Genomic DNA, 72,089 nt, shown 5'->3' with positions numbered 1-72,089 from the left:
CAGTGGATAGGAGGGCCTAAAGGAATAAAATCCTGGTCTAAGCGGCTAAACCAAGCTGTCCCTAACCATGTGCTTGTGGCGCGTAGGTGTCAAGTGAAAACTTGAGACTGAGCGGTTAAAGTCAAGGTCCAAAGCAAAAACAAAGAGTGTGCTTAAGAACTCTGGACACCTCTAATTGGGGACTCTAGCAAAGCTGAGTCACAATCTGAAAAGGTTCACCCAATTATGTGTCTGTGGCATTTATGTATCTGGTGGTAATACTGGAAAACAAAGTTCTTAGGGCCACGGCCAAGACTCATAAAGAAGCTGTGTTCAAGAATCATCATACTGAACTAGGAGAGTCAATAACACTATTCGAAATCTGAAGTTCCTATAGATGCCAATCATTCTGAACCGCAATGGATAAAGTGAGATGCCAAAACTATTCAAGAGGCAAAAAGCTATAAGTCCCGCTCATATGATTGAAGCTCTGTTTCATTGATAGTTTGGAATTTATAGTATATTCTCTTCTTTTTATCCTATTTGATTTTCAGTTGCTTGGGGACAAGCAACAATTTAAGTTTGGTGTTGTGATGAGCGGATAATTTATGCGCTTTTTGGCATTGTTTTTAGTATGTTTTTAGTAGGATCTAGTTACTTTTAGGGATGTTTCCATTAGTTTTTATGTTAAATTCACATTTCTGGACTTTACTATGAGTTTGTGTATTTTTCTGTGATTTCAGGTATTTTCTGGCTGAAATTGAGGGACTTGAGCAGAAATCAGATTCAGAGGTTGAAAAAGGACTGCTGATGCTGTTGGATTCTGACCTCCCTGCACTCAAAGTGGATTTTCTGGAGCTACAGAACTCGAAATGGCACGCTTCCAATTGCGTTGGAAAGTAGACATCCAGGGCTTTCCAGCAATATATAATAGTCCATACTTTGGCCAAGAATTGACGACGTAAAATGGCGTTCAACGCCAGCCTTCTGCCCAAATCTGGCGTCCAGCGCCAGAAAAAGATCCGAAACCAGAGTTGAACGCCCAAACTGGCACAAAAACTGGCGTTCAACTCCACAAATGGCCTTTGCATGTGCAACACTTAAGCTCAGCCCAAACACACACCAAGTGGGCCCCGGAAGTGGATTTATACATCAAATACTTACTCATGTAAACCCTAGTAGCTAGTTTATTATAAATAGGACCTCTTACTATTGTATTTGACATCTTTGGATTACCTTATGATCCTTTGATCACGTTTTAGGGGGCTGGCCATCTCGGCCATGCCTGGACCTTCACTTATGTATTTTCAAACGGTAGAGTTTCTACACTCCATAGATTAAGGTGTGGAGCTCTGCTGTTCCTCAAAGATTAATGCAAAGTACTTCTGTTTTCTATTCAATTCTTCTTATTTCTCTTCTAAGATATCCATTCGCACCCAAGAACGTGATGAAGGTGATGATTATGTGTGACGCTCATCATCCTTCTCCCTTATGAACGCGTGCCTGACAAACACTTCTGTTCTACATGAAATAAGCTAGAATGAGTATCTCTTAGATCTCCTAACCAGAATCTTCGTGGCGTAAGCTAGAATGATGGCGGCATTCAAGAGAATCCGGAAAGTCTAAACCTTGTCTGTGGTATTCCGAGTAGGATTCAATGATTGAATGACTGTGACGAGCTCCGAACTCGCGATTGCAGGGCGTTAGTGACAGACGCAAAAGGATAGTAAATCCTATTCCAGCATGATCGAGAACCGACAGATGAATAGCCGTGTCGTGACAGGGTGCGTGAGCATATTATTCACTGAGAGGATAAGATGAAGCCATTGGCAAGGGTGATGCCTCCAGACGATTAGCCGTGCCGTGACAAGGCATTGGATCATTTTCCCGAGAGATGACCGAAAGTAGCCATTGACAGTGGTGATGTATCACATAAAGCCAGCCATGGAAAGGAGTAAGACTGATTGGATGAAGATAGCAGGAAAGCAGAGGTTCAGAGGAACGAAAAGCATCTCCATTCGCTTATCTGAAATTCCTACCAATGATTTACATAAGTATCTCTATCCCTATTCTATTATTTATTATTCGAAAACTCCATAATTATTTTATATCCGCCTGACTGAGATTTACAAGGTGACCATAGCTTGCTTCATACCAACAATCTCCGTGGGATTCGACCCTTACTCACGTAAGGTATTACTTGGACGACCCAGTGCACTTGCTGGTTAGTTGAACGGAGTTGTGTCCACACATAGAGCCACAATGAGGATTCAATACAATTATATATTGTTAATCTCACACAAGTACAAAGAACATGGAACACAATTTCGTGCACCAAACACCCTACGAAAGCACCAAATGCGACTCAACCCGGCAAAATGTGCCTTCGGAATGGAGGCAGGGAAGTTCCTTGGCTTCATGATTACGCAACGTGGAGTTGAAGCAAACCCAGAGAAATGTCGCGCCATCCTCGAGATGACGAGCCCCAAAAACCTTAAAGACATCCAAAGGCTTACCGGCCAACTAACGGCATTGTCACGCTTTCTCGGGGCTTCGGCCCAAAAAGTGACCCCTTTCTTCAAACTAATGAAAAAAGAAGCCCCCTTCAAGTGGGAGACGGAATGTGAAGAAGCATTCCAACACTTCAAGAGGGTCCTGGCGGAACCACCAATCCTCGCCAAACCCCAAACAGGGGAAACACTTTACTTATACCTCTCCATAACGGAAGAGGCACTCGCAGCAGCACTCGTCCGTGAAAACGAGAAAAAGGAACAAAAACCCGTATACTTCATAAGCAAAGTCCTACAAGACGCGGAAGCTCGCTACTCACGCTTAGAAAAGCTAGCTTTCACACTCCTTACAGCCTCCCGACGCCTACGACAATACTTCCAAGCTCATCCCGTGACGGTTCGAACCGACCAAGCGGTCAAACAGGTGTTGCAGAAACCCGACCTAGCTGGAAGAATGCTAGCGTGGTCCATCGAACTATCTCAATTCCAGATCAAATTCGAACCCCGGAATGCGATCAAAGCACAAGCTATGGCCGACTTCATCGCCGAGATGACCCCGGGAAAGCTCACCCCCGAATCATGGAAACTACATGTCGACGGCTCATCAAACTCCACCTACGGAGGCGCCGGAGTCATACTCGAAAATCAAGACGGAATCACGATTGAACAGTCGGTACGATACGAATTTCCAGTATCGAATAACCAAGCAGAATACGAGGCCCTCTTGGCAGGCCTATCCTTAGCCCAGGAAGTCGGAACAAAGGTCCTATAAGTAAATACCGATTCACAAGTAGTCAGTTCCCAAATTAATGGAGACTACCAGACACGAGACCCCCTACTCCAACAATACCTCGCCAAGGTAAACAAACTAGGAGAAGGATTCGAACACGTCACCATACGGCACGTCCCTAGGGAACGAAATGCCAGAGCAGGTCTACTCTCCAAGCTAGTGACAAACCCCATTTGTAGGGTTTATCTTGTATTGATTTTTAGAGATTTTATCAACTTTTACCCACATTTATTCAATGAAATAGCATGGTTTTGTATATTCTCCTTTAATTGTGCTTGAATGTGAAAACATGCTTTTTAGGACTCAAAATAGCTAAATTTAGTTCACCTTGATTCTATTAGATGCCTTGATATGTTTGTTAAGTGATTTAAGGTTTAGGAGGCAAATATTGGATCAAGGGAATGAAGAAAGAAAGCATGAAAAGTTGGAGAACTCATGAAGAAATGAAAGAACCGGAAAGCTGTCAAGCCGACCTCTTTGCACTTAAACGACCATAACTTGAGCTACAGAGGTCCAATTGATGCGGTTCCAGTTGGGTTAGGAAGCTAACATCCGGGGCTTCGAAACGATATAAGATTTGCCATAGTTGCTACACGTATGGTGGCGCGCACGCGCAAAGTACGCGCACGCGCCGTTGCTGCCACCTAGTTCACTTAAAGCAAAACGTGACCAACGAATTCTAAAGCCTTGTGGGCCCAATCCAACTCATTTCTGATGCTATTTAACCCAAGGAGTGAAGAGGGAAACATGTGTTAGTTACCAATTAGTTTAGTTTAGCTTTGTAGTTAGTTTCTAGAGAGAGAAGCTCTCTCTTCTCTCTAGGATTAGGATTAGATTAGTTCTTAGATCTAGATATATTTCTTCTTATTCTCTCTTCTAATTTTCATTCCTCTCCTCTATTGCACTTGTAGGATTCTTCTTCTAATGTAATTCCTTTGTTTGTAGTTTGTGAATTCTCTTTTGTAGATCTACATTTCTCCTTCAATGCAATTGGTAAGTTCTTTGTTGTTTCATGATTGATTTAGTTTTCTATTGTTGATCTCTTGTTTTTGTAGTTGTAGATTCCTTTAATTCTTGCATTTAATAATGTTTACTCCTCTTGCACTTTATGTGTTTGTTGAAATGTCTCTTTTAGTTTTAGTGTAGATTTTGTTCCTCTTGGCCTAGGTAGAGTAATTAGTGACACTTGAGTTATCTAATTCCTTTGTTGATTGATAATTGGAGAGATTGCTAATTGGTTTGGAGTGCACTAAAGCTAGTCTTTCCTTGGGAGTTGGCTAGGACTTGTGGCTCAAGTCAATTCATCCACTTGACTTTCCTTTAATTAGTAAGGGTTAACTAAGTGGTAGCAATGAACAATTCTCATCACAATTGAGAAGGATAACTAGGATAGGACTTCTAGTTCTCACACCTTACCAAGGGCCTTTTATAGTTGTTAGTTTATTTTCATTGTCATTTACTTTTCATGCTTCTTATCCAAAACCCCAAAATAACTCATAACCAATAACAAGACACTTTATTGTAATTCCTAGGGAGAACGACCCGAGGTCTAATACTTCGGTTTATAAATTTTAGGGGTTTGTACTAGTGACAAACAACTTTTTGTATGAAAGGATTAGTGATTGGTTTAGAAACTATACTTGCAACGAGAATTCATTTGTGAAATTCTATACCATCAAAAATCCATTCATCAAAATGGCGCCGTTGCCGGGGATTTGCAATGGTGTTATGTTATTGGTTATTGTATATATGTGAATAGTGTGAATATGTGTGCTTTTGTTAGCTCTTGCTAGTTTTAGGATTTAACTTTCTTGCTTCTTATTTGATTTTGTTTTCATTTTCCTCTTGCTATCATGAATTCTCACTTTGGCTATGAGTGTAGTTACAATTATGTTGTAGGTGATGAGGACTATAATGAGAATGTGTATCAAGGATGGGATAACCAAAGGTGGGAGGAGCCATATGCTTATGATCAATCCTCATGGCAACAACCCCCACCAATGCACTATGAAGAAGAGCCATTCTATGATGCATATCAATCCAATGGTTATGGTGAATCACCTTGTGACTTTCAAGAACCACCACCATATGCCTATGATCCATACCCTCAACATAACTCCCAACCATACTCACAAGCCCCTTCTTACCAACCATCTTCATATGACCCTAATCCATATCCATCCTACCAACAACCATATGAGCAATATGAACCACACATAGAGCCACCACCACGCCAACATCAACATTTTCAAGAGCCACCTCCTCCACATTATTACCAAGATGAACCACCTCAATTGTATGACAATTTTCAACCACAAATGTATGAAAATTTTCAACCACAAGATGAATACCACTTTCCACCACAACCTCCCATGGAAGAATATTCATGTCCATCAATCCAAGAGCCATATGATCCTAATCATATTATCCAAGAGGAACAAGAGTCAAGGGATCGTCTCAAGGAAGCATTGGATCAATTTCAAGCAACCATGGAGTGTGTTGTGCAACAAGTGGAAAGAGTGGAAATTATTGAACCACCACAACTCTACCAAGAAGAACCACCTTCCTACTATGAACCCTTCCCCCAAATTGATGAACCCTTCCATCCACCCCAACCTCCAATGGATGACATCCTTGATGTTCTTGTTCAAGGACAAGAGGAAATGAAAAGGGATGTGCAACAATTCACGGCCGCCTTGGATGAGGTGGTAAACCGGTTAGCATCCCAATGCTTGAACTCTCAAGGAACTCCCATGGCTACATGTGGGGAATCAAATGAAGAGCATAACATAAAAGAGAGATTGGTGGAGAATGAGGGAAGTTGCTTTGTATTGGAACAATTGGAGGAAGCTATGATTATTGAAGAAAGGGAAGAATTGGTTGAAGACTTAGGAGATGCGGAGCCTCCATGGGAATCTAGAATTGAAGAAAACCCCTCCAAGATGATTGAAATTGATGCTAGGAAGGAAAGTGCACACCTTCCAAGACATATTCCATATGAAGATTTGGATGGGATAGAGCAAGAAGTGAGTTCCCTTGGTGATGAAGATCAAGCATCAAACCTTAGTGGTGAAGAATCCTTTGAGCATGAAGAACCTTCTCCCAACAAGATGGAAAGCAATGTGGAGGTAAATTTTTCTTACCCTCCCATTTATGACTTGAGTAGGAGAAAAGGTTTATATAAAATTGTTGAACAAAGGATTATAATTGAGAAGTCTTGTGAAGAGGTGGAAATCCTTAGAAAAAGGAGGATGGGAATTGAATACGCTTTATCAAAACTCTTGGAGTTGTCTTTGCCTAGGTTGCCATCTACTCCTTCATTTGAGTGGGTGAAATTTATTTCTATTAGCTTTATTATCCCACTTGAATATGGTTTGCTTGAAACGGATGGCCAACTTAGGGAGCTTTGTGGGATGAAGCGTAAACGAAAAAGGTTTTGTGGTTGGCGTTGCAAATCAAGGCTCATTATGGTTGATGCATCAAACATGAGATATAAAGGTTGGAGTAGTGCTCAAATAGATGGGTCTAGGAGGATTGTTGGCCACTATATAGAGAATTCACCTTACTCACCACCCGGTTGGACTAATAATTATGATCAACCTCAAGACGGGTGTGAAAACAAAGTGTGGGATTCCGGATTACAAGAAGAGGATCAACTTTGGGAGCCCCAAGCTTGTGAAGAACTCCATCAAGACTTGGCTCAATCCATGAAGAATCTTGGGGCACAATGGAGAACCAAGCATTGGTGGGAGTTCCAAGATGAATACAAGCACAAGCCACCTTGATGAGGAGCTCCCCATAAGTCCAACTTAAGGACAATAAACAAAAGTGCTAGGTGGGAGACAACCCACCATGGTAAAATCCTTTCATTTTCTCTTTTGTATATATTGATAGAATTAGTTTAATTTCATGTTTTGTTTAGATAGTTGAGTTTAATTGGTAGTTTAGTATGTTAAATAAGGTTTTAGGGTATTTTGGTAGATGCCTGGAGGTTTAGAATGCTGAGATTGGTGCAAAAACATTAAAAAAAAAAAACCCCATTTCCAAAAAAAAAAAAAAAAAAAAAAGGCCATCGGCGCGCTAGCACGCTGTGCGCGCGCGCGCACATTGCACTTCCGCAACTTTTGGTACAAAAACCAGAGAGTTGTGCGCGCGTTATGCCAGCATTGTGCTGGGAGCACAAGCTCATCGACGCGTAAGCGCGCTGTGCGCGCGCGCGCGGATTGTCCCTGCTGCATCCACGCGTAAGCGCGCTGTGCGCGCGCGCGCGGATTTGCACCCTGCTTTTCTCCTCCCTCCTTTCTCCTTTTTTCCTCTTCTCTTCTTCTTTCTTTCTCATTTTTTTTTCTTCTTCCTCTCTTGAAAGATTTTTTTTCTTTTCTCTTTTAATGTAAATAAAAAAAATTGATAATAAAAAAAATATATATAATAAATAAATAAATAAATAAATAAAATACATAAAAAAAAATTAAAAATATATAAAAAAAATTTTTTTTTTCTCTTCTTCCATTTTCTTTTGTCTATTACATTTGCATACTTTTATTCTTTGCATTTTAATTCTATTTGTTCTCATTTTATTTTCTAAATTTCTCATTTTAATAATGGTGTTGAATTCTCTCACTAAATTGTTGAGAATTTCTTGCATTTGTTTTGGTGCTTCATGACTTGTTACATTAATTGTAATATTTGTCGACACACAAGATTAGTGCTTTAGCCCTTCCTAATTCATTACCCTTTGTTTTTTTTTTCTTGTACCGCTTCATCATTGAGTTAGGATAGAATCAAATGCTTTCATGCATATCACTAATCTTGTTTGTGTCAATTCTTATTTGATCTTGATGCTCAATATACTCTCCATGCCTTAACTTTACTCTTGCATCAAGTATCAGTTGATATGCCTTTTGCTTATATTGATTTCTCACTCACATGTTGTAGCTACCATGTAGTAGAGAATCATACTCTTATCTGGCATTAGCCCCCGCCTATGTTCTATTTACTTTTATATCTTTGTTGTAGGCTTAATTTTCTTTCTTTTTCTCTCCTTTTAGGCTGGCCACCAAGAAAGGAGAAAACGAAAAAGCTTTTAAATGGGGCAACGAACAAGTCATCCGCACAACCTTTCGAAGAAGCTCATCAATTGTAGCAACCCATCCACCTTGCTCTCCTTTGCATGCACCGAGGGCGGTGCAATCTTCAAGTGTGGGGAGGTCATTCGACCGATCTCCATGGGTAACAATTTCCTTTTCAACACCAAATTTTTTTTTATTTTTCTTTGTTAGAGTAGCTATTGCATTGCATGATAGGTTGCATGTTAGTTAGAATTTGTACATATTCTTACCACTTCTTTCATATTAGGACTACTTGGTTATGGTGATGATTTCTTTTCCAAAAAAAAAAAAAAAAACTATGTTTTTAGGGCACCCTACCAATTTGAAAATTTTTGTTGAACTTGCTTGAAAGAATTTATTTTGGAACATGGTTTTGAGCTAAGAACACAAGCTTGTGAGATTTGAGCCTAATGGTGTGGTTACATCTTATAACCACTTATTTTCCTTCGTGCGTGTAATTGTTCTCTTTCTATGATTGTAATCTTTGATTTGTTTGAATCTATATGTCCCATTATTCCTTGTATTCATGCATTTATATGATTGAGGCCATCATTTCATTAGCTCACTTATCCAAATAGCCTTACCTTTTACTCTCCTTTGTTAGCCGATTTTGAGCCTACGCTTAACCCACTTGTTCTTATTTTAGCACATTACAAGCCTTAAAGCGGAAAACAATGAATGTCCTTTATTTGGATCTTTGATTGGCTTAGGCTAGTGAGTGTGAGTGTCATCCAAGAGTGGGAAAACTTTGGGACATTGGTTGGGATAAAAGGGTGTTTGTGTTTTGTATTTTTATATTGGGGAATTGGTACATACTCATGTATTGATTAAATGTATAGACCTTATGCATTAATGTTCTTGTATATAGTTTGAAAGAAAAAGAAATAAAAGTGAAAAAGAAAAAAAAAGAAAAGAAAAGAAAAAAAATGTATATAGAAAAAGAAAGAAAAAAAAAAAGAAAAGCAATAAAGGGGACAAAATGCCCCAAAGTGAAGCTCAATAAGAATCAATGCATAAGTGTTGTGAAATGAAAAGAAAATGCATGAGTATGTGAAAAAGTGAGGAATGGGTAGTTAGATTAGTACTTAATTGTATAGGTCATTATATAGGTTAGGTGGGAAAGTTTAAGTTAATCAAAGATTCAAATCCTAAGTCCACTAGCCATATATGATCCTACCTTGACCCTAGCCCCATTACAACCTAAAGAAAAGACCTCATGATACATGTATGCATGCATTGAATAATTGTTGATTGTTAGAAGAAAAACAAATCTTGGAAAGCATGATTAGAGGAGAATTGAGAGAATCAACCCCAAACACCGAGCGACTAGAGTGCAAACACTTCCGGTGAGGGTTCGATGCTCAATTCCTTGATTCCCGGCTTTCATGAGCGTTCTTCTTGCAAGTCTACTTAAACTTCATTTTGATATTCGAATTAGAAGGATTCATGAATCGTTATATGATCTTGGCCCTACTTATGCATGTATGACTTGGAGGATTGATTTATTTTTAACCAAGTAGGTACAACCATTTTGCATTTAGTTGCATATAGTTTAGGTTGCATATAGTTCATTTACATGGAATAAATGTTGATACCCTTTGTTTCTCTTTTGGCTTAAGCATGAGGACATGCTTGGATTAAGTGTGGGGAGGTTGACAAACCCCATTTGTAGGGTTTATCTTGTATTGATTTTTGGGGGTTTTATCAACTTTTACCCACATTTATTCAATGAAATAGCATGGTTTTGTATATTCTCCTTTAATTGTGCTTGAATGTGAAAACATGCTTTTTAGGACTCAAAATAGCTAAATTTAGTTCACCTTGATTCTATTAGATGCCTTGATATGTTTGTTAAGTGATTTAAGGTTTAGGAGGCAAATATTGGATCAAGGGAATGAAGAAAGAAAGCATGAAAAGTTGGAGAACTCATGAAGAAATGAAAGAACCGGAAAGCTGTCAAGCCGACCTCTTTGCACTTAAACGACCATAACTTGAGCTACAGAGGTCCAATTGATGCGGTTCCAGTTGGGTTAGGAAGCTAACATCCGGGGCTTCGAAACGATATAAGATTTGCCATAGTTGCTACACGTATGGTGGCGCGCACGCGCAAAGTACGCGCACGCGCCGTTGCTGCCACCTAGTTCACTTAAAGCAAAACGTGGCCAACGAATTCTAAAGCCTTGTGGGCCCAATCCAACTCATTTCTGATGCTATTTAACCCAAGGAGTGAAGAGGGAAACATGTGTTAGTTACCAATTAGTTTAGTTTAGCTTTGTAGTTAGTTTCTAGAGAGAGAAGCTCTCTCTTCTCTCTAGGATTAGGATTAGATTAGTTCTTAGATCTAGATATATTTCTTCTTATTCTCTCTTCTAATTTTCATTCCTCTCCTCTATTGCACTTGTAGGATTCTTCTTCTAATGTAATTCCTTTGTTTGTAGTTTGTGAATTCTCTTTTGTAGATCTACATTTCTCCTTCAATGCAATTGGTAAGTTCTTTGTTGTTTCATGATTGATTTAGTTTTCTATTGTTGATCTCTTGTTTTTGTAGTTGTAGATTCCTTTAATTCTTGCATTTAATAATGTTTACTCCTCTTGCACTTTATGTGTTTGTTGAAATGTCTCTTTTAGTTTTAGTGTAGATTTTGTTCCTCTTGGCCTAGGTAGAGTAATTAGTGACACTTGAGTTATCTAATTCCTTTGTTGATTGATAATTGGAGAGATTGCTAATTGGTTTGGAGTGCACTAAAGCTAGTCTTTCCTTGGGAGTTGGCTAGGACTTGTGGCTCAAGTCAATTCATCCACTTGACTTTCCTTTAATTAGTAAGGGTTAACTAAGTGGTAGCAATGAACAATTCTCATCACAATTGAGAAGGATAACTAGGATAGGACTTCTAGTTCTCACACCTTACCAAGGGCCTTTTATAGTTGTTAGTTTATTTTCATTGTCATTTACTTTTCATGCTTCTTATCCAAAACCCCAAAATAACTCATAACCAATAACAAGACACTTTATTGTAATTCCTAGGGAGAACGACCCGAGGTCCAATACTTCGGTTTATAAATTTTAGGGGTTTGTACTAGTGACAAACAACTTTTTGTATGAAAGGATTAATGATTGGTTTAGAAACTATACTTGCAACGAGAATTCATTTGTGAAATTCTATACCATCAAAAATCCATTCATCAGCTAGCCAGTACCAAACCCGGACACGGTAACAAATCCTTAATCCAGGAAGTCGTTAAGACACCTTCCGTGTCAACAACAACCAACGCTCACCTGACAATCTCAAACCAGGGATCTTGGACCTACCCGATCCTGCAATACCTCCTCGATGGAACACTGCCACCAGATCCCAAAGAGGAAAAGCGAATAAAAAGGGAAGCCGCCAACTATACCATTGTCGCAGGACAGCTGTACAAACGCGGATTCTCGCAACCCCTGCTCAAATGCATAGAACCCGAGAACACGGAGTACATACTCCGCGAAATCCACGAAGGCTGCTGCGGTCACCACATCGGAGGCAAGACTTTAGCCCAAAAAGTCATCAGAGCAGGCTACTTCTGGCCTACGGTTATCCGAGATTCTATACAAATAGTTAAAAACTGCGACAAATGCCAAAGGCACGCCAATATCCACCAAGCCGCACCGCACCAGCTCAGCACCATATCGGCAGAACGGCCATTCAGCACTTGGGGCATCGACCTCGTCGGACCCTTCCCAACGGCACCCGGACAGCTTAGATACCTCATCGTCGCCATAGACTACTACACTAAATGGATCGAAGCCGAACCCCTGTCCTCCATAACGGCAACCCAATGCCGAAAATTCCTCTGGCGTCAGATCATCACCCGATTCGGGATCCCCGAGATCGTTATCTCGGACAACGGAACCCAATTTACCGACAAAAAATTCAAAGAATTTTTAGAGGGGCTACATGTATCCCACCGTTTCAGCTCGGTAGAACACCCTCAGACAAACGGACAGGTGGAATCCGCGAACAAAATAATCGTCAAAGGACTTAAAAAGCGGCTCGACGAAGCCAAAGGACTATGGGCCGACGAGCTCGGATCGGTCCTATGGTCATACCGAACCACACATCAAACAACAACGGGAGAAACACCTTTCCGACTAACATACGGTGTTGAGGCGGTCATCCCGGTAGAAGTCGGAGACCCAAGCCCCAGAAAAACGGTCGGAGGTAACGACGAGGAAGCAGAACGAGACCTCATTGACGAAACCAGAAGCATAACCCATCTCAGAGAGCTAGCCCTAAAGCAAAGAATCAGCCTGAGATACAATCACGGAGTCATCCGGCGAGAATTCGCGGCCAACGACCTCGTCTTACGACGAAACGACATCGGTCCCCCGACCCCAGGAGAAGGGAAGCTCACCCCCAACTGGGAAGGACCATACAGAATCAAGGCCGTAATCGGAAAAGGAGCGTACAAACTCGAACGGCTCAGCGGCGACGAAGTCCCGAGAACATGGAACGCCGCCAACTTGCGACGATACTACGCCTAGACCAACCCACAAGGTCGCACCCTTGCCCTCATTTCTGTTTTTGTACTTCTCCTACCAGTTTACAAATTCTAAGTTTTTATTTCACCTAAGTTTTAAACTCGGGTACTCTTTCCCGCCACCAACGGAGGGTTTTAACGAGGCCCAACCATCAATAAAAATTCCATTAAAACAACTATTTATATTTTCCTAAATGTCCCAAAAAACGGAACGAAAACACGGCCACAATTGGGGGACTGATCACCCCCCAGGCCCAAAATACGCGGATATCCATGAAAAAACCCGACCAAACGACGGTCCGAGGGAACAAAATAGCCTAAAAACGGAATATAAAGAAGGCCCGGACGGCCCAAAAGCAATATAACAACGGAACATACAAAAAGGCCCGAACGGCCGATAAACACTAATAAAACGAAAGTTCGGTGTTCCAAAATCCCAAAATACACGGCCCTTGGCCATCCAAAAGTATCCAAAAACACAGTCTGAAGAAAAATCCAAAAAAGATAAAGATAGAAAGCTACTCGAGGTCAACGATCTGGCCATCACGAATAGTCTTGAAGGCCCCCATCACGGACACATCCGCACCAGGAGCCAGCACTAAAGCCTGAGCCCTCATCGTCTCCTCGGTAGCCGCAATCGCACCCTTCGCATCAGCCAATAACTCCGCCTTCTCCCTCCTCAAGGCAGCGACCTCGGCCTTCAAATTCTCTGATTCACTGAGAAGCACAGCCGCCTGAGAACCCGCATCAGAAGCCCGTTGCCACTCCTCTGCCAGTTGAGAAAGAAGCGAAGTCTCAACCTCGGAAAGCCGGAGAATCTCCGCCCCGGCTTCCTCGGATGACTTCACCGCCTTCTCCCTAGCAACCCCGGCAGCCTCAAGCTCCTCCTTCAGCTTAGCCACCTCAGCCTGAGAATGACGGAGCTTCTTATCCAACAAGCCAACTTGCGCCATCACGGGCTCGGCTTTTCGAACAACAACGGCAGATCGGAGAAGAGCACGATACACCGACTTAGCCTGGAATGAAACATCGCAGCCATCAAAAAACGGCTCCGTCCCAGGCATCAAGTGTTGATCAATAAACCCCGGATCATCGAAACGTCGGTCCATCACACTGGGCACCAAACCTTCATCCTCAAAGGTCTCGCTGCTCGGGTCCTCAGGCCTTCTTCTCTTCCGAGAAGCCTCAGTAGCCGTCACCACAACAACTTCAGGAGAGTTCGTAGGCCCTGGAGAAACTTGAGCCTCGGCCCGCGCACCCGAGGAAACCACCTCCTGAGAAACTGGCTGAGAATCCACGGCAGGGTTAGAAACAGGAGTAGCCGGAGACGACGACCCCTCCTCCAGGGCCATCGCCGCCTTCAAACGAGCCAAGGATGTCAAGCCACCAGCCATCTCAACTGCAAACAATAAAAATCCCAAGTTACAAAAACGGGAAACAAAACATAAAAACTAAAGAAAAAACAGACACACACCAACATATGATCGGCAAGCAACCGGATCACCCATCACGTCCCGAGGATTAAGAGAACGCTCCCCAAACAACTGCCACAGAACGAGAGCAATATCCCGCTCCTCCGAGGACAGAAACTCTTTCGAAACCCGAGTAAAAACCGACGGACCCGCCTTAAAATTCCAGTAAGTGGGGAACAGACGATCACCCTCCAACGTCAACCAAAAGGGATGATGTCCCCCCGCGGGACGAACCTTAAAATAACCACTCTTAAAACCGTGGAAGGAGTCTTCATACAAACCGAAAATCCGACAATGGGGCTGAGCTCGGAAAGACACATACCCCTTTTTATGCTTCCCCTCCTTAGTCGGAAGAGTACACAAGAAAAGGAAAAGAAAAACGTTTACTGAGGCAGGTAACTCTAAATAATCACAAACGAGCTCAAAAGACCGTATTGCCGCCCAGCTGTTCGGATGTAGCTGGGACGGTGCCACGGAGCACCGATTCAACAACTGCTGAACAAAAGGAGAAAAGGGAAGCCGAACACCAAGCCGGGTGAACATCGCCTCATACACCCACATCCAATCCGGCACTGTCGGGGAGTCGAGATTGGTATAGCAAACCCTCTCGTCAACCCCAGGGAGGGCAAGCTCGTAGTGGCGTTCGGCATCGCCACCCCCACAAACAGCCCCTTCATCACGGAGCCGTTGGAGGTCCGCCTCCGTCATCCGCGACGGTGTCCCCCAAACATCACTGGTGACCCAAGAAAAAAGGTCAGGGACACCCCCCGCCGGGGCCACCGGAGCCCTCACACCCTCCATCCGTCGGCGAGCCATACCTAAAATATCGACGAGCACCACCGTCAGCCAAACCTCACGGCAGAAAACGACGGCGGGTAAAAAACTGGAACGAACCGCCACCGCACACCACCAATTATGCGGTGGCACTCGCCCCAACCCTTTTCTAGGAACCCAACAGAACTATCTAAACCACCATACAAACACCACAAAACTACCCTAAAACAGCTACACTTAGCAAAAACAAAAACAAGATACTGCAGAAAACAAAGCAGAAGAAGCAAAAAGAAACAAGAGAAATGCTAACCTGATAAATCGAAGGAAGACAACCCGAAGGAAAGACGCCGCAGAAGAAGACCAACCGAAACTACAGAAAGCGAAAATGGAGAATGGGAAATGCTGTAACTAGAAAGAGAAGCAATAGAGAAGTAAAAGCAGAACGAGGGAACTGAAGGAGGAAAACCAAAACGGTTTTTGAAAGAAGCAAAACGACAAAAATACCCTTAGAAAGCAAAGCAAACGCAAGGGCAAAAAAGAAAAAGCACAACCTGCAATAAATACCCCCTCGAAAAAAGGTAACGCCTCGAAGAACGCAACAGACGCGACTGATACAGAAGAGTCACGTCAGACCTAAACGGTCAGACGAATCTTCCACGACACGGAGACCGAGGCACCGACCTCATCTCAAAGAAACCATACGGGCACCCGAGAAAAAATCGAGCCCATGACAAACGTCTCCCAGCGACAGACCGACCTCGCTCGCTCTCCCGCTGCGGGGGCAACTGTTACGGATCCGACCCACGGATCCCGCATACCCGGTTACCCGGGGACGACCCGCTCCAACACGAAGGCCCCAAACACCGGCCCTTCAAAGCCTCTAACCCAAATATCTCTCTTATCTTAACCGAATAAGATAAGATAAGATATCCACCGTCACCTATAAATAAGAGGACCCAGGTCCCCCCAGGTATTCATTCATTCCTCACACTTTCTGCCTCTTAGATCCATTCTGACTTGAGCGTCGGAGTGTCTTTGCAGGTACCACCCCCCATCGTTCCAGTCAAGCAATCCGGTTCCAGTTTCGCCCGCGGGTTCCCGATCCACCCTTCAAACCGTACCAGAGACATCTCGTACAAGAGGAATGAAGATTTACTCTCATGGCACAATGTTTTTATCTCTTATGCTTGGTTATGTGAATAAAATTATATATAATTTTTTCGTTCGAATAAATTTTATGTGTAAAATAAAATGCATAATTGATTAATAAAATTTGGATAACTAATATTTTGGCTTCTGAAAAGTTCTAATTCTAACAAAATAGTTCTTAAATAAAATAAAAGCAATACCACCGTTAAAAATCGTTAAAAGTTTATCAAATGAATTTCAATATTCTGGGAGAATTTGTCAAATACTCAAATTTTAGTAATCTTTAAAAAATTGTGAGTATCTTTCTTTCATTCAATATATGTTTTGTCAAGATTAAAATCTTATTAAAATGATGATTCATCCTTAAATTTTATTATAATTTTAACCTTTTTTTTTTGTCAGGGATCCAGGCCATAAAAGGTCCAGATCCAAAAAAACACCCACCCCAGCTCAACAAGACTTCAACTCTGCGATTCTTCTGCATGTTAGTCGAGAGTAGAGCTCCCTTCTTGCAGCAGCTTTCTCCTAGCAGCTTCCAATCACCTAGATGAATGGACTTAGCATCGAAGGTCTTCATTCTTGCTGGCAAGAACTTGAAGAACCCCGTCGGTGTAGCAGAAACTAGTCGCCCATCATTAAAGCTGTTTCTTAATGATGTAGCCTTCAACAGAGCCTTTCCTTTCGAAGCCGCAGCCAGGACGTCTCCGTCAGCACCCTCTAGCGCTCAGCAGCTCAAGTTGCGACCTCCATAAGTTGCCGAAGCAATAACCGCAGCTGATCCACATCAGGAACACCTAGATTTGTGGCCACATTACCTTGGGATGCATGCGGACCCACAGCCACACCACAGATCAGACAGAATCTGGGATGGATTGTGACTCAATGAAACTCACCCTTCCTTCCTTCAAAATGCTACGGAGCTATCATGCCTTCCCTTACTCTTCGGAACGGCGCTGTTCCCTCCCCTAGGGACACCAAAATACCCAAATCCAAACAAGAAAAGTAATGAATCAGCAAACAAGCTATTCCACCATCTCCCCAGAATGGAGGTGCCAAAATCCATATCCAAATTATCCTCAAACTTTCAACCTGTAAGCGAAATAAATTCCTTTCTGATTTAATTGATTCACAGCCAGACCAAAACAAATTACATGCTCATGATCTGTTTGGCATTTGCAGTGACATGTCGTTCTCTTTTTTCAAAATGTTCGTGATGGTTTGCGGTTTGCGCCTGAGCCAATCCTGTTGAAGAGAACCGGCGGCTGTAAGCTTGGCTACTTCATGCGCTAAGGCATTCCCCTCTCTAGGAACCCAGGTAAACCCACAATTTGAGCTATGTCATGCTAAATCCAAAATGTCCTCCAAAATAACTTGAATTTCTGCAATTGATGCCTTTGATTTTAGAGCTTGGATGAGAATCAAACTGTCAAATTCAAAAATAATTCTTTCCAATTGAAAGTTTTTTGCTGTTATTAGTGCTTCCCTAACCGCTAAGACTTCCGCAGCTAAAGGCGAGGTGGCCGTGGTGCACGAATTGCGAATCACACTTTTCACAACGTGTACCACTAACCAGCAAGTGCACTGGGTCGTCCAAGTAATACCTTACGTGAGTAAGGGTCGAATCCCACGGAGATTGTTGGTTTGAAGCAATCTATGGTTATCTTGTAAATCTTAGTCAGGAAGTCAATTATGTTTATCAATTGAATTGTGAGTAACCAGTAGAGCATAAATTAAAAATTACTTGTTGTGCAGTAATGGAGAATATGTTGGAGTTTTGGAGATGCTTTGTCTTCTGAATCTCTGCTTTCCTCCGTCTTCTTGTTCACGCACGCACGTCCCCCTATGGCAAGCTGTGTGTTGGTGGATCACCGTTGTCAATGGCTACCATCCGTCCTCCCAGTGAAAACTACGCTCACGCGCTCTGTCACAGCACGGCTAATCACCGGTTGGTTCTCGATCCGGTTGGAATAGGATTTACTATCCTTTTGCGTCTGTCACTAACGCCCAGCCTTCAAGAGTCTGAAGCTCGTCACAGTCATTCAATCCTTGAATCCTACTCGGAATACCACATACAAGGTTTAGACTTTCCGGATTCTCATGAATGCTGCCATCAGTTCTAGCTTATACCACGGAGATTCTGATTAAGGAATCTAAGAGATACTCATTCAATCGTATATAGAACGGAGGTGGTTGTCAGGCACACGTTCATGATTTGAGGAAGGTGATGAGTGTCACAGCTCATCACCTCCATCACAGTTAAGCGCGAATGAACATCTTAGATAGGAACAAGCGTATTTGAATGGAAAACAGAAATACTTGCATTAATTCATCGAGACACAGCAGAGCTCCTCACCCCCAACAATGGGGTTTAGAGACTCATGCCGTCAGAGAATACAAAGTTTAGATCTGAAATGTCATGAGATACAAAATAAGTCTCTAAAAGTTGTTTAAATACTAAACTAGTAGCCTAGGGTTACAAAATATGAGTGGACTATGATGGATGATGCAGAGATCCACTTCTGGGGCCCACTTGGTGTGCTGGGGCCCACTTGGTGTGTGCTGGGGCTGAGACTTTAAGCAATTAACGTGCAGAGGCCATTTGTGGAGTTGAACGCCAGTTTTTGTGCCAGTTTGGGCGTTCAACTCCAGTTTTTGATCCTTTTCTGGCGCTGGACGCCAGAATTGGGCAGAGGACTGGCGTTGAACGCCAGTTTACGTCCTCTATCCTTGTGCAAAGTATGGACTATTATATATTGCTGGAAAGCCCTGGATGTCTACTTTCCAATGCAATTGGAAGCATGCCATTTCGAGTTCTGTAGCTCCAGAAAATCCAATTTGAGTGCAGGGAGGTCAGAATCCAACAGCATCAGCAGTCCTTTTTCAGCCTGAATCAGATTTTTGCTCAGCTCCTTCAATTTCAGCCAGAAAAATACCTGAAATTACAGAAAAACACACAACTCATAGTAAAGTCCAGAAATATGAATTTTTCCTAAAAACTACTAGAAATAGACTAAAAACTAACTAAAACATACTCTAAACTATATGAAATTATCCCCAAAAAGCGTATAAAATATCCGCTCATCACAACACCAAACTTAAACTGTTGCTTGTCCTCAAGCAACTAGACAAATAAAATAGAAGACTAATAGGTTGAGAAGCAATAATATCTCAGAGTTTTTTATTGAAGCTCATATCCTAATTAGATGAGCGGGACTAGTAGCTTTTTGCTTCTGAACAGTTTCGGCATCTCACTTTATCCATTGAAGCTCAGAGTGATTGGCATCTATAGGAACTCAGAATTCAGATAGTGTTATTGATTCTCTTAGTTCAGTGTGATGATTCTTGAACACAGCTTCTTTATGAGTCTTGGCCGTGGCCCTAAGCACCTTGTTTTCCAGTATTACTACCGGATACATAAATGCCACAGACACATAACTGGGTGAACCTTTTCAGATTGTGACTCAGCTTTGCTAAAGTCCCCAATTAGAGGTGTCCAGAGTTCTTAAGCACACTCTTCTTTTTGCTTTGGACCTTGACTTTAACCGCTCAGTCTCAAGTTTTCACTTGACACCTTCACGCCACAAGCACATGGTTAGGGACAGTTTGGTTTAGCCGCTTAGACCAGGATTTTAGTCCTTTAGGCCCTCCTATCCACTGATGCTCAAAGCCTTGGGATCCTTTTTATTTGCCCTTGCCTTTTGGTTTTAAGGGTTATTGGCTTTTTCTGCTTGCTTTTTTTTCTTTTTTCTTTTTTTTTTTTGCAAGCTTTGTTCTTTGCTGCTTTTTCTTGCTTCAAGAATCATTTTTATGATTTTTCAGATTATCAATAACATGTCTCATGTTCATCATTCTTTCAAGAGCCAACATATTTAACAGTCTTAAACAACAAATTCAAAAGGCATATGCATTATTCAAGCATTCATTCAGAAGACAGAAAGCATTGCCACCACATTTAACTAATTAGAATTTCTCTTATTAAACTCGAAATTTTATTGCCTCTTATTCAAAAGATCTACTATTTTATTCATGTTTGCTGATGATGAGAAAAATAGACTATAACTTAATTGGGGATAAAATCAAACTAGACACTAATTACTACTAATGATCATGTAATGAAGACACAGACATAGATAAGCACTTATCATAGAGAAAACGAAAAACAGAGAAAGTAAGAACAAGGAATGAGTCCACCTTAGTGATGATGGCATTTCCTTCTTGAGGCACCAATGATGTTCTTGAGCTCTTTTATGTCTCTTCCTTGCCTTTGTGGCTTGATTCCTAGTGATTTTTGGTATTTCTATCCTCAGTTGCTTCCAATAATTATGTGGAGGGAAGTGCATCCCCTGAGGTATCTCTTGATTTGCAGCCACATGTTCTACCACTGAGCTATAGATCCTTTACATAATTGTTTTACCACACCAAACTTAGAATGTTGCTCGCCCTCGAGCAAAAGAAGAGGGAATTGCACACAACTCTGGGCGTTCAGCGCCAGGTTGGTGCCCATTTTGGGCGTTCAACGCCCATTTACTAGCCATTTCTGGCGTTGAACGCCAGAACCATGCTCTGTTCTGGCGTTGAACGCCAGACAGGTGCTTCCTCCAGGGTGTGATTTTTCTTCTGCTGTTTTTGATTCCGTTTTCAATTTTTAATATTTATTTTGTGACTCCACATGATCATGAACCTAATAAAACATGAAAAATCATGAGAATAAATAAATAAAAATTGGGTTGCCTCCCAACAAGCGCTTCTTTACTGTCCTTAGCTGGACTTTGCTGAGCTTTTAATCTAGCTTCAGCCTTGAGCATTCTTGCTCAGTGTTGCCTTCAAGATAATGCTTGATTCTCTGTCCATTGACAATGAACTTCTTATCAGAATCAATATCTTGAAGCTCCACATAACCATATGGTGATACACTTGTAATCACGTATGGTCCCCTCCACCGGGATTTCAGTTTCCCGGGGAATAGCCTGAGTCTAGAGTTAAACAACAGAACCTTCTGTCCTGGTTCAAAGATTCTAGATGACAGCTTTCTGTCATGCCACTTTTTTTATTTTTCTTTATATAGCTTGGCATTTTCGAAAGCTGTGAATCTGAACTCCTCTAGCTCATTTAGCTGGAGCAATCTTTTTTCTCCTGCTAATTTGGCATCAAAGTTTAGGAATCTGGTTGCCCAGTAGGCCTTATGTTCCAGTTCCACGGGTAAGTGGCATGCCTTACCATACACGAGTTGGTATGGAGAGGTCCCTATAGGGGTCTTGAATGCTGTTCTGTAAGCCCACAGAGCATCATCCAAGCTCCTTGCCCAATCCTTTCTACGGGTATTTACTGTCCGTTCCAGGATTCTCTTTAATTCTCTGTTAGAGACTTCATCTTGCCCATTGGTTTGTGGATGATATGGTGTGGCCACTTTGTGGCGAATTCCATACCGAACCATGGCAGAGTAAAGCTATTTATTGCAGAAGTGAGTGCCCCCATCACTGATTAACACTCTAGGGACACCAAACCTGCTAAAGATATGTTTCTGGAGGAACTTCAGCACTGTTTTAGTATCATTGGTGGGTGTGGCAATAGCCTCGACCCATTTTGATACATAGTCAACTGCCACCAGAATATAAGTGTTTGAATATGATGGTGGAAAAGGTCCCATGAAGTCAATTCCCCATACGTCAAACAACTCAATTTCCAAGATTCCTTGTTGAGGCATGGCGTAACCATGAGGCAGATTACCAGCTCTTTGGCAACTGTCACAATTACGTACAAACTCTCGGGAATCTTTATAGAGTGTGGGCCAATAGAAGCCACATTGGAGGCCTTGGTGGCTGTTCGCTCACCTCCGAAATGGCCTCCATATTGAGATCCGTGGCAATGCCATAGGATTCTCTGTGCTTCCTCTCTGGGGACACACCTACGGATAATTCCGTCTGCACATCTCTTAAAGAGATAGGGTTCATCCCACAAGTAGTACTTTGCATCAGTGACTAATTTCTTCTTTTGTATTCTATTGTACTCCTTGGGTATGAACCGTGCAGCTTTATAGTTTGCAATATCGGCAAACCATGGTGCTTCCTGAATGGCAAATAGATGCTCATCAGGGAACGTCTCAGAGATCTCAAGAAAGGGGAGGGACGTCCCTTCCACTGGCTCTATCCGGGACAGATGATCAGCCACTTGGTTCTCTGTCCCTTTTCTGTCTCTTATTTCTATATCAAACTCTTGCAGAAGCAATACCCATCTGATGAGCCTGGGTTTTGAATCCTGCTTTGTGAGTAGATATTTAAGAGCAGCATGGTCAGTATACACAATCACTTTTGATCCTACTAAGTATGATCTGAACTTGTCAATGGCGTAAACCACTGCAAGTAGTTCTTTTTCTGTGGTTGTGTAATTTTTCTGGGCATCATTTAGAACGCGACTGGCATAATAAATGACATGCAGAAGCTTGTCATGCCTCTGTCCCAATACTGCACCAATGGCATGATCACTGGCATCACACATTAACTCAAATGGTAATGTCCAGTCTGGTGCAGAAATGACTGGTGCTGTGACCAGCTTAGCTTTCAGCGTTTCAAACGCCTGCAGGCATGCTGTGTCAAACACAAATGGCGTGTCAGCAGCTAGCAGATTGCTTAGAGGTTTTGCGATTTTTGAAAAATCCTTTATAAACCTCCTATAGAATCCTGCATGCCCCAGAAAGCTTCTGATTGCCTTAACATTGGCAGGTGGTGGTAATTTTTCAATTACCTCTATTTTTGCTTGATCCACCTCTATTCCCTTGTTTGAGATTTTATGCCCAAGAACAATTCCTTCAGTCACCATGAAGTGACACTTGTCCCAGTTTAAAACTAGGTTGGTTTCTTGGCATCTTTTCAGAACAAGTTTCAGGTGATCAAGACAGGAGCTGAATGAGTCTCCATATACTGAGAAGTCATCCATGAAGACTTCCAGAAATTTTTCCACCATGTCAGATAAAATAGAGAGCATGCATCTCTGGAAGGTTGCAGGCGCATTACATAGCCCAAATGGCATCCTTCTATAAGCAAACACTCCAGATGGACATGTGAATGCTGTTTTCTCTTGATCCTGGGGATCCACTGCAATCTGGTTATAGCCTGAATAGCCATCCAAAAAGCAGTAATAATCATGACCTGCTAGTCTCTCTAGCATCTGGTCTATGAATGGTAAAGGAAAATGATCCTTTCTGGTGGCTGTATTGAGCCTTCTGTAGTCAATACACATGCGCCACCCTGTAACTGTTCTTGTGGGAACCAGTTCATTTTTTTCATTATAAATCACTGTCGTGCCTCCCTTTTTTGGGACGACTTGAACAGGGCTCACCCAGGGCTATCAGAAATGGGATAAATAATCCCAGCCTCTAGTAATTTGGTGACCTCTTTCTGCACCACTTCCTTCATGGCTGGATTTAGCCGCCTCTGTGGTTGAACCACTGGTTTGGCATTATCCTCCAATAGGATTTTGTGCATGCATCTAGCTGGGCTTATGCCCTTAAGGTCACCTATGGACCACCCAAGAGCTGTCTTGTGTGTCCTTAGCACTTGAATAAGTGCTTCCTCTTCCTGTGAATTTAAAGCAGAGCTTATGATCACTGGAAAAGTGTCACCTTCTCCCAGAAATACATATTTCAAGGATGGTGGTAGTGGCTTGAGCTCGGTTTTAAGGGGTTTTTCCTCTTTCAGAAGAAAGTTCAGAGGCTCTTTCATGTCCCCTGAATCCTCCAAATCAGGCTGGACATCTTTAAAGATGTCATCCAACTCTGATTCGAGACTCTCAGCCATGTTGATCTCTTCTACCAAAGAGTCAATAAGGTCAACTTTCATACAGTCTGTTGATGTGTCTGGATGCTGCATGGCTTTGACAGCGTTCAACTTGAACTCGTCATCGTTGACTCTCAGGGTTATTTCCCCCTGTTGGACGTCAATGAGGGATCGTCCAGTTGCTAGGAAGGGTCTTCCTAGAATGAGAGTGGCACTCTTGTGCTCCTCCATTTCCAGCACAACAAAGTCAGTGGGAAAGGCGAATGGCCCAACTCTGACAATCATGTCCTCAATCACGCCTGATGGGTATTTAGTGGAACCATCAGCAAGTTGGAGACATATCCGGGTTGGTTTAACTTCTTCAGTTAAGCCAAGCTTTCTAATAGTGGATGCAGGTATTAGGTTGATGCTTGCCCCAAGATCGCATAAAGCTGTCTTGGTGCAATCACCTTCTAATGTGCATGGTATCAGAAAACTCCTAGGGTCTTTAAGCTTTTCAGGAAAGCTTTTCAGAATGACTGCACTGCATTCTTCAGTGAGGAGAACTCTTTCTGTTTCTCTCCACTCCTTTTTATGACTCAAGATCTCTTTCATGAACTTGGCATAAGAAGGTATTTGCTCAAGTGCCTCTGCAAATGGAATCTTTATTTCAAGAGTCCTTAGATAATCTGCAAAGCGAGCAAATTGCTTATCCTGCTCCTCTTTCCGGAGTTTTTGAGGATAAGGTATCTTGGCTTTATATTCCTCAACCTTAGTGGTTAAAGAAGCCTTTTTAGAGGGGTTGCTATCAGCACTTGTGTGTGTCTGATCCCTCACTGGCAATTGAGTGCCAGAGTCAGAAGCTGGAGTGACGTTAGACGCCAGCTCACTGTCTGTTCCTGGCGCCTGAACGCCAGAAATGTGCCCATGTTGGGCGTTCAACGCTGGATTCTGCCCCATTTCTGGCGTTGAACGCCAATCCTGCCTTGTTTCTGGCGCTGAACGCCAGTTTTGGGCATGGTCTGGGCGTTCAGCGCCAGCCTTCCACCTATTTTCTGGTGTTTTAGTGCCAGAATTATTTTTCCCTGGGCTCTTACTGTCCTCAGGTGAATCTTTGGTGGGTCGCTCATTTCTTGAATTGTTGATGCCTTGAGGTGGGGAATTTAATGTTTTCCCACTTCTTAATTGAACTGCTTGGCATTCTTCTGCTATTTGCCTTGATAGCTGCTGCTTTGTTTGCTTAAACTGTTCGTCCATATGTATATTAGCTATCCTTGTCTCCTGTAGCCTGTCCTTGAATTCAGCTAGCTGCTTTGTTAGAAAATCCAATTGTTGATTGAATTCAGCAGCTTGTTTTACAGTACTGAATTCAGCAGTTACTGTTTTAACCTCTTCATTCATGGAAGGGTTGCTGCTTAGATACAGATGCTGATTCCTGGCAACTGTATCAATGAGCTCTTGAGCCTCTTCAATTGTCTTTCTCATATGGATAGATCCACCAGCTGAGTAATCTAGAGACATCTGAGCTCCTTCTGCAAGCCCATAGTAGAAGATGTCTAACTGAACCCACTCTGAAAACATTTCAGAGGGGCATTTTCGTAGCATCTCTCTGTATCTCTCCCAGGCATCATAAAGAGATTCATTATCTCCTTGTTTAAAGCCTTGGATGTCCAGCCTTAGCTGTGTCATCCTTTTTGGAGAAAAATATTGATTTAGGAATTTTTCTGTCAGCTGTTTCCATGTTCTTATGCTGGCCTTAGGTTGGTTATTTAACCACCTCTTAGCTTGATCTTTTACAGCAAATGGAAACAGTAATAGTCTGTAGACATCCTGATCTATTTCCTTATCATGTACTGTGTCAGCAATTTGTAAAAATTGTGCCAGAAACTCTGTAGGTTCTTCCTGTGGAAGACCGGAATACTGGCAACTTTGCTGCACCATGATAATGAGCTGAGGATTCAACTCAAAGCTACTGGCTCCAATGGAGGGTATGCAGATGCTACTTCCATATGAAGCAGTAGAGGGGTTAGAATATGACCCCAGAGTCCTCCTGGACTGTTCATTTCCACTTATGTCCATGATGGATCTATGGATATAACTTGGACTGATTTATCTTTTTATTTATTTTATTTTATAAGAAGTAAATACTTAAATAAAATAAAATAACTAAAAAGAATTTGAATTTTGAAGTAAAATTATTTTTTTTTCGTAAAAGAAAATAGAAATTAATTAGTTAAAAAAAGAAATTTTTGAAAAAGAGGGGAGATATTTTCGAAAATTAGAGAGAGAAAGTTACTTAGGTAGTTTTGAAAAAGGTTAAGAAACAAACAAAAAGTTAGTTGTTTAGTTGAAACAAATTTTGAAAAGATAAGAAGTTAGGAAGTTAGAAGAGATATTTTGAAAAGATATTTTTGAATTTAGTGAGGAGAGAGAAAAACAATAAGATAGTACAAGATTTAAAATTTTTAGATCTAATGCTCCTTGTTTTTGAAAATTTTGGAGGGAAAACACCAAGGAACACCAAACTTAAAAATTTTAAGATCAAGACACAAGGAAACTCAAGAACACTTTGAAGACTCACAAGAACACAAGAACATGAAGGAAGAACACCAAACTTAAAATTTTTAGAAAACCAAACCAAAATTTTCGAAAATCAAAGGGAAATCAACAAGAAAACACCAAACTTAAAGTTTGGCACAAGATTTAATAGAAAAAATATTTTTGAAAAAGAAGGTTTTGAAAAGAGTATAAAAGATTCTAACCCAATTACCAAGAACACAGATTAACGCTCTAGCCAAATGAGTTATGGGACCTTCAAAAATTTTAAGAAAGATTATTTTTGAAAACACCAAACTTAAAGTTTGGCATAGGATTTAATAGAAAAATTATTTTTGAAAAAGGTTTTTAAAAAATTATGATAGCCAATTATCATGAACATAAACACCACGTTCTAATTAACTGAGCTATAATTTTAAAGTGTTTTAACAAGGGATAAATAATAAAAGACTCTAAACCAAAAAGAGAAAATTTTTCCTAATCTAAGCAACAAAATAATCCGTCAGTTGTCCAAACACGAACAATCCCCGGCAACGGCGCCAAAAACTTGGTGCACGAATTGCGAATCACACTTTTCACAACGTGTACCACTAACCAGCAAGTGCACTGGGTCGTCCAAGTAATACCTTACGTGAGTAAGGGTCGAATCCCACGGAGATTGTTGGTTTGAAGCAATCTATGGTTATCTTGTAAATCTTAGTCAGGAAGTCAATTATGTTTATCAATTGAATTGTGAGTAACCAGTAGAGCATAAATTAAAAATTACTTGTTGTGCAGTAATGGAGAATATGTTGGAGTTTTGGAGATGCTTTGTCTTCGGAATCTCTGCTTTCCTCCGTCTTCTTGTTCACGCACGCACGTCCCCCTATGGCAAGCTGTGTGTTGGTGGATCACCGTTGTCAATGGCTACCATCCGTCCTCCCAGTGAAAACTACGGTCACGCGCTCTGTCACAGCACGGCTAATCACCGGTTGGTTCTCGATCCGGTTGGAATAGGATTTACTATCCTTTTGCGTCTGTCACTAACGCCCAGCCTTCAAGAGTCTGAAGCTCGTCACAGTCATTCAATCCTTGAATCCTACTCGGAATACCACAGACAAGGTTTAGACTTTCCGGATTCTCATGAATGCTGCCATCAGTTCTAGCTTATACCACGGAGATTCTGATTAAGGAATCTAAGAGATACTCATTCAATCGTATATAGAACGGAGGTGGTTGTCAGGCACACGTTCATGATTTGAGGAAGGTGATGAGTGTCACAGCTCATCACCTCCATCACAGTTAAGCGCGAATGAACATCTTAGATAGGAACAAGCGTGTTTGAATGGAAAACAGAAATACTTGCATTAATTCATCGAGACACAGCAGAGCTCCTCACCCCCAACAATGGGGTTTAGAGACTCATGCCGTCAGAGAATACAAAGTTTAGATCTGAAATGTCATGAGATACAAAATAAGTCTCTAAAAGTTGTTTAAATACTAAACTAGTAGCCTAGGGTTACAAAATATGAGTGGACTATGATGGATGATGCAGAGATCCACTTCTGGGGCCCACTTGGTGTGTGCTGGGACTGAGACTTTAAGCAATTTACGTGCAGAGGCCATTTGTGGAGTTGAACGCCAGTTTTTGTGCCAGTTTGGGCGTTCAACTCCAGTTTTTGATCCTTTTCTGGCGCTGGACACCAGAATTGGGCAGAGGACTGGCGTTGAACGCCAGTTTACGTCGTCTATCCTTGTGCAAAGTATGGACTATTATATATTGCTGGAAAGCCCTGGATGTCTACTTTCCAATTCAATTGGAAGAATGCCATTTCGAGTTCTGTAGCTCCCGAAAATCCAATTTGAGTGCAGGGAGGTCAGAATCCAACAGCATCAGCAGTCCTTTTTCAGCCTGAATCAGATTTTTGCTCAGCTCCTTCAATTTCAGCCAGAAAAATACCTGAAATTACAGAAAAACACACAACTCATAGTAAAGTCCAGAAATATGAATTTTTCCTAAAAACTACTAGAAATAGACTAAAAACTAACTAAAACATACTCTAAACTATATGAAATTATCCCCAAAAAGCGTATAAAATATCCGCTCATCAGGCCGCTATTTTAGAGTTTGAGGCTGTGAGAAGATTTCCATAGTGGTCTCTAAATACTGTTGCTGTTGCTCCTCTAGAGAGCGTTATAAGAAACGCTGCATCAACATTGCACTTAACCCATCCTGGCAGTGGCGATCTCCAGGTAACCATTCTAACTGTCCTTCTATCATTAACAAAACTTTTTGCCAGTTCTTCTGCCATTTCTACAAATTCTGTTTCAATTTGCTTAGCTTTGTAGATTACTAATAAAGGACTAGGTTTGGACCTCTGATGCACTGCGTGATTTCTTGCTTTCCACACCTCCCATGCCAAAAAATTACCCTATTGATACACCATTCATAATTAGTTCCTGTACACGCCTTCATATTTTTAAAAAGATCCATTATCCATTTTTCAAAAGATGAGACTGTATGAGCCATAGCACAACACTGAATTTGAGCTCCAAACCACGCAGTCCTTGTCCAAGGGCAAAGCAGCAGCGCATGCTCAGTGGACTCTGGTTCCTGCAAATAAATAGCACAGATAGGAGTGTTATAAATTTTTTTATTATAAAGGTTTTGAAAGACTGGTAATATGTTATGTGAGGCCCGCCATAGAAAGGATCTGATCTTTTGAGGCACTTTTAATTTCCAAATATTCCTCCATAAGTCCTTGAAGTTATCACTAGATGATGGGCTATTGTTATTATCAATACTCTGCTCTCTCCTGGCAACATGATATCCCGTTTTGATGGTGTACTTTCCATCTGTTTTAAAAGGCCAACTAAACTTGTCTTCTCTACCAATAACACTTACCGGGGTTCTAATGATCTTCCCTATAGTAACTCCATCAAAATGTTTCTGTAACTCGTTTATATTCCACCCCTGTCCTTCAGTAATTAGCTCCTTTACAAAAGTGACCTCATTATTCATAATCTGAGGACTCTTCTGCATATTCAAAATCCAGTTATCTTCCAAGATTCTCACTTTCTCTCCATTCCCAATCGACCATCTCCCATTTCTCAAAAGGAAATTCTTACCATGCACAATACTTTTCCAGATCCAAGATGCTCCCCTTCCTGCCTTGGTTACTTTAAAATTCTCATTCGGAAAATATACAGCCTTAAGCACCTGAACCCACACCGCATTAGGGCATTCAAAAACTCTTCATGCCTGTTTTGCCAAGTGTGCTATATTCTGACTTTAAAAATCCTTAAAACCAATTCCTCCATCCCTTTTGCTAGCACAAATTTTATCCCAACTCCTCCAATAGACACCCCTATCATTACCAGTAGAAGCCCACCAAAATTTAGCCACTTCTGACTAAGACGGTGACAAAAGCCTTTAGGAAAGAGGACAACATTCATAGCATAGGCAGGTATCGCTTGAATAACCGACTTGATGAGAACCTCTCTCCCAGACTGACTAAGGAGTTTTTCTTTCCACCCTCGAAGCTTATCAGACACTCGCTCCTCAATCCACCTCAGAGCTTTATTCTTAGATCTTTCCCACTGAGCCGGAAGACCAAGATACTTACCTGGTTTATCCCAGGCAGGCAACCCTAAGATCTCTTCTATTTCTACTCTATTTCTTATCGGAATCTGATTGCCGAACGTAATCCTAGACTTGTCAACATTTATCTGCTGCCCCGAGGCTTCCGTATACATATTTAAAATAGTTATGAGCTGATAAATCTCCTCCGCACTATCCTTCAAGAAAATAATGCAATCATCCGCAAAGAGGATATGAGAAATGGCTGGAGCGGTAGGGGCAATTCTGACACCAGAGATTCTACCCTCTTCTTTAGCCTTATCCATAAGGATAGTAAACAGGTAAGGCGATAAGGGATCTTCCTGCCTTAGTCTCCTCTGTGGCACAAAACTTTTTGACAAAATACCATTGATCTTAATTCTATAAGTGACCTGTGAGATACAAATCATAATCATCTTAACCCAGTGTGGATTAAACCCAAAAGCTTCCAGAGTTGCTTCTAGGAATGACCATTCAACCCTGTCATAGGCTTTGTTCATATCAATCTTAACAGCTAAGTTCCTGGAAGCCTGCTGCCCTTTTTTATTTAAAGCATGAAATATTTTCTGCACTATCACGATGTTATCTTGAATGAGGCTTCCCCCCACAAAAGCACTATGGATAGGTGATATAATCGTATCTATTATTCTTCTAAGCCTAATAACCAACACCTTAGAAATGATCTTATATATAAAGTTACAACAGCTAATCGGTCGAAGCTGGTTAAGAGTTTCTGGGTAATTGGTCTTAGGTACCAAAACTATAATAGTATCTCCGATGCTACTTGGTAGGATCCCTTCCTGAAAGAAACTCTTAACAGCTTCACAAACCTCTTTCTCAATAATTGCCCAATGCTTTTGAAAAAAAAGACCATTTAATCCATCTGGACCTGGTGCCTTAAGACTTCCAAAGCTAAAAGTAGCTTCCTTAATTTCCTGGTCAGAGACCTCTTTCATAAGCTCTCGATTCATATCATCAGTCACTCTAATAGGAATTTTGCCAATGCATTCACTCTAGATCTTTGACCCCAATACTTTTTCTCTTGTTTCCATAGTCTAGTAATCTCCACTTTCATTGTATTAATTTCCTGTTACTGCCTGTCCGAGTACTCACTTTCCTCTGCCTGTTTAAGGTTATGCATTAGTTTTTGTATTTCGATATCTGTCCTCTTAAAGTTAACCTTACTCCATTTGATCAAATCCTGCTTACAATTATTCATCCTTCGAGTTAAAGTTGTCCAATGGTCAACCGTACTATTACAAACACTGTTCCATCCTCTTCTTATGACATTACCACAATCAACATGGTCTGCCCAAAAAGCCTCAAATTTAAAGTATCCGCTCCTTATTCCCCTGGGTTTAACATTGAGAACTAAAGGCGTATGATCAGAGCTAATAGCTGGTAAGGCTGAAAGAGTGGCATGTTGGAAAGCTCTTCTCCATTCCCAAATAGTAAGTACTCTATCTATCCTTTCTTTAGTAACAAAACCATTCCTTGGGTTACTAAACCATGTGTATTTTGACCCTTGTAACTCCAAGTCCATGAGAGCATTCTTATCTACAAAACACCTGAAAGCTTCGATATGACTAGTTGATTTTGGATGCAAACCAACTTTCTCATGTTGTGCAATTACATCATTGAAGTCTCCAATAAAAGTCGTCGGTACATCCAGATTATTATTAGCATAAGTTAACTCTTTCCATAACTCCTTTCTTCTCTTGTGGTCGGGATGGCCATAAACAAACATTCCTTCCCAATCTTTATCATTAGCAGTGCTGATCTGAGCTTTAATAAAGTTTTCACACCAAGCATAAACATTAATATTTATATTACTTTTTCAAAAAAGACACAGTCCCCGGACAACCCCCGGGATTCCACACAAAACATATTGTCAAAGCCTATCTTTCTCCTAATCCTAACACAACTAAGATTGCTAGCTTTAGTCTCCATAAGAAACAAAACGGATGGCCTGGGGGATTTACAAATACTTCTTAGTTTAGACATTGTTGAAGGGGCCGCCATCCCACGACAGTTCCAACTAACAACAATCATGGCTGCTGGTGGGGCTTGATAAGGCCCGCTTCCTCAGCCATAACTGTCCAGCTTCATCTTTAAGCTTCTTACATGATTTTTCCATTCTTAGTTATTTGTCATCCTCCATCATGTCTACATAGACGAGTAGGTTGTTTATATCCCTTTTTCTTTTAGAGTTCAGATTCAACCCCATATCAAAAGCCAGCTCCAACACACGTTGATTGTCATTCCTCTGCTCCGACGTAGCAGCAAGCTCCTCTTCCATATCTTGCTTCTCCTCAGCTAGTTCGACGTAATATTTCTCCCCATTCACCATACATTGAATCATGGTTCTACCAGCTGTAGTAATGATTCTCTTCATTTTTGATTTTTCCCTGTTGCTCCACAACTGACTTGCGCCATGCTTTACGATTCCTGTCTCCTTCTCTGAGTGCTTATTGATTGCCGTATTGCCATGTTGATTAATTTGGGCCTCTTTCTTGCCAAAAAGCATCTCCAATCCTTCCCTGATTGTTAACTTTTTGGGATTCTCCCAAGCACCTTCCTCCACTTGTTGGCGCTCAAAACAATCCTCCATCTGCTTAGGCTCATCGAAATGTACCTCATGTAGCCCTGTTTTGATACCAAAAGGTTGGTACTTCATGTTCTCACCGACTTCAAGATGCTCCTGACGCCCCTCTTTAAAACTCTGAAGATTACAAGGTCCAAAAACCTCCTACTCCATAGAAAGTATGGCATTGGGCTTAAGTGCACAACTAACTTGACCTATCTCTTGGAGCTTACCTTTACCTTTTCTGACGTCAGTTTTAACGGTTGCAGATTTGTCACCCCTTCTCAAAGATTTTCCATCTGAAAACATATGTTTGAATAGCAGATTTTCTGAGACCTCTTCAACATGCTGTCTAGATCCATAGCTTTCCCTACCTAACCCCGTCTGTTGTTCAGTATTTGCTTTGAGATTTCTCTGAAGCCCTGCTTCTAGTCCCCTGCCCGTACCACTCTCTTCTGCCAAGTGTTTCTTCATACACTCCATTCTTACACGCACCCCCTCACAATCCTGGTTAGCATCAGTCCATTCCCTGTTAATTTCTTTGGAATCCTGCTCTGTTCCCCTGGCTAGGATGACCCTGGCTCGATTAACCCCCAAACCCAGCCCATACTTTGGTTTCATGTGGTTCCAGCTAGCCATTGCCATTGAATTCCTACATTCCTTCTTGACATGACCCAGAATTCCACAATTCAAACAGTAACTGTCCTAGATCCTCTCATACTTGAAGTCAACCCAAATAGTTTGATGATTTTGTGTCGCTAACCAGAAACCAGTTGGCAGAGGTTTAGTGATGTTCATTGTTACCCTCACCCTCAAGAACGTTCTCTGTAGTGTATCATTTTATCTGGAATTTTCTGTTTTCATCACAGTTCCTATTTTCTTACCAATAATCTCTGTTGTTTTTCTTGTTATATAATTAAGTGGAAGTCCGTGTATTTGTACCCATAATTCCATATACTTATGATCCACTTCATAGACTGACTCTCGTCCGTTCCATATCTGCAGATTAAGAAGATTCTCTCGAATACTCCAGAGCCCTCCGTTACGTATTTGGATGCCTTTCCGCACATCCTTAAAAATGATAAGCATTTTATTCCTGCCGACATCGGAGATGGCTACTCCATCCGGATGACCCCAAATTCCCAGAAGAACTGTTTTGCAAGTGTTGAAGTTAAATTCTTTGTCCGAAAAAATCTTTCTCACCATATTCAAATTTTCTGAAACAAAGTTGTCATCCGATCTTCTGGGTTGATAGAAATATCTTTTCCTTCAACAGATTGCTCCTCTTTGTAGGCCATATGTAGTAGTGTGAGAATAAGAGAAAGTTAGAAAAAAATTTGCACAAAGATGTTAGTAATAAGCGGGTAAACACAAAACTTTTATTTCAGGAAACACTTCATATGAGAGAAGAGTTCTCTATGAGAGATAAGGCGGTTCTACAAACCACTAGGTATGTTTTTAATCTTTCAAGTTTCAATCATATTGACCACAAAAGAAAGAAAAAAAAGAAAAAACCAAGATTCAAATTGTCGTCATATTCAGACCCAAGCCTTAACCCAAATAACGATCGAAATACTGGCTTTAGTCCACTTGACATAAAAATCACTCCATCCCAAAAATTTGGTTATTGGGTCATATTAAACAAATAAAAAATAGATAGATATATATAATATAATAACAACAAATTAATAGGTAGATATAATATTCTAGTTAAATATACATTAGGCTTTTATTTTATTCCTTCCTTCTCTGCAATGTATTACTTTAAGAAAATATTCAAGTGTACTGATATATTAATATTTTAATAATTTTTAATTATTAATTTTAATTATAAAAATTATATATTATATAATATTAAAATTAATGCTTAAAAATTACTAAAACATCGATGTAGCGATATTCTTAAAAACTTTCGATTACTTTATAGCACTTCTTCCATTCCTTATCACATTATTATTCTCTGACTCCGACTCGGTGGAGATGCAGAAAATAAATTAAATTAAAATAGAATGTGTAAAATGATGAGGTAGCACAAGAACTGTCTAGGTCTTAAGCTTTTCCTCTTGAATCTTGATGCATAATACACACATTTCAATAACGTTACATGTGTCGTCTAATTTGATCCTCAAATGCCACCTATAACTCAACATAATCTCTCTAATGACACGTGTAAAATAACGAATTTCAAGGTGGAAAAAAATATATTTTAAGCGTATAAATCTTTTAAGATAATTAAACAATTATTCCTAGAGTTTTAAAAATGACGATTAAGCATATAAACTTCCTTTAATAATAGTTCTATAATTTAGGATTTTAATGATATAACATATATGTGTCCTATTTTTAACATGAAATAATTATTTATAATATTTATGATTTTTTTAATTATAATTATCGATTGTAAAAAAAATTAAATGATATCTTTTGAAAGTTATTATAAGTTAATAAATTTAAAAATATGTTTCTAGAATTATTTTTAAAAATAAATCACGAAACGTAATAACTTATTTATCTTTTTTTAGGGATTAGAATTTATTTTCGTTTTTCTAAATTATTAAATGTTTTTCTTCACTTAATAATTAGTCTTTTTCTTGAATTGTTGTGATGATTTATGAGAAGGTACCAGACTCTCCACTGAGCGTTTGAGTCTGGACTCTGGAGAGAATTGGAATTAGAATTCAGAGAACGAGAGAAATTGGAAACTCAGGCGCAATTAATTTTTTATAATTTGAGTACTAAGTTTATTTTTCTCTTTTAATTAGGCAAACAATTAAATACAAAATAATACAAAGTTCAATTTTTTTTGGTACAAAATTCAATTTAATATATGTAAACCTCTTTTACAATATAAATATAAGTGTATACTAATTATAGACCGAAGGCCCATATTTTACCTTATGACATAGTCCAACTTTATATTAACTCTACTAAATTAACCCCCGTCTCCTTCCTCTTTTTCTCCGGCTTCTTCTATTTTTCTTTCTCCTTCTCCTCTATTTAGAGGTGTCAAAAATTTTCAAGAGACGGAGATCCCCGTAGAAACCGCTCTGAATGGGATTCCAATGGTAAACAAATTTTTTCGTGAGAATGAAAATGGGGAGCGAAATTTCTCCGAAACAGGCGTGGGGACCCGAGTGGAGATCCCCGCCCCATCCCCAATAATTCCCTGAATTTTAGAACTTCCTTAAATACCTTTACTTTATTACTAACATAGGGAGTGTTTTAGTAATTTTACTGCGTAGGACAGATAGTTTTAGCTCGACTTTTATTGAAAATAATAATGAAACAGAACCAACTCAAGATGATGAGGATCAAGCGATTGAAGCACATGTTCAAGGAACACAAGAGGAAGGAACACATATTTTACGATTTTATTTTATGGACTATAATTTGCTATGTTGTATTTTTGGAGTTATAATCTTGGAGTCATATTTTTTTTCTGACTTCTTCCACTTCCTCTTCCCTCTCCTCCATCACCACCACCACAGAGCTCCCGTCGCCATCTCCCCTTCCCCTTTCCCCTTCCCCCTTCCCTTCCCTCCCCCTTCGTATACCCTTCCCCTCACCCAAATGCGTTTTTTATTTTTTTTTTAATTTTATAATTTTTTTTAATATAATAAAGGTAGTTTAGGAATAAATTAAAAATTTTATTAGAAAGAACGATTTTAAAATGAAATGCAATATTAATGACGATTTTAAGTAAAAAATTACATTAGGAACAGTTTCGATTCGGACCCTCAACGTTAGGGATCAAAACAATACTTATCTCTTATTTTAAAAATTTCTAAAGACAAAATAATTTTAATATTATTTAAAGAAGTGATGAAATGCTCATATATTGGACAAAAAATATGTATTTTAAAAAAATGGTAAGAAATTACATGTCATTAAAACGGGACTATTCGATTTAGAGCGTGCAGAAATCTCATTCTCCAATTTGAGTTTGTCAACTTTTTATTTATTTTAAATTAGAAATCTCATTTTTTTTATTTGTAATTATTAAATTTTTTATTTTTAAAATAAAAATTTTACTCTCTGATTTATGTTTTTTATTAATTTAAAAAATAAAAATCTCTACAACTATATATTTTTTAAACAGAAATCTTATTCTTCGATTTTCTTCTTCCAAAAAAAAAATTTAACAACATTAAAATCAAATTTTTAATTTTAGTTTTTTTTTTTCAAAACTCATCATATTTTGAGAAAAAAAAATATACTTAAAAAAATCATCTTTGGATAACTGGGTAATTTACATGAAGAGTCCCGCTAGAGAGTTAATGGGGGAGTAAATCCTTTCCAATGAACAAAAAATTAGATAGTATCAATTGTGATCTCTCATTTTTCATTGCGCTCTCTCTCATATTTAATTTTGGTCCCACTTATAAAGTTAATGGTGAGAGATCACACTGCATTTTCTCAAGTGTTAAAAAAACTGTGGAGGATCCATTTTCAGCTAATGGGGTATTTGTACAATGTGTATGATGGGCTGTTTATTTAGTCCAATATGAGTTAAAAACGAAAATTATCCACGAAATAATAAATTTAAAAACTCTTATTCAGTTATTTCACATCAAATTTCAAATTTTTAAAAAATACAGGTAATTATTTCAAAAAAATAACCATTTGAAATCCTTCAATACTCTCTTCTTTTTCAACCGGCACCCACCCCACCTTCATCAATAATCATCCCATTTCACCGTCGCTACTTGGCTTGTCACACGCCACTCACCCTTAATAAAAATAACCATCCACTTAAGGATAAAAATAATCATCCGCATAGCTAATAAATTGATCATCTAACATATTTTAATTATATATAACTAAACTCAATCCAATCAAAATAATCATCTACATAAAAATAAAATAACCATCCGCATACCTACTAAAATGACCATCCTAAATTGTCCATTAAAATAGAAGAAGATGAATAAACAGAAGAAACTATTATTGTGGTGAAACATAATTTTGAAGGACTAGTCATGACAAAAGCGGCGCATAGGGCTCAAATCATGAAAGAATCTAACCATGCTTGGATTCGAAGAAGAAGAAGAGTATGGTGGTATCATCGGTGAGAAGAGGCTTGAAAGAATAGGAGAAAGCGAAGCCGGTTCAGAAGAGAGGCATGAAAACAGCGACAACAACGTTAGGCTGAGCGTCAGAGGGCAAGGTGCATCGGGCTGACTGGCGGAGGTGAGGATGGTGTCGATGGGAGGATGCGGCGGCCTCGCCGGCAAGAAATTCAGTGACGCGAGGTGAGAACCGGAAAAGATGACGATGAGTTTTGGACGTGTATTGAAAGTTATAGTAAGATTAGAAATAACCGTGTATAGTGTGAATAAATTTAAATACTAATCTTAATTTTTAAATTTTAAAATTTGAAATTAAATAATTAATTAATGATCTAATTTTTAATTTTAATTTTACCTTTTTTTTTTTAATTTATTGTACACATTGTACATAATTAATATTGATTCCCAATACTTTCTCTTATATGAATAAAGTAATTAAAGATGAATATTACATATATGTCTTTAATTAATTAAATAGATTTACATGCGTATTTCGTTTTACATTCTCTACATAAATCAAATCAATTAAACTTAATTTAGGCTGTTTTTAATATAAATCGAATCAATTGGACTTGATTTAGTATGATACATAATAAATTGATACAAATAAATTTAATTTACTAGGTAATAACTTTTGACAACACACAACTATAGTAAATTGAAACAATTGAATTTAATTTATGAAAGAAAAAAATCTCGAAACAAATTGTTTCGATGTACTAAAGTTAGAGCTCCAAAATATCATTTGATTCAATTTATCTACGACAATTTTTTTTATAAATCGAAACCAGTTATTTTAATTTAGCATAGACATTTTTTTGTAAATCAAATTCATTTGTTTTGATTTACTATAAATTTTCAATCGAATTCAATAGTTTTAATTTATCATGGCGTTAGTAAAAGGCCTATATAATAATAAATTAAATCTAAATCGAGTTTATTTTATTCGATTTATATTAAAAAAACTTAAATAAAACACATATAATTCAATTTATATAGAATAACAAATAAGACACGCATGTAACATAATTTAATTTTAAAACATCTGTATAATATTAATCCTCAACTAGTTTGTCCATATAATTTACCCTAAATAACTAAATCTAAAATATTGTGCACCTACCACCATCCTCTAGAACAAGGAGGATATTCACATTTCACAAACTACATATTTTCTTCAGGTAATCTTGATCAATAATCCTAAATTCTTGGTTTGTAACTCAAATTAGATTAATAACTATTCTTATAATTATAGATAATTTACTTATATAAATTGACTAAAGATAAATATTATTAAAATTTCGTAAATATGAATGTACTACAATTTTTTCTTCTCTGATCTATTTTTCGTACCATAACTACAAGTTTTACTTGTTAAGATAAAAATAAAGAAGACAAAATTATAATGCATCACATTTAGAATAATTTAATAACATCCCACTTCAATAATCACTTTATATAAGTAAATTATCCTATAATTATACATACATTGAACCTCATAATAAAAATAAAATATATACATTAATATTACATATTACATAGTGTTATATTTATTATTAATTTACGTAGGAAGTTACTAGTAGCAAGGAGTTTTTTCCTATATATATAAGCTCCACCAACATCATCCCAGGATATACCCACTTGAACTATTCCAAAAAGCTCTTCCTAACTTGTCACAAACTTCTTCATCATGAGCCAACAACAAACACCTCGGAGACCACAAGAAGAAGGACAAGAGCACAAAGATCCGATCAAGTACGGTGATATTTTTAATGTCTCAGGGGACTTGGCATCCGAACCAATCATGCCGCAAGACGCGGCACTCATGCAAGCGACGGAAAACCAGGCACTGGGACAAACCCAAAAAGGTGGCCCGGCTTCCGTCATGCAGTCTGCTGCAGTCACCAATGTCTCTGCGGGTCTTGTGGGCCGTGGAGACGTCTCTAGCGTGGCAAAGGACCAAGGGATATGCGTGTTGGAGAGTAAAATTGGCGTCAACCGTGTCATTACGGAAAGCGTGGGAGAACAGGTTTGAGAGCAATGTTTTTAGTTAGTTACACAAACGTTAGATGATTTGACTGATTTGATTAAATTTTTATCTAATAACTCTTAATTATTAATTTCATATAAAATTGATTGTACTTAAATTTTCATCAATTTTTTTAAAATTTAAATTAATAAAATAAAATAGATAAATAATTATATTTTATATCATAATATTTTTCAACTTAAGCTGATAGAAAATTTTTATACAATGATAGGTGGGTTATTATTTTTTAGTGGTTATTTTTAATAATTAATTTTAATATATATTTTTTAGACTGTTATTATATCCTTAGTATAAATTTTAGCTAACTGACCTTTGTAAATATGTAAATTATTAAAAGGATAAATAAAGATCATTAGAATTTTTTTTTCGTACACTACAATATAGGCAGATATTAGCAAAATCTAATTTCCGCCTTCTAAAGGTGGGCAGTTTTTAAATTGCTGGTTTTTAAATAGTTGGTATTCTGTTTAGCGGCCATCTGTAAAACGCAAAAATAACTACTGTTAATATCGGTTTCTTTTATAGTGGTAATTAGTTAAAAGTGTGAGTTATAAATATGTTTTTAGATTATTAAACTATAAAAATTTAATTAATAATTAAAAATATAATTAAAAATAATAAATTCTGTTAGTAGTATAATATTTTTGTAAACTATTATTTGATAAATTAAAATTAATTACTAATTCTTAGTCATAAAAAATAGATGATAATGACTAATAATTATGAATTAATACACAGGTTGTGGGTGAATTTGTGGAGCCAAATGTGCCCATGAAAACTCCTGGCTCGGCTCTAGATAAAGATGCTATAACCATTGGGGAGGCTCTAGAAGCAACGACGTTGGCTCCCGCCAGCGACAAGCCAGTGGATCAGAGTGACGCTGCAGCTATACAAGCTGCGGAAATGAGAGCCACCGGAAAGAATGAGATTCAACCCGGCGGCTTGGCAGCCGTAGCTCAGTCTGCCGCCACCAAGAATTTAAGGACTATGGGTGATTTTCAGAAGACAACCTTATCTGATGTCTTAACGGTGACTTATTTTTGTTTATTTTTTGAGCAAATCTATAACATGGAAAACAATTTTTTTTTTCAATGTTTAGAATTTATTCCCTATTAAAATCTCTTATAAAAATTATTATTTAACGGTTCCGTTACGTTACCAATAGCATATCTGCCAACTTCTGTCAACTCTTATTTATAATTGTGTTTCATGGAAGTATATTCGTGGATGTGTCTAATAAAAATGTCTTTTTTATAGCTGTGTTTAATAGAAATGTCTTTATAGATATATTTTCTGGATGTGTCTCTTTATATATGCATTTAAAATATATTAATTATTAGACACATCAACGAACACATTTCCATAAAACACAATTATAAATAAGAGTTGGCAGAAGTTGGCAAATAATATGTTAGTAGCCTATATTTTTCTATTATTTAATTAGTATTATTTATTTGTAGGATGGTCAGATCAATTTCTTGTTACAATGTTACTACTTTTAAAACTAAATATAATTTAAATAAAAATAAAATTCTAAACAACGTGTGACATTTATACTTTTTTTAATATTATTTAATCATCATATTGATATATATATATATATATATATTACAAATTTTATATTTTTAATGATAAAATTTTTATATAATTTATAAGTGTAAGGTATTTTTATTTTTAGTTTTATATTTATTCAATCTCCATTCTAATAATAGAAAATAGAACGTAATATATAATAATGCAGGATGCAAAGGAGAAGCTGCCGTCGGATAAGGCGGTGACGAGAGAGGACGCAGAGGGAGTGATCGGTGCCGAGATTAGAAACAAGGCGGACATGAAAACTACTCCTGGTGGTGTCGCTGCATCCCTCGCCGCAGCAGCCACCCTTAATCAAAACAAATCATCGTCATGAACTACTAGTAGTGTGTTTTAACTTTTAATTTTACTTGGAGTGTCTTTTTAATGTTGATGTATGTTGCTGGGTTATTTGCTAAAGGGTCTTGTTTGTATAACTTGTTATATTGTAGATCTTTTTCTAGTTCATATCATGCATGTCTTTTCTCTTTCCGTGCATTTGGAATTTTCTTCTCTCAATCAAACAAGGTAATGTAATAATATTTTCGCCTTCGATAAGTTGAGCAAAAAAAAAAAAAAAAGCATTACCCGAGGAAAAATTAAATAAGAATCAAACATGAAAATATAAGGGTAAGCTTAAATAATGAGATGTAGAAAAGGCCATTATTAAATTGTAGAGTCGGCTACTGAAAATTAAATGTATGCATTTAAAAATTAAAATGGTTACAAAGGAAACTATTTACACCATAGTTATCATCATAACTCAAGCGGTTTTAAAAAACTCAGCGAACCAAAATTTCGGTCCCCCAAGTCTCTATCTAAATAGGTTGAGTTATCTATTATCTATTCTATTATATTAAAATCGAAATTTTATATTTAACGATAGAATTGATGTGATGTATTTTTTGAAAGTGGATTTTGATTTATTTTTTAATTTATTAAATTTAATTTATTATAATAAATTAATTAAATTAAATATTTAAATATTATATAATTTATTATAATTTATATTAATTAATTATAATTTATTATATGAGTTAATTAATTAATTAATTTATAAAGTATATAATAAAATTATAAATAAAACAGATAATATAAATATTGTTTAATTATTGTATTAGAAGTATTTTTTAATTTATTTTTTAATTAATTAAACTAAATTAATTATGTTAATTATGCGTATCAATTAATTTATTTCATTAATTTATTAGATATTTAAATAATAGATCTGCGATCAAACTAGAGAATTAAGATATTTTTAACTAATATATAATGCCAATAATAATTAATAATACTAAATAATTTAATATATTAAACTATTTTATTATACTTCTTCGAATGTAACTTCTATTATATTTTTCATTTTAGCATATTTTCTTTTCTTTTTTATTCTTTTCGTGCACAATTTATTTAAAATATATTTTAAAATAATTAATACAATTTATTTATCATATATGTGACTCAATGAATAAGAAAATAAAAAGTTATTTTGTTGTGCTTAGTTGTATTTAATTATTGAATGAATGAATAATAATAAAAAAATAATTCAAATAAGTTAATTTTTATTATATATTATTGTTCTTGGTGAGTTTGGCCGGTGTATAGCTCGTCCGTCGATGAATGTCTTCAAGTTTTTTGTCGGGATGAGTTATACGTCGGCAATGAAAGAACAAGGGGGTGGGTATCTGCAAAAGACACTCTGACGCTCAAATCAGTAAGTGTTTAAGAGGTATAAGAATAATTCTATGAATATAGAATGTAATACATGAAATAGAAGTTATCATGTGTTGTGTGTAATAATTCTATGAATATAGAATGTAAGACATGATATAAAATTTATAAAACTTATCATGTTGCTCCTTGAGATTAGATATAGAAGGTTCTTTAGCTTTTATAGGCATAGAATTGATGAATGATATTCATGTTATGACCGTTTGGTGTGTAATAACTCATAATGCATAATAAAGACTGAGTTATAAGGTGACGGATCACAGCCCCCAAACTTTGTCCGCCGATCATATGATCCAGGCTAAGCTTAGAAAATAAAATGAGTTATAACTCGGTTAAAAGATAAGTGAATAATGATATATGGTGAGCCCCCAAGCTTAGTCGGGTTATTATCACTACAAGAAAATAGAGTTATTTTAACATTTTATTTTTTAACACCATAATTAAATGTCAAAATTAATATATATTTTTGACAAATATCACAAATGTCAAATTTTCTATGTTTTCTTGATGAATAATTTGACCGCAGAAAATTACTCCTCAATTTTGATACTCATTTGTTTTTAATTTACTCCACTATTTTTCTTCTTCTTTGGGCTCTGTTAATTTTGACATCACACTGCTCTCAGTTTAAGATTATATTACTCATTCTTTATCTTCAAAATCTTAATTTATTCTTTAGTTTCAAGATCTCATTTCATTCTTTGTTAAAATTTTTTGTTGAAAATATTTTATAGTCAATAAGTGTCAAAATAAATAGTATTTTTGACAATTAATAAGTATCACAGAAAATATATTCTCAAAATTTTCTAACAAATTATTTTTGACAGCCAATATTTATCAAAATAAGATTTAAATTTTTTTCACAATCACTTATATGTTAAAAATACTATTTTTGACAAAATTTTTATTAACATATTTTTATAGTTAAAATAGTGTCAAAATTTATTTTTTTGACAAATTTTAATTTTCTTTTACACATTATAACCCTAAAAAATAATCTATATTGTTGTAGTGTATGTCGACACTTATTCAAAAAATAATTTAGTGATAAGAGTCATCATTCAATCAAAATAGTTGTGTGGGGGATATTTTTTCGCTTAAGAACGATTTTAGCATTTGATTGTATATGAACTGAAAAGTTCAGAGATAGATATCCATTGACGGAATCGATTGTATGATCCGAGGATATAATGGTTAATTGTCTTGGGAATTTTTCCAACCCACAACAACTTATTAATAAATTTCTCGCTCAAAGCAATTAGTTATTGAATATTTACAATTTATAGTGAAGGTCTGACATGAATAAGATAAATTGAGAAAATGAATAGGTATAAAGTCGCAACATATATTGAATAATATATATTGTAAAAGTAAAATAGTTCAAAGTAAAAAAATATACCTTGAAAGTTGATAATTGTAGAGAAGAAGACGACATATATGAATGTCATACATGTCAAATGTGAATATTTGAATTTTGTTTTGTAGGACATGCTTTAATTTGATAATAAAGCAATAAGATAATAGTTATTGAATTATACATTTAGCATAATGTTTCTAGCAATACTTATAGTATGACAATGGATATTCTTCGTGCAATAATAGTAAATTGTCTGTTTAATTTTCTACATTAAAAAACAATAACATAAAATTTAATAGCATAAAGTGAATAATGTAACAGTTATATACAATTGATATATAATTAATTTTTGATGGAATCCAATTTTAAGATTTGAACTCATCATTACTGTCATTTAATTGTATAAATAAAATCATTAAGCAATAAGAATATAGCACCTAATGAAATAAAAATTCAATTGACATGGTTGTTATATGTCATTATTATATAAAACATATATTGAGATTTGAATATAACTAATAAATCAGTAAATATTAGTTACACAAAATATAAATGTAAAAATATGTGTGAATAAAATAAATAATGTTATTTGTGTAAGTAGAGAACTTTGACAAAGAAAGCAAAATTGGTAAGTGAGTTTGTACTCGGTTTGATTGAAAACCGAGTTTGTTTTCGGATTGATTGAAAGTCGAGTTTATTCTCGGATTGGTTAATTGATCGATTATAAGATGTGAAATATTATGATACGTAAAAGTGAAGCAATTTGAAGGTATAAAATACAAACCTTATAAAAAGTTACGATAGATTAAAATTTGATAAGAGGTATTGAATAAAATCTTAAATAAGATTGTTGAAATTGGTTCAAAAATTTGAATGTAATTCAAGTATTATGAACTTGAGGGGAGTATAAATTATTTTACTCTCCCCACAGACGGCGCCAATTGTTCTTGCTGAGATTGGCAAGTGTATAACTCTTCCGTCGGTGAATACTTGTAAGCTCTCCGTCAAGATGAGTTATACGTCGGTAATGAGAGAACAAGGGAGTGGATACCTGCAAAAGACACTCTGACGCTCAAATCAGTAAGTGTTTAAGAGGTATAAGAATAATTCTATGAATATAGAATGTAAGACATGATATAAAACTTATAGAACTTATCATGTTGCCCCTTGAGATTAGATATAGAAGGTTCCTTAGCTTTTATAGGCATAGAATTGATAAATGATATTCATGTTATGAACGTTTGGTCATTAAGATTTAAATGATGGTCATTAAGTCAGTAATGAAGGTATCAGTTACAAGCAAAAGAATGAATAATAGTTAATGCTGAGTTATAACTCATAATGCATAATAAAGACTGGGTTATAAGGTGACAATGCATAATAAAGACTGAGTTATAAGGTGACAGATCAATTATATATTATTATTATTATTATTATTATTAGGCCATTTATAGTGTACAGATGTAGAAATACAGATATTCTCATGGATTGAATAGCATGTTGACACTTAGCACTGTCCTAGTTAGGAGGAAGCAGCTTGGCAGAAGTTGCCAGAGCTTGTTGTGATATGTGTTAGGATTAGCTTGTGATAGAGCCATAGCTTAGTTAACGTGATTAATTGGTAACTCTGTAAGCGTAATTTTACTTCTTGGACTCCGTTTTTTTGGTATGCCTTATTGCATTTTTTAATTGATTTATGATACAAAATTCTTTGGTTGTTATTGGTACACAAATGTGAGTATATTAATGAATTTGACTATATGTGTTGCTTAAATATTAATTGAATTGGAAAACTGTTATAACTGAGTCTAAGCATATTTAGTTTAGATGGATAAAAATAACAAAAGGAAGGATATTTAGTGAATCTTTGGTGCACAATAATTTCCTGTGAATATTAAAGAAATGCATTTGATGTTGGGATTTTTTTTCCAAACATTCACTCTAAGTGGTTTATTTTTTTTTAATGTCTTCACCCTAAGTGTTTAAAAGAAAATTGAATGATGGGTTAGTTTTGAAATTTGAAATTTTATCTATTGTGAGATTGTTAATATTAATTACGTGCCTTTTTTAATCAGTGCTGTTGAGCAACATATTTAAGAATGGAAAGAATTAATATTTATCACTTAATATACCAAAAGGGTTATATTATCAAAAATAAATTTGTCCTACACGTTATGTAAAGAAAATTAATTTATGTTCTCTTGAAATACACAAAAAATATTCAATTTATATTTTATTAGAATTTTTAAATTTATTTTTTGTCAATTTGTTTAATCTGTATATATTCTATCATTTAATACATATTATATTTTTGTACATAGGTATTTCTCAATAACTACTAAAAATATATAAATTTATATTACAATATATAATTAATAAAAGTTAACATATTACAATACATTATATAATTACAAATAAACTAAAATAAAAAATTTGCAAGTAAATTTTTCAGTCTCTCATTATCTATGCCTTTTTGAAAAATTCAAACAATAAATTATGTCTAAAATATTATTAAATTAAAGACCTCTTTCTAACACTATATTTTAACTTAATAATATTTTTTGAATAATTAACTTTTGCATCTTCTGTTCTACTAGTACATTGAAAAATTTTAAATTGATTAGTTTAAATAGCCCTAAACTGTAAAACAAGGGAATATCTCGAACTTACACTGAGGTACTGACGGCAATTCTCAAATATCGCAAAATCGAATAGGATACAATGAGATAGAATGTAATAGAGACAAACAAAAAATAGGTGAAAAGAGTTACCTACTTTTAACAATCAAATTGATTAACTAACATTTGCATCTTCTGTTCTTTCTCCCTTAATTATTAAAAATTAGGGATGATAATGGGGTGAGTAGGGGCAGATTTTTGCAATAACCCGTATAAATAGTAAAAAATTAAATCCTAACTCGTTCAAGCAGATATCCGCCCTCGCTCCTATAATTATTAAAATTTAACAAATAAACTTAAATTTTAAAATTTATATAACTATTATTACATACATAATATAAATTAAAATAAAAATTTAAATTTAAATATAATATTATTAATTATTTTATGTATATTACATATATTATATATTATATATAGCAGAGCAAATATTATCTAAATCCTATTAGAAATGCAGAAGATTAAAAAAATAAGATCATTTTATTAATTTTTAATTATATTTGAATGTGAGTTTTAAGCAAGGGATTTAATGGATTGAGAACAACTTAACTGTCACTAGGTTAGAGTGTTTCTTGCTATAAATTATATTTTTTAAAAAGAAAAATGCTAGTTATCTTTTAATTTTTTGTCTTTAATCAATCTTTTAATTCAAATAATATTATTAAATTAAATTTTAATTAAAATATATTTATTATATATCTCTAATTTTAGAGTTAAAATATGTCACATGTCACTTTTTAACATCTTATTCAATAAAAATTCATTTAATATTTCTTATTTTTTTATTATTAGTTGCATTTTTTCACTACTCATTAGAACATTAACGTTTTTTAAATTATTAAAATGTATGTTCATAAAAATTATTTTTTTCAATTATAACACATCTAAAATTATTAAATTATATATAAAATAATTTAAAACACATCCAAAATCATAAATACAAAATTTAAATTTAAACATTAAAAATAAAATTTATTTTTTATATCTTATTCGATAAAAATGCCTTTAATATTTCTTAATTTTTTATTATTACTTGAATTTTTTCATTACTTATTTGAACATTAACGTTTTCTAAATTATTAAAATAAATAATTAAGTTAAATTTTTTAGATCTTATTCAATAAAAATATATCTAACATATTTTATTATAGTATAAGTTAAAAATTTTATTATTTACTCTAGTATTAATATTTTTTTCATAATTAAAGTCTTTATTAATTTTAAAATCAAAATTTTAAATTTTATTTAATTTGATTTTGGGATGTATATTTAAATTGTAATTTGTTAATAACTAAAAATGTTAAAATTGAAATAGAAATCTTAAAATTTAAATTTGAGTTTTATTTAATTTATATTTTAAATGTGTATTTAATTTTAAAAAGATACTAAATCTATTTAGATGTATTTATTTTATTTTTTTAAATATTATAATAAAAAAATTGAATAAAAAATTATTTTTAAAAGATACCTAATTAAACTGTTTTAAAAATTATATTATATAATCATATATTATATTTATAGTTAATATATATAATCTAAAATATTTAATTAAATATTATTTTATATTTAATTTATTTTTTTATTATTTTATATGCATTTTTTATATTAATGTTTTTTAATTGTACAACCCAGTTAAAAAAATCCATGGAACACGACGGTGACTTCCTCAATTATCCTCTTCCCCAACCCAATACTTTTTTTTCAAACTATTCCCATGGTCCAAAAATAAATGAACAAAGAGACCCATAACCCAAACTCACCAACTCACCAATTTGCCCGTTACGGAGGCCAACACACAGAGGGATGAGTCGCATTTGGTTTCACCATTAAGCCGTGGCTTAGGGGGACAATTGCTGGCAAAAATCTGCTCCATTCTGCAATCACAGTATACGCGTCAACTAAACAATGAGTCTCTGTATATCTGTATCAATTTTGATCTGTACCGGAGAGTGACCCTTATTATTATTATTGTATTACACAAGAATCATATCATTTCTGTTGAAAAAAATAGATTCATATGGAGTGAAAATCAAATTATATGAATTAAGGGATATAATAAAATAAGATAATTTATTACTTATTTAAATTAAATTCTATAAATACAAATTACATTTGTTAAAAAATTATTTTTTTTTGTCTTTGAAAAAACAAAATTATCAGAATCATCTTTTTATTGCTCTTACGGTTTTAACTTATAATTTTATTTTATTTTAATTTTATTTTTTTAATAATAAAATATACTCATCTCAATTTTATTATATATTAGTCTATTTTTTTATGTATTTAAATTTATATAGTTATTATTAATATTATTATTTTTATTTTCTTGAATTATTTTTTATATAATTTTTTTTCTTTTTTATGATTTATTGATATTATCAATGCTTTTTGTATTTTCTTCTTCCATTTAAACTTCCTTAAAGTGATTTTTTGATATATTTTATTATAGATTTATTTTTCTCTTCCTTTTGCCAAAGATGATATATTAGGAGTGAAAAACTGATATGTGCAAATTGAATTTGAAGCTTCAATTCAATAAAAATATGTAAAGGGAAACTATATATTAGATTAAGATAAATTTCTTCTCGGTAAAACTCTTTGTATTATTGGTATTAAAAATTTTAAATGCCAAGTTCAAATTCTAAATTCTCTTAAATATTAAAAATTGTAGAAGTAATCGGTTGAGGGATTCTAAATTCTCTCAATAATTGTTGAATGCTGACAAGTTCAAATTGTGCTGCTGCAAGTGATCTGTTCAAATTGTTCAATACTACTTCAATCACTTTGTCTTACTTATTACTCTTCTAAGAGATCAAATTATCACCAAGATAAATGCAATAACTAGTGATCGATTTTCTATCATCAACATCTCCAGCCTAATCAGCATCTGAAAAAATAAACAAACAAAAATTAGTGCTTTTATGAAAGATTAAACCATGATCTAAAGTCCTTTTAAGTATTTAAGAATTCTGTTGACTGCTTTCTAATGATGCAATCGAGGATCATGCATAAATTGTGAAACTTTATTCACAAAATAGGAGAGATAAGATCTTGTTATAGTTAGGTATTGAAAAGCCCCAACTATAGATCGATAGAACTTTGGATTGTCAAATTGCTCATATTCACTCGCTGTTAATTTTAGAATGGATGCCATAGAAGTAGGCATTGGATTACAGTTTTTCACTTAGCCCTTTTTAACAACACAATAGCATATTTTTGTTGAGTAAGTAAGAGGTTGATTTTAGAGACAGTATGCACTTCAAGTTTCAAGAAATAATAAAAATTTCCTAAATCTTTGAGAGGAAAAATCTGATTCAAATCATGAATAAGTTGATTAATTTCAGTAACATTGTTGCCTGTGACAACAATATCATCAACATACACCAATAAAAAATTTCTTGAACCAGAATTATGCTTGACAAATAGAGAATGATCTGATTTAGTGTTAGAAAAACCAAACTGTTTCAGGGTGTTATTCAGTGTATTAAACCAAGCTCTTGGAGCTTGTTTGATGCCATAAATAGTCTTTCTTAATTTACAAACCTGACTAGGTAAGCCTCGTGAGTAACCACTTGGTTGAGTCATAAAAATCTGTTTCTCAAATTTTCTATTAAGAAAAGCATTGTCAAAATCAAACTGTCTCATAGTCCATCCTAGAGAGAGAGCTAAGCTAATGATTATTTTAACAGTACTGGGCCTAATGACAGGACTATACACTAGATCAAAATCAATTCCTTCTATTTGATAGTATCCTTGTGCAACTAACTTAGCTTTGTATCTCAAAATATTACCATGTTGATCTCTTTTTATAGTGAAAACCCATTTAGACCCAACAATGATAGTGTGAGGTGGTGGAACAACAAGATCCCAAGTTTTACATCTCATCAAGGCATTATATTTATTGTCCATAGCTCGCTTCCAGTGTGAATACTGGAGAGCTTGCTAAACAGATTTTGGTGCATGATTAATTTTTATAAAGCTTCAATATGAATTAGAGAGTAAAGATAGAAGCATGTGTGTGTTTGAAGCAGAGCAGAAATTGAAAAAGAATTGTACTATACATTTGACACACAAAAAGAAAGTATTCACTTATTCTCTCGTATAAATTGATGATAGAATAAATTACCATTTGTATCCATAAAAGATACAGATGCCGACAAATGTATCCATATAAGAATAAAACGACAATTATAATCACGGAAGATGGCTTCTGTGTGCCAAGAGTACCCGGATGTTGGTTACACAATTGGTCCGTTAGGGTATTCTTGGCACACGGAAGCCAACTTTTGTGAGTACAATTGACGTTTTATTCTTATATGGAATTATGGATACATTTGTTAGCGTTTGTATCTTTTATGGATACAAATAGTAATTTATTCATTGATGTTACATCACCCCCAAATCACTATCAGTGTAGGATATATATATATAGGAGTTAAGACTCCTTTAATCAAGAAACCAAGACCAACTTATAGCAAAATCAGAATTAACTTTTACCCATTTATATTAGCATTGTATAAGTAGTTTTAAGTAACTATCAACAACACTCCTTAAAGAAAGGGATATTTTAATTTTTTTTTTCTTGTGATATTTGTTTAAATTCTAAGTTAAATGTGAATATTGATTTTTGGACTAGAATTTTTATATTTTTAAATTATTTTAAAGATAATACTCTATCAATCTTAGAATTTGATGGTTTCAGTGGCTAAGAGAAGGGGGGGTTGAATCTTAGCCCCCTTTTTTTGCTTGCTAACACTTGCTGGATTCAGAGGAGACTTTTATGTTTTTAGCTCGTCCCTAGCCACGAGACATTTTCATTTTATCTCGTCACTTGGCACGAGACATTTTTGTTTTTGCTCCTGTGTAGTAGAAAACAGAAATGGAGTAGGAGAGGAAGAAAATTACACCAAGATATATCCTGGTTCGGCTGCTAAGTGCAGTGCAGCCTACATCCAGTCTCCATCACAACAATGATGGAATTTCACTATAATCAAACAGATTACAATTTGTAAAGTGCTAACCCAACTTACAAGGGGATTCCCACAGAATCATGAAACACAACATAGATGATCAAAGGAACTCTAAGACATCTATGGCTTTTTCTTTTAATTTTGCACTCTCTGCCTTTTTCCGCTCTATGGCTTTTTCATTACAAACCTCACTGTTTGCCTTTTACCATGAGACTCAAGACATGACAAAATTAAACAGAAAAATACAAAACTGAATACATTGAAGGAGAAGAGAAAACTGTTAGCTCAGGTAGCTCTGAGAACTCTGTGCCTTGCACTCTCAAATTTTCTCCTTGCTTCAAACAATGGCTGTCCACCCTTAATATAGAAGAGGGGAGCCTCCACTTATTGAAGCCAAAACTGAACCAACTTCTTCCTCCTTCAATAAAACCGGTTCGGCCACACAGAGAGAAAAGAGATAACTATGCATTAACCAACATGCAATTACCTCTAGTCCTTTCTTGATCATCACCCTTCATCAATCCGAGCTCTCCATCCTTGGCTTGCTCTCCAAGATGGAATTCTGGCCCTTGATGCTTCATGATGATGATGACTTCATCTGCTTTAATCTCTGCCTTCAACCATCACTTCGCCACTCTAGCTACTCCCTGTGGTGGTTGAGCAGAATCAAAGACAAGTCATGCTTCAAGAATCTCCCTTGCTGGCCGAGATCTTCTTCTTCCTTTTTGAGCATGCAAAGCTCAAGATAACCTCACCAAATCTGACCACATTTGGTAAGTATCTTAGCCACAGCTCATTTTTATTTTAGTATGTTTTCTTGCCATCATTGTGATGGTCTTGATGCATGCAACTTCTTCTTTTCGGTGATTGTAGCTTGGTGTAGCTTCCATGGTTCTCTGGTTAAGGACCGAAGAAAGAAGAGAAGCAAATAGAAAGAAAGAAGAAAGAGAAAAGCAAAACTATGAGAGTTATGAAAGATAAATTAATTAGGTGCATTTCTCCAAGCTTGTGTAGTAGCGTGTAAGCTACTATTGATTGCCATCAAATCAATCTCCTCTCTCTTTCTTATGTTTCCAATGTATTAATTAAATTTGAAATCCTTCAAAATAATGAAGTGGAATCCGTTGGAAGCATTTAGGCATTTCATTTGCTTCATGGATTCGAATAAGGCATGGAAACATTCATCAACATTGGGCTTGGTAGCAACAATATTTGATCTTGGCCCATTAATAACATTTGCTTTCCTGATAAAATTTGGAACATGCATAAAGCAAGTGGAAAGCATGTAACCCACTTGGGCTTAGAGCAGAAAATTATTTGGGCCCAAGTAACATTAAAACAGCCACATTTATTTTTGTTATTAAAACCAAGGCTGAGTGTAAATTGGGCTTAGCACAATACATTTGTTTCCGGCCCATGATTAAACCTGCAGCAAAATTATAATCATCAATGTATTGAATAAAAATTCAGATCAAATAATTTTGCAATTAATTAATTTTAATAATGTTTAGTCATCACACATATTAATTTAGAGTTTTCCAAACTCATCAATCTCCCCCTTGATGACAAACATTATTAAAATTGAAATGGAAAAATTTAGAGAATGAGTAAAGAATACTCCCTTTGATTTGAATTTCTCCCCCTTTCAAAATGTCACATTGCTCCCCCTTGATGTATGCTTATGTTACCAAGGGAAGCACTCTACCTGTAACATTTTTAAATCAAGCTTCAAGTAGTAATGTTATTTAGCATATTTTATGATGCTAAATGCTTGATTTATGAGCAGTTTTAATTGATAATCAAAAACTCATTTGATATCATAAACTGATTTACTGCTCAAACTTACACATATCAACAGAACACAAACCAGTGTTGTTCAGAAAGTTTCCAAATATTTTCCAGTCCAGATATCAGAGCAATGTCATTCAAAATAAGGAAAATATTTTTGAAACACATATTAGCACATCAAAACATGGCAGTTGTTAAATAACACAGCTTAAAGGAACTGCCAAATGTAAATTTTCAAACCAACAGGTTTATCAAAGATGAACCATCAGCCAGGCATCAATATATCAAACATCATAGTAAACCAAATGCCAAATGCAGTACATACAGCAGGAAATATAATAGAAACATGCATTCTTTGAATAAGGGTAATCATGAATTTTCAATTTGAAAATTTCAACCCTTATCCCCTGTTTTTCCAGCCCCTGTTTTATTTCAATTTCAATCAGCCCCTGTTTCAATCAGCCCCTGTTTCATTCCAATTTCAATTTTGGAATCTAAATCTCCTCCCCCTTTTGGCATCAAGGGGCATAAGGACCTGCAATAAGAGACATGAGCAATACATAATATTTATAACAAAGCAGTAATTGTTCAGAGTATCATACGGCAGAGAGTATCAAGTTATGCCTTTACAAAAAACAAAAGAAGGATTGAGCCTATTGTTGCCAATATCAAATAAGAGTAGAGAAATAGTCACTAATCATCAGAAACATTGAATTCAGAACCAGAATCATCTTCAGAATCTCCTGTTCCCATTTCATCATCAAAGGTTTGAATCATGAAACCGACCCTTTCATAGCACTTCCTCCAGGCTTTCTCATTTGCATATGCCAATTTCCGGGCAGCCTTGCTTGACTTTAGCATCACTTTGGACATATTGCGGAATTCACTGAGAGCCTCCCTGATGGATGCCGTCACCTTTGAGGGTTCAGGGTGGCTTTCCAAATCGCTTAGAGAGGGTTCGGATGCAACAGATTTCTTGCTTTTCTTGTTCGAAACTCCTCCTCCTTTAATCTGTGACACTTTGTTCTCAACAGATTCATTAGACAAATCAACCTTAAAATATTCAAATATACATGTAAGAAACATGCCATAAGGAAGATTAGCCTTTTTTGTGCTTCTTACTGCTTCCCACATATGACGTGTCATAATATAAGCAAATGAAATTGGAGTGGAAGTAATAAGAGCAAAGAGGATGATAGAGTCAGAAACTGTTACTCTATGATGAGAACCACTTTGAGGAGTGATGATATGAGTGATGATACGGTGTAACAGAGAGTTCTCTGGGCCGAGGGATTTGTGAGTTGGGATTAATCCATCAAGCCCGGACAAGTTGGCACAGATGTGTTGCATTACAGTTTGTTGAGTAACTCCCACTTGATCATCCCATTTATCAACCATATAAACCTTTGGTCCCTCATCTTCATACCCAAGGGCAGCACCAATGGTTTGAGGAGTGAGGGTTATGTAAACACGCTTGACATAAGAGTGGATTGACCCACCAATCAAGCGCATGTTTGCATAAAATTCCCGGACCAGCCCCGGGTATACCAATTTCTGAATGTGAGTCAGAGGAGTCCATTTCAGAGCATCAAACAGAGACGAAAAGTTCATTCCTTTGGTGGCAAGATTTGGTAGGTTCACCAAGTAAGAGGGGCAGAGATTGCGCTGCAGAAGAACGTCTTTGTGAAATTCATAGAATGCACATGAGTGGAAGCGAGAAGGATCAAAATGTGAATGAGTTTTGTGGAATTTGTTTTTGAACTCTAGAGATTCCAGATTGGGGGGTTCGCTTGTGTCATGCAGAGTAAAGGTTTTCTGTTTCTTGTGAGAGCTTTTCGCATGAGAGGTAGATCTTTTTGGTGGTGATGGAGGTGGAGTAGTCTGAGACGCTTCTTCATCTTCTTCAACATTTGGTTGCTTGTTCTTCCCTGTCTTGCCTCTCCCTGAGGTTTTCTGAGCAATAACCTTTCGGCGCATGGTTTCGGTTTTCTTGGAGGGTGGTGACTGAGTAGAGGATGAGGTAGAATGGAGATGGATATGTGTATGGGTTGGAGGAGATGAGAAAGGTGGGTTTTTTGGAATGGGGGTTCGGCTACTTCGCCTAACAGCGGTTTTCTTTTTCATGGTGGATGAATGAGGGGTTGAATATGAAGGGGTGAGGGCCGAATGAGAGGAGGATGGAAGGAGGTTAGAGGTGCGTTAAATGAGTATTGGAGAGAGATGATGGGAGGTTAATGACCATAATGGCACGGTTATTATCTAAATGGGAGTTTCAAAAAGTGATAAAGAGGGAGTTTTTCCTTGAATCAAGGGATTTAGTTGGAAAGAGAAGATATGATTTGACAACATGTATCTTCCAACTAGATTTGAAAAGACAATCTAAAAAAAATTTTGTGATTTTATTTTTTCAAGGAAGGAATAACTAACTAAACTGCCATGGTGGGGTCAGAATTTTTTAGGTGGGGCCCAGAAGAATTTAAATTTGTGTTGCCTCCCCCTGAACAGAGCTCCTCCATCAAGCTTGCGTTTTTTATCTCGTCCAAACCTACGAGACAAAACTGAACAGAATCAAATATTCACAAATTTTCAATAAAACTTAAATCAAACATTCCCAATCTTTTTCTTAAGGTGCAGAATCTGTCTTCACAGAGGGGTTTTGTAAAAATATCAGCAATTTGGTCTTCTGATTTTACAAATTGAATATCAATAGTACCCTTTTGCACATGTTCCCTAATAAAATGATACTTTATCTCAATGTGCTTAGTTCTTGAGTGCAAAACAGGATTTTTTGAAATATTTATTGCACTCATATTATCACAAAATAGGGGTATACTATTGATTTTTAATTTGTAATCTTCCAATTGTGTTTTTAACCAAATTAATTGAGTGCAACATGCAGATGCGGAAATATATTCTGCTTCAGCGGTGGATAAAGCCATTGTGGCTTGTTTCTTGCTTGACCACATGTTGAGAGAGCTTCCAAGGAAGCAACACATGCCGGACGTGCTTCTTCTATCCACTCTGTCTCCCGCATAATCTGCATCACAAAACCCTACTGCACAAAATTCATCAGATTTAGGATACCACAAGCCATAATCACAAGTTCCCTTAATGTATCTAATGATGCGTTTAACAACCGTAAGATGGGATTCTTTTGGGTGAGATTGAAATCTTGAACATACACCCACACTTTGAACAATATCCGGTCTAGAGGAGGTAAGGTACATGAGTGAACCTATCATTCCTCTATACCTTGTTTCATCCACATCTTGACCATCATCATCCTTTTCAAGTTTTGTGTTGGGATGCATTGGTGTATTCATTGCTTTGGAATTTTCTAGGCCAAACTTTTTGATAAGTTCTTTTGCATACTTTCCTTGGTAAATAAAAGTACCACTAGGAGTTTGTTTAATTTGGAGACCAAGAAAGAAGGTAAGCTCTCCCATTAAACTCATTTCAAACTCACTAGTCATGAGTTTTCCAAACTCTTCACACAAGGAAATGTTGGCCGATCCAAATACAATGTCATCAACATAAACTTGAACAAGAAGTATGTCATCATTAGATGCTTTAATAAATAAAGTAGTGTCGGTGGTACCCCTTTGAAATTGATTTTCCAACAAGAAGGCACTAAGCCTTTCATACCAAGCTCTTGGAGCTTGTCTAAGACCATAAAGAGCCTTAGTTAATTTGAAAACATGATTTGGAAACTCCTTTTGTTCAAAACCGGGGGGTTGTGCCACATACACTTCTCTATCAATAAAGCCATTAAGGAAAGCACACTTAACATCCATTTGAAATATTTTGAAACCTTTATGGGCGGCATAGGCAAGAAGCAATCTAATTGCTTCCATTCTAGCTACCGGAGCAAAAGACTCATCAAAATCTATACCCTCTTCTTGATCGTAACCTTGGGCCACTAATCTAGCCTTGTTACGAACAACTTGTCCATCCTCACCAAGTTTATTTTTAAATACCCACTTAGTACCGGTAACTTTCTTACCATCCGGATGAGGTACTAGTGTCCAAACCTTATTCTTGTCAAATTGAGCAAGCTCTTCTTGCATTGCTTTAACCCATGATGGATCCTCAAGAGCTTGTTTGACATTGTTGGGCTCTATTTGTGACAAGAGAGCAAGATTGCTAGGTTCGGTTTGCCTTTTGGTGGAGGATCTTGTAGTTACGCCATGAGAAGGATCACCAATGATGAAATCATGAGGGTAACCTCTCATAGACTTCCATTCTCTAGGCTTTCGGACAGGTGTAGAGCTTTGATGAACTTCTGGTTGTCTCACTGTTTCAGTTGCTCGTGCCTGTTCAGGAGACAAAATAGAAATGTCTCCTCCAATCTGACGAGACAAAACCGGACTGACAGATTCTTCAATTTGAACAGATTTGGGATTTTCTTTACTTGTTCCAGCCTCTTCACAATCTGAATCAATATCCTTCACAATACTGGGAATTAAGTTAGAATCACAAAAGGTAACATGTATGGATTCCTCTATTGTCCTATACTCCTTGAGATAAACTCTATAGGCCTTGCTTGTGGTGGAATATCCAACAAACATTCCTTCATAGGATTTTGGATCAAACTTTCCAAGGTTTTCTTTATTATTAAGCACAAAACATTTGCATCCAAAAACATGAAAATACTTAAGATTTGGAGGGGTTCCTTTCCATAGCTCATAAGGTGTTTTCTTTAACCCTTTTCTAATGATTGTTCTATTCAAAATATAACATGCTGTGTTCACAGCTTCAGCCCATAAAAATTTAGGAATTTCACTCTCACACAACATAGCCCTAGTCATTTCTTGAAGGCTTCTATTCCTTCTTTCAACCACTCCATTTTGTTGGGGGGTTCTAGGACATGAAAAATTGTGAGAAATCCCTAAGTCATCACAGAATTTTTCAAAATCTTGATTTTCAAATTCTCTTCCATGATCACTTCTTAAATGGGCAATTTTCAAATCCTTTTCATTTTGAATTTTCTTACAAAGGGTGGAAAAAGCATAAAAGGCATCATTCTTATGAGCAAGGAAAAGTACCCAACCAAATCTAGAGTAATCATCTACCACCACAAGACCATAATGTTTACCTCCTAAACTTTGAGTTCTAGTAGGACCAAAAAGATCAATATGTAACATTTCCAATGGCCGTTTGGTTGATATTCCATCTTTTGATTTAAAAGAGGATTTTACTTGTTTGCCCAATTGACAAGCGTCACAAGTAAGATCCTTATCAAACTTGATGTTTGGAATCCCTCTAACCAAATTTCTTTTAACTAGCTTAGAAATTTGATACATGCTAGCATGTCCCAACTTTCTATGCCAAAGCCATTTTTCAGATTCAAAAGATGTGAAGCATGTTACATTTTGTTCCTTTAAATCCTCAAGAGTTAATCCATACACATTGTTGCATCTTTTAGCTTCAAAAAGAACATTCCCAGTCTTTTCACACACAACTAAACAAACAGATTTCTTAAAAATAACTTCAAAACCCAAATCACAAAGTTGACTAACACTAAGCAAATTATGTTTCAAGCCATGTACAAGGAGAACATCATTTATACAAGAAGAAAAGTTTTTACCAACTTTCCCAACAGCCACAATTTTTCCTTTTGCATCATCACCGAAAGTGACAAGTCCTCCATCATAGTCATCAAGCTTTATGAAGAAGGTTGCCTTTCCGGTCATATGCCTAGAGCATCCACTGTCCATATACCACACATTTTCTTTCCTTTGGGATGCTAGGCACACCTATAAAACAATGCTTAAGTAACCTTAGGTATCCAAATCTTTTTGGATCCTTTTACGTTAAACCATCTTCTATGTCCTAAGCCATTGTAATCAAAAACAATTTTATAAACCTTGTTACCAACCATTCTTTCACCGAAAAAGCATTGAATGGGAAAGTGTCCATTCCGATTGCATAGTCTACAAAATCTTGGAGTTGCCTTTTTGTTAAAGTAGGTGGGATCTTGAAATCTTGTGTCATTAGAAGATGAAGCAATATTTTCAAAATGTGAATTTTCAGATTTATGAAACCCCAACCCAGCCTTATCATAAAGAGGTTTTTGACTAGCCAAGATGTGATTTAAACTTTCAGAACTTTGTGTAAATTTGGCTAAGTCTTCCTCAAGTCTTTTAACCTTTTTAAGCAACTCTTCATTTTGTTTAAAACAGTCCACATATGCAAGAACACAATGGTTACTTTCACAGCTCCTAACTTGGGCTCTTAACTGCTTATTTTCTTCAACAAGATCACAAGCAGTTTCGGCCTCTCTCACTTTTTCTTTTAGAAAACTGTTTTCGGCCTTAAGAATGGTAATTTGCTGTTCAAGTTCTTGATTTTCCAGCAGAAAACATCTTATTTTTTCAGAAAGGTGGTCTATCATAAGATGGAGATCTTCAGTGTTAGGGTTATGAAAGACTACCTGATCTATGTGATCTGCCATGAGACATGTTTGTGACTTGGTCTCGGTTTCTTCATCATCAACATCAGAATCATTCTCCAAGTCTTCCCATGTGGCCATCAGTCCTTTCTTCTTTCCTCTTTTCGGCTTTTCCTCCTTTTTCAGCTTGGGACAATCAGATTTGAAATGCCCCATTTCCTTGCAATTATAGCAAGTTACTTTGCTAAGGTCTTTCTTTATTTTCTTTGTGCTGCTGCCTTTGCCTCTGAGCTTAGCCATTTTCCTGAATTTTTTTGCAAATAAAACAAACTCATTTTCAGAAGAATTATCACTGGATTCATCATCCAGAGGGTTAGTCACAGAAGAAAATGCAATTCCTTTCTTTTTTGTATCCTTTTTCAAATAGGTATTTTCAAAAGCAAGAAGATTTCCTCTCAAATCATCAAGAGTCATAGAGTCTAAGCTACTGCTCTCAGAAATAATTAAGGCTTTAGTTTCCCACTCTTTTGTGAGACATCTCAACACTCTTCTCACTAGCACAGAATCAGAATGTGTAATTCCCAGAGCATCTAAGCCAACAATGATAGCATTGAAACGTTCAAACATTTCATCAATGGACTCTCCTTCCTTCATTGCAAACGTTTCATATTCTCTGTTTAGCATATCTGCCCGAGTCTTCTTGACAATGGTGGTTCCTTCATGGGTGATTTGCAATTTGTCCCAGATTTCCTTTGCCGTTGTGCATCTTGATACCCGTCGGTACTCCTCAAAGCTGATAGCACAATTGAGCAGATTTATTGCCTTGGCATTTAATTCCACCTTCTTCCTATCTTCCTCGGTCCATCTTGCTTCTGGTTTGATAGAAACAACTCCTTCTGCACTTGTGGTAGTTGGAAATTTAGGCCCTTCGAGGATAATCTTCCAAAGTCTGTAATCCACTGCTTGTACGAATATCTTCATCCTCTCCTTCCAATAGGTATAGTTTTTCCCATTGAAAAGAGGGGGTCTGTTGCTTGATTGTCCTTCAGTTAGATTATAAGACACCACATTTGCGCCACTGTTTTCTGCCATGAGGATCTTTACTCCAAGCTGCAAAGCTTGATCTCTTTGAGACCAAGCTCTGATACCAATTGATGGTTTCAGTGGCTAAGAGAAGGGGGGGTTGAATCTTAGCCCCCTTTTTTTGCTTGCTAACACTTGCTGGATTCAGAGGAGACTTTTATGTTTTTAGCTCGTCCCTAGCCACGAGACATTTTCATTTTATCTCGTCACTTGGCACGAGACATTTTTGTTTTTGCTCCTGTGTAGTAGAAAACAGAAATGGAGTAGGAGAGGAAGAAAATTACACCAAGATATATCCTGGTTCGGCTGCTAAGTGCAGTGCAGCCTACATCCAGTCTCCATCACAACAATGATGGAATTTCACTATAATCAAACAGATTACAATTTGTAAAGTGCTAACCCAACTTACAAGGGGATTCCCACAGAATCATGAAACACAACATAGATGATCAAAGGAACTCTAAGACATCTATGGCTTTTTCTTTTAATTTTGCACTCTCTGCCTTTTTCCGCTCTATGGCTTTTTCATTACAAACCTCACTGTTTGCCTTTTACCATGAGACTCAAGACATGACAAAATTAAACAGAAAAATACAAAACTGAATACATTGAAGGAGAAGAGAAAACTGTTAGCTCAGGTAGCTCTGAGAACTCTGTGCCTTGCACTCTCAAATTTTCTCCTTGCTTCAAACAATGGCTGTCCACCCTTAATATAGAAGAGGGGAGCCTCCACTTATTGAAGCCAAAACTGAACCAACTTCTTCCTCCTTCAATAAAACCGGTTCGGCCACACAGAGAGAAAAGAGATAACTATGCATTAACCAACATGCAATTACCTCTAGTCCTTTCTTGATCATCACCCTTCATCAATCCGAGCTCTCCATCCTTGGCTTGCTCTCCAAGATGGAATTCTGGCCCTTGATGCTTCATGATGATGATGACTTCATCTGCTTTAATCTCTGCCTTCAACCATCACTTCGCCACTCTAGCTACTCCCTATGGTGGTTGAGCAGAATCAAAGACAAGTCATGCTTCAAGAATCTCCCTTGCTGGCCGAGATCTTCTTCTTCCTTTTTGAGCATGCAAAGCTCAAGATAACCTCACCAAATCTGACCACATTTGGTAAGTATCTTAGCCACAGCTCATTTTTATTTTAGTATGTTTTCTTGCCATCATTGTGATGGTCTTGATGCATGCAACTTCTTCTTTTCGGTGATTGTAGCTTGGTGTAGCTTCCATGGTTCTCTGGTTAAGGACCGAAGAAAGAAGAGAAGCAAATAGAAAGAAAGAAGAAAGAGAAAAGCAAAACTATGAGAGTTATGAAAGATAAATTAATTAGGTGCATTTCTCCAAGCTTGTGTAGTAGCGTGTAAGCTACTATTGATTGCCATCAAATCAATCTCCTCTCTCTTTCTTATGTTTCCAATGTATTAATTAAATTTGAAATCCTTCAAAATAATGAAGTGGAATCCGTTGGAAGCATTTAGGCATTTCATTTGCTTCATGGATTCGAATAAGGCATGGAAACATTCATCAACATTGGGCTTGGTAGCAACAATATTTGATCTTGGCCCATTAATAACATTTGCTTTCCTGATAAAATTTGGAACATGCATAAAGCAAGTGGAAAGCATGTAACCCACTTGGGCTTAGAGCAGAAAATTATTTGGGCCCAAGTAACATTAAAACAGCCACATTTATTTTTGTTATTAAAACCAAGGCTGAGTGTAAATTGGGCTTAGCACAATACATTTGTTTCCGGCCCATGATTAAACCTGCAGCAAAATTATAATCATCAATGTATTGAATAAAAATTCAGATCAAATAATTTTGCAATTAATTAATTTTAATAATGTTTAGTCATCACACATATTAATTTAGAGTTTTCCAAACTCATCAGAATTATTTAAGATGGACAAGTAAGAGTGATTTTTTTATTAGAAATATGAACTTAGAATTTTTTTTGTTTTTTTGTTTTTGTTTTCTTAAAATTTTTATACTTTTTTTTTTCGATGAGTCATCTATTTAATTCTTGGTATCCAACCTCTAATTGAACAATTTTATGATGCTCAAATAAATTTTCAATAAATGGGATAATTTAAGTATATAATTTTGTTGAAATTCAAACTAATTCAAGACATATATTATCATTGATTAAAAAAATAAATTAAAATCACAATTTACTATTTCTATATTCCTTAAAAATATTATTGACTTCTTTACAAGCATTCTTTCTTCGTTATTAATTGATCATGTTAAAAATGCTTCAATTTAATATAAGAGGAGTGCTAAGGGCAGGGAGATTTTGTGAGTTGTAGCCATCAAATAGCTATCAATAGTATATTTAATAGTGTGAAATTTCATCTAATAGTGGAGAATCACTTATTTTTTTTTTACTGGCTAAATGCTGGCCCAATTTTAATAAATTTGCTGGCCCTAGACTTTCCCTTAATATAATTTATCATTTGATTGAAAAGAAATTTTATTTTATCTAAATTAACTTTGTTTGATTGATTAATTTACCATATGCTTTCGAATAATAATTGATTGATTGATTACTTTTAAGGGAGATAATAATGCTACTCCCAGAAAAACAATAAAAATGTTTTTAAAACTTCTAATAAATTTTAAGAACAGAAATTATACTTTACACTAACTATAATTTGCGCTACTAAAGAGCATGATTTATAATACCAAAAAAAAAAAAGCATTATTTATGGACGCATGACGCATGGACTTATGTTGGATTCTGAGAGTTCAGAAGCCTGGACTGACACACAGCACCATTTCGGTTGTATTAGTTTTTGTCTTTGGCCCTTAAATGTAGAGAGACATGAGCAGTGAAGAATTTTGTTAACAGGCCCATGTTTTAATGAATTTAGCGCCAACCAGTTTTAGAATAATTCTCCACGTACAAGTGTCAATACAAGTCATACAAGTCATTTATATTTACGTTGTTTTACGTTTTTTTGTGCCTTTTTTTTTTTTCTTCTTTCTCCGTGCTTCCTCTTCCTCTTCCTCTTCTTCTTTTTCTTCTTCGTAATTTTTCTCTCTCGTTATCATCGTTATCGTCGTTATCAACACCACCTCTTCCTCCCTCTTTTTTTATTGAATTTATTCTCTTCTTTTCATTTTCTCTTTCTCCTTCATCAAAATCACCAGAAAAAACGAAGAAACATTATTCAAGATATTGTTTTACTGTTCTTCTAGATTTTTTTTAGATTGTCTCTGTCATGTGCCTAATCCTTACCCAGTAAAACATTAAAAGATTTCAAAAAGAAATATACTGTCTCCCCCTATATTGGGTGTATTTCTTAAATCCTTTAGGTGTATTTCTGTAACTGTTTGGGTGTATTTCTGTAATCCTTTGAATGTATTTCTGTAATCATTTTGGTGTATTTTTGTAATCGTTCGGGTGTATTTCTGAAGTTCCATCATCTTCAAAACAATTTCAAAACTTGATTTCAGAAACCATGAAAATAAAAAAAATCAGAAGGAGATCGAAGTCAAAGAGAGAATGTTTTTCCATACAAATCATACAAGTCATTTATATTCACGCCGTTTTCACGTTTTTTTTTTTTGTGCTTCTTCTTCGTACAAAAGGAAACGAAGATGAAACACGCAAAGATGGTTCAGTAACGCGTGTATTAGACCCAATTTGTAAGACTTGTAAACAAAAATAACTTATACGTGTAGCGCTCCTCCCAGTTTTATTATTCCAAGAAGGGGAAAAAATAACAAAATATGTTGACGGGGATATTTATCAGTCTATCTTACCAAATTTGCTAAGAATAGTTTTTTTAGAAGAAATAACTTTTATTCACAGAAATTATCAACCGATATTTATAGATAAAAGCAAAAATATTAGTTTTATAATTAAAAAAATATTACTCCTATGTTAAATTATAAATTGAGAAGAGACACAATATTTGATTATAAAAAATCTTAATAAACAAAAACAGATTTAGATTTTGTTCCTCTCTGAATCTATATAAATTTTTTGGTGTCTAGATAAGAAAAGAAACAAAGCAATCTGAATCTATATAAATGAATCGTAACATAATAGAATATATTTTAATTTCTTCTCCTCTTAGGAGTATATTCGAATACTTCTCTGATTTATAAAAATTATTATGAACAAAAAACTTTTTTCTTGATATCTTTATTTTAAAATTAAAAAATATGTATAACCAAATTCAAAACACTCATAAAAAAAAATTATAACACCATGAAAGAGAATTATTATACCGTAAAGGAGGAGAAACAACTGCTGGAGAGTTATTTAAATTTAACTCTAAAAAAAAAAACTGAAAGAAAAAAGAGAAATACAAAACCATATATAGAATCAAAAGAGGGAGAAGAAGACATAGAAGAAAAAAGAAAAGAAAAGAAAAAGAGGGAGAAATGGAGAGACAGTATCTTAGGCTGTGTTTGTTTCTGAGAATAAAATAAGATAAGACACTAAAAACAGGATATGACAAGATACTGATGGATAGCAACACAAAATTTTGTGTTCTTATATTCTGTTTGGTTTTAAACTAGAACAAACTATGAAAATCCAATTTATTCTCTCTTTTTTTTCATTAAAAAAATTTGAGATGAAAAATATAATAATAAAAAATATAATTATGAAAAATTAACAAAAATAATAAAAAAAATAAAAAATAAGTTGTATCCTTTGTTAGTATCTCTGTGTCATTCCTGTCAGGATGGACACAAAATACATCTGTCCATGTCTCCTCTATCAAACATGATTTTGTGTCTCTGTGTCCCTGTCCGAGTGTCTTGTCTCTATAAACAAACGCAGTCCTAATTCCTAAATCTAAACAGAGATGGAAAATCTGAAAAACCTGAAGAACGAAGATAAGAGAGGAGGAGAGAAAAGGTAGGAAAGGAGAGAAAAAGAAAAGAGGAAGAGAGATTTTTTATGTTAAAGATTATTTTTGTGAAATTATTGTTAAATTGATTTTAATTTGTTTAAAAAATTAGCCACCAAAGATATATTTGATACAAGTCGAAAAATTTTGGGACAAAATTAAAACAAAATAAAATTTAGAAGTATTTTTAAAATTTTTAACAAACTAAAAAAATACTTTATCCTATTATATAAATACATAATTACCATTTTTTATATTTATAAAACATTTTTTAATTATACTTATATACATGTATAATACTTCATTCACGATTATATTTTTTTGATAATATTATTTCTTTACTAACAAGGTTGATTTTCTGTAAGAGACAAATGTTGTATTTCGATCTTCAACAAGATAATTCTAATTTCTATATCTAAATGTTGATTAAATATTCATTTTGAAATCCAAGTGTTAATTGACAAATTTGTCGATCAAATGATAAAGTTCGCACGGAGAAAGTACATGCATTGATGCATATTAGATATTAATTTGACATTGCAAAATGCAAATCAAGGCTTCAGAACAAAAATCAAACATCAAATAATTAAGATGTCGGTTTTGGACAGATCGATATATAATAGACTGATGATGTTTCTTAGAACCACACATTTTAATATTTTAATTTGTTACTGAATACAGCACTTTACTCGCACAAATATAATAATAAATTTGATGCACACATATATCTTTGATACTCATCATCCCCCATTGCTAATTACTGGAATTTGATTCAGTCAATGATTTGATTCTTGGTAATTCTTTTTCCATTTTAAAATAAGGGTTAAGTACTGAAATCGTCTCTAAGGTCTGGGATGAAAATCAAAATCGTTCTCGACCTTTTTTTGTTATTAAATTCATCCTCAACGTTACAAAACGTTATAAAATCGTCCTTTTTACCAATTTTATTTTTTTATTACCAAATTATCCTTTATTAAAAAATTATAAAATAAAATAAAAAAAAAAGAAAAGAAAGGCTGAGGGAGAAAGAGGATCGAGGGAAGGGGGAGGGGGCGAGAAAGAGAGGAGGTGGGGGAAAAAGAGAATCCGGGGGAGAGGGGAGGGAGGGCCTCAAGCTCTGCCGCTGTCCGCGAGTTGTCGTTGCTCGGTGGCATCAGATCCGCGAATTTGTTTTCTTCTCCTGCTTTCTTGCTTTCTTGTTTTTTTGCTTTCTGTTTCTGCTTTTTGGTTTGGTGTTGTTTTGTGTTGTTGCTGTTGTTTGGGGTTCTTGGTGTTGGTGTTAGTTGGTGGTGTTTGTAGTGTTTGTGGTGGTGGTGGTGGTGGTGTTGATGGTATTATGTTGTTGCTGTTGCTTGATGTTCTTGGTGATGGTGGTGGTGGTGGTGGTGGTGGTAGTGGCAGTGGAGGTGGTGGGGTGAGAAAGGTGAAGAGAAGAATGATGATGATGAGAGTATTTTGGTCCAAAAATTTGGGAAATGATGATTTTAAAGCATTTTTAAACGTTGATGATGATTTTAATAACGAAAAAAGGTCGGGAACGAATTTGATTTTTGCCCCTTACCTTAAAGACGATTTCAGTACTTAACCCTTAAAATAACTATAGAAGCACCATTTATTTTAAAATAGAAAAGTATTATTTACAGAAGTAGTCTCATAGCAAGAGATTTACTTTAGAAAAGCTTATCTCGAATAATTTAATCACTTATATTATTTCAAGGCAGATACTTACAAGTTAAGTTTTTAAACTCCTATTATTTTTAAAAAAAATAAAAAATAAAATTATTACTTATAAAAATAAGTAGAAACTTATTCCGAAAATAAAAATTAGAAATATTAGCATGATTTAAAAACCCTAGGTACTTGCCTTTTTAGTGAAAATTCTTTCATAAATTTTGTTTAAGAGAAGTCAAGTATGTATAATTTATACTCACTTATATTTAAATTAATTATAATTTTATTATTCATAATTTATTAATATAAATATTATTAAATATATAAATAAAAAATATCAAATATTTTTATTAATTATAATATAATTATTTTTTATGATTATATGATATTTATTAATATTATTTTTTAATAAATGAGTATATAATAATATAATAAATATAAATTAATTAGTTAGTTATTAAAATAAAAAATAGTTACTTTAATATAAAAAATAAAATTAAAAATTTTTTATTATAAAATTTTATATACCTATTTAATAATAACTATATTATAAATTGTTGATTATAATTTATTGAAACTTGATTGTTTTTAAAATATTAGTAAAAATATGTATTTTAAATTTTAATTTTAAATTTTTGATTATTTTTATTTTTTATTTACGTGGAATCGATTTTACTGATTCGACCAGTAACTTATTAATAACAAGTGTAATAGCCCGTGCCATGCACGTGATAAGATTGAAATTATAATTTTAAATTCTTTTATTAAGATTAATTTGAATTATAATAATTTGATTAATAAAAATGTAACATATTATGTATTGTTTATTTTTTCTTAATCTACTATTAAATGTATTAACTCTAAAATAGTTATTAATTAGTTTTAGTAATTTACTTTTTACAATAAATCAAACATATATACTCAATGTGATCATAAATAATCTAGTAATACTTAGACCCACCAACAATTTTTTATATGTTGTTTTACTGTCAATTAAGAACATATCAAAATCAGCTCAATAATAAATTATTAGAGAATTCTAATACGCAAAATTCTCTAATAAACAATAAATAATTTAAACCCACTAAAAAATAACTCAACACTTTTCTTTGATACCTGCAAAACATATACCTGAAATAATATTATATCAATGTTAGTATACAGTTTTACAATCATCGATCGTATTTACTATACGTGGCTCCTTCTTAAAAGTTATTTTACATATGTGTGCAGTCGAAAGATAAATTACTGGACTTTATTTTATTTTTCTGAATTACTATAATTATGCATTATTCATTAAATGCTACTTGTAATATAATTATAATATTGTAATATAATTATAATAAAGATATTTTTTAAAATAAATTTAGAAGAGAGAATAGTGCTTTCATTTTGGAGGAAAAATAAATTCATGAGGAATTGACACTTCACTTTTATTAATTGATAATGTATTAAATATTGATTTTATATAATTATAATAAAGATATTTTTCTAAATTAGTATAATCATGCATTATTCGTTAAATATTAATTGTAATATAATTATAATAAAGATATTTTTCTAAAATAAATTTAGAAGAGAAAATAGTGATTTCATTTTAGAGAAAAAATGAATTCATGAGAAATTGACACCTCACTTTTATTAGTTGGAGGAAAAATCCAATTTTAGTATATTTCTCGTTATTATATATTTTTCTCTGATCATATATCAACTGTTTTCTTTCCTTCGTTTCAGCATTTGGAATCTGGGTTTAACTTGTTATAGTTCTCACTTCTCAGTCATTCTATTAGATATAGTTAATAACTATTGAAATTCTTTGATTAACATAGGAGAAAAATATATTATTATATGATAGAATTAATATGAGTATATTTTGTTATTAAATACACAAAGTTAATGTAAAATAAAATTACACATAAAAAAGCAAAGAAAATAAAATTAAAATAGCAAAAACGATAAAAAGATTATTTTTACAATTTTGTTTTGTCATTTTTATGTATAGAAGATTAGACAATAATAAACTTTTGACTAAATTAATTTTGTATTTGTTGTATTCAAATTAAATAAGTAATAAGTTATATTATTTTAATTTATTCCTTAAATTTATATATCATAAAAATCAAATCAATATACATAATTTTAAATTGTGTGATACTTAAATATCTAATCAAATCAATTAGTTGATATAATTAATGCATCATAATGAATTGTATTTAATGAGTTAAACAAAATAAATTAAGAAACACTCTCAGAAACATGCTACGTTGACTCTATCATTAAATTTAAAAATTCGATTTTATATAATAGAATCGATAATATAATAGACGGCGAGAAAGAGAAAGATAAACATTTTAGATCTTAGGTTGTTTTATTTGGATGTTGTAATGTGGGTATCACGTTATTTTACTTATTCTACCTTATGGACCTTTTTGCAACTTTATTTCAGTATCAATAGCATTTCACTACCTTTTAGTAATAAATTAAAATCTAAAATAAAATTGAAAAAAAAAGTAAAGAATATAAAATTATTGATTGAAATTTTATTTTATTTTTTGTTATTATAACAGGTATTTTTATTTAATATACCAACACCGTACAAAATTAATCATAAAAAAAGTATAAAATATAAATAAATATACTGAATTAAGAGATAAAATTATATTTGTTATCTCATTTTTACTTTTAGCAGCACAATAGAATATCATGTACTCAACATAATTTAAAATGCAAATTATAATTAATTATACTTTTTATTTTAAAATATTTAAAATTAATCTTAATATAAATAAAAATAATTTAATATATTAAATAAATCAATAGAATAATATAAGTTAACTATTTTTTTAATTAATTTTGTTGTTTTTTTCTGACTACCTTTAAAATTACGACTTTTTTTTTAAGTTTGACCGTGAAATAAAATTAGAGTTGTTGGTCTATACCATTAAAAAAAATAATACTATGCAATTATATTTGTACATATAACATGTTCCTAAATTTTTATATGCTAAACTTAAGATTTTGTATTTTTTTATTTATGCCATAAATAAGTATTATTTACAATGATTCGTATTGATTCAAAAGCTTAAAAATTTTTGTACGTATTAATTTTATATTTAATATTAAAATATGAAAATTTACTACGTTATTTTACTATTAATGTATGTAGTATTACATTATAAAATATAAAAATTAAAATGATTATATATAGCTTAGATGGATTGAACTAAATATAAAAATATAAAACAGAATTGTATTATTAAATTTTAGTAATTTTAATTAGTTAATAATATAAAATAAGATAGAAGTGACTATTTATAATTGAATAATTTTGGTTTATTAGACTAAAAAAATAAAAAAAATACTCTAAATAAAAAGTCAAATTAACTTTAATATTAAATTCATTAATACGATTTTAATTTTATATAATAGTTAGACAATAAATTAGTAAAAGCAAATGGAATGATGGCTTTAATTAGTATTTGATAAAATATTCACTTAGAATAATTAAAAAAATTAAAAGTATGATATTATTAAAAATAATACATTTTTATGTTTAAAATACATTTAAATAAAATATTTGTAAAATATAAAATTTAGAATAATATAGCTTCATGAATATTAATCATTAATCAATTATGAACTAACATAAAATTATAATACAATTTATTGACGAAAAATAATCAACAATTAATATTAATAAATATAAAAATCTTCCAAACACTTTGATTAAAAGTATGAGTGGTTAATTATCATTTATTATTAATAATATTTTGTTCATAACTAAAACTAAAAATATAATTATTCAGATTTAGATTTTAGAAGAATAAACGTATAAGTAACAAATAATCTATTTTATCATGCATATTATAAATTAATGAATTAAACTAACTGATATAATGAATTATAATAAATTAATCGGTATAAATTATAATAAATTATATGATATTTAAAAAAAATAAAATGAATAAGAAAAAAATAAAAAGAAATAGAAGAGATAAAAGACTACAATAAAATAAATTAAGTGTGAGAGTTTTATTTTTTTTTTACAAATTTTATATCACAT

The 72,089-nt window shown here is 35.0% G+C and overlaps 1 protein-coding gene across 2 annotated transcripts; it reads left to right on the top strand.

The window, feature by feature from the left end:
- Window positions 1–39,477: 39,477 nt before the first annotated feature.
- On the top strand, window positions 39,478–41,978 carry LOC107624947 (late embryogenesis abundant protein D-34). Of its 2 annotated transcripts, none has more exons than XM_016327441.3 (3): window positions 39,478–39,887; window positions 40,647–40,937; window positions 41,650–41,978. In XM_016327441.3, exons 1-3 carry the CDS (start codon window positions 39,549–39,551, stop codon window positions 41,815–41,817), a joined length of 798 nt encoding a protein of 265 aa, XP_016182927.1. In that variant the 5' UTR covers window positions 39,478–39,548; the 3' UTR covers window positions 41,818–41,978. The 2 variants fall into 2 exon arrangements, with proteins under 2 accessions (XP_016182927.1, XP_088360974.1); XM_088504848.1 differs by having other exon boundaries at window positions 39,488–39,887; window positions 40,647–40,899.
- Window positions 41,979–72,089: the final 30,111 nt, after the last annotated feature.

Source organism: Arachis ipaensis, chromosome B2, assembly GCF_059453495.1.
Source record: "Arachis ipaensis isolate K30076 ecotype BB chromosome B2, ASM5945349v1, whole genome shotgun sequence".
NCBI classification, from domain to species: domain Eukaryota; kingdom Viridiplantae; phylum Streptophyta; class Magnoliopsida; order Fabales; family Fabaceae; genus Arachis; species Arachis ipaensis.
Note: the sequence above shows the minus strand (reverse complement) of the source record. Positions and strands in the feature narration are given on the sequence as shown.

Bases quoted from the DNA above. Each gene is read 5' to 3' on its own strand.
- LOC107624947 (XM_016327441.3), top strand. From the start codon at position 39,549: ATGAGCCAACAACAAACACCTCGGAGACCACAAGAAGAAGGACAAGAG. The intron at 39,888-40,646 runs GTTTGAGAGCAA...ATTAATACACAG, and splicing joins CGGAAAGCGTGGGAGAACAG to GTTGTGGGTGAATTTGTGGA. The intron at 40,938-41,649 runs GTGACTTATTTT...ATAATAATGCAG, and splicing joins CCTTATCTGATGTCTTAACG to GATGCAAAGGAGAAGCTGCC.